We start from the raw sequence: 72,089 nt of genomic DNA, 5'->3' as shown, positions 1-72,089 counted from the left end.
TTAGTGGGTCAGTGGGTATGTGTGTTAACAGTGAGTCGTATTAATAAATAACGGACTGTTATGTTACCTGACTATTTCTGAGGGGTATTAGAACACATATCTTATATGTTCAAAATAATATATGTATATATATATATATATATATTTTTTTTTTTTTTTTTTTTTCTCAAAATCTCAAAGTTCAAAAATAGAACTGAACAGATGTGTCTTCCGGTTGAAACTGCATATTGATCCAGAGCTGGGCTTACAGGAAATCTCATGATTGCATACTGTAAACTGGAGATATGTACTCTGCAAGTCACCACCTCTAAACTGAACCGGCTTTACATGCTTCGACATGTTCATCTTTGTTTGTTTTCTCAGCAAAGCAAAGAGAGAAGCTCCTAACTGAAGCTCAAATGGCCTAAAATAAGACAAAATGTTTAACCAGAAATCAGAGCTTAGTTGCTTCTGTACAGAAATTCATGTTCACCTTAATCACTTTTACCTTGGGTCATAATTTGGGTCATAATTTTCACCAGAGCAATTTAGTAAAATAAATTTTTTTTGCAAATGCAATAAACAAAATTATGTGGTAATTATATGCATTTAAAACCTAAAGCAGGTTGCTGCTGACCCTAATACTAGAGGAAGGATATAAAATGTCAGTTCCCTGTGAGATTATGGGGTTTCACTGAGATTTGATGGAAAGTTCTAATACTGGAAATCAAGATGTGATTATATTTTGAACTGGCTCAGTATTCACATATAAACTAGGAGGGAGAACAAAGGTTGTCCATCAAAAAGATAATATTCATGATACAAAAAATAGAAATGCAAATAAATAACTAACAGAATCAGTCCTCTGTAAAAATGGACAGTGTTGTTCAGCTGAACAGTTCCACACTTTTTTTGAATTTATTCAACTTTTTAACTCGACATTCACAGTGTTAAGTGTTTTATTGACGTCACTTTTTCGAATTGAAACATTTAAATAAGCGCTGAAAACAAGTTGTTCATATCATAATACTACATAATATTTACCCCAACAATTAAATACAGAAGCTTGCTTTTAGATTTTCATTTTCCAAAATGTTCAAATAATTTTTCCCGCTCAGTTCATTAAATCTTTGAAAGGAAAAGGTAAAAATTAATAGTTCAATTCAAAGATATCATAGGCTCCACACAATTGTGTGAGCAATTGGAAAAAAAACAAACCCAGAAACAAACCTCCAGCCCCTCCACTCTGCAGCCACTTGGAACTATACCAGGATAAACAGGAAGAAAAGTAGGGGAGGGGCTTTTGTATGTTTTCAGTCCAGACAATACTCCATAATAGGCTCTCTGTTTACAAAGATGCTTTTCTGCCATCGTTAATGTTATAAAGCAGTTGTCTTCAGACTCAAACATTAAGTTAGATGAGCCTAAATCAAACCCTTTCTTGTTTTTGTTCCATATATGTTTCTGGTAATACTTCTGGTTGTGGCCTGTGTGCCACATGCCTCCTCCTCCCCTGATGTTTCTGAGTGGCTTCCACACAAACGTATGTTTGGCATCTGTGTGATGTCATCATGCTGTAGGGGTGAGTCAAATCACTTCCCTCTGGCATCAAATATACATACTGAAGATGGGAGGTATCCACTGGCTGACTGAAAGGCAGGATTTGGGGGGACAGTGTGGGAGTTTGGTTGGAGTCAAACCAGGGACGGGAGAATCTGGGATTAAGATTAATCAGATTAAATCCTCTATTTTAGTACGAATTACTCTAGGACCATCAGATTAGCAGAGGCCTATTCACGGAGGAGATTTCCTTCTGTTTGTGATAAAACGGCCACAGTGATGAGAAAAAGATGAGGGAGCAGGATGTCATGAGAGCCTGAGCGAAAGGTTTACCATGAGTTATGAACCAGCTGAGGACTTTACAGGCTTTCTCAGGTTAAAGCTACACGTGTCAATAAATCATTACTTCAGTCAGTCATAGTATGATTCCTGGATATAAGAGTGAGCCCAAATAGCATTTTGGAGAGAAATGTCACAGGACAAGGCAGTAAAAAAAGAATGGTGAAGAACACAGTATCAGAGAGCTCATGTTGCACTTTGATCTTCTAGACCTTGTAAATTCTTATGTTTTATTTTACATTCACTGACAGTTTGGCTTCTCCTTCTTCAAACATGAAAAACTATCAATCAATCAAAGAGCAGTCAGCGGTGTGTATTCATTCAGCATTCAGTCCCAGGTCACAGGTATTTGTTGGCTTCAGCTCCGATTGGTTGTGATGTGAACGCAAAAAATTGGGTGGAAGTGTTAACATTCCCTTCTGCTGTTACGTCTCTTACATTCACTGTACCAGATAGATAGATACTTTATTAATTCCGAAGGAAATTGAAGACATTCAGTATCTTACACAGAAACAAACATAGCAGCCACATATCAAACAGAGACAGAAGTCTGCCAATGACCAGGCTCCTTTTTTTTTTTTTTAAATGTTTGTGTAATGGATGCTGGTCAGTCCTATTCTCTGCAGCCATTGTCAAGGTGTCCAATTCAACACGACCACAGAGCCAGCTTTCCTAACCAGCCTGTCTACACACCCAGCATCCCCCTTTTTAACACCCAAACACACAACAGCATATAAGAGGACACTGGCCACGAGGGGCTGGTAGAATATTGCGAAGAGCTTGCTGCAAGCACAGAAGGACCTCAGTCTTCTCAGGAAGTGGAGCCAGCTCTGCCCTTTCCTGTGTTTGCTGACCAGTCCAGTTTTTTGTTCAGGTGTAACCCCAGGTATTTGAATGTGTGTAGAAAAACCTGTCACCTGTACAGCTTAAACCTTAAACAGCACAGCTCTACCCTCTGGCCCTCTAGGCCTCAATGAGTTTTAATAACCATCAGAGGCTCAGACTCACAGAGCAACAACAACAGATGTATGTGAGAGGCATTGAGTCTGTGGCCTTGAACTCATCTGGCAGTATAACAGTCATTCCCCTTTTTTGGCAGCTTTACTCATGAAAAAAAAAAAAAATCATTATCCTGATAATCCTCTTTGTTTTGATGTAAGAGGAAAAACCCACAGACACACACTTCCTGTCTGGTAAAATAAAAATTGCCCTGTAAAGCTCTGAAGTGGATTCAATTTAGAAAAAGTAAAAATCAAGTTGGATTACATATACAACATGGGCTATAAATGTTGCAGCACAAAATATTGTTTCACAGTGTCAAAGATGGAAACACATTAAAACACCTGATTCACTGATGTGTGGTGATGATGATGATGACTGATGTGATGGATGAGGAGATGGGAAAGTGGAGGAATGGCGTCAGTGGGTATGTGTGGTATGTATCTCTCCTTCTTTCAGTGTGAGGAGGCGATAATGACAAAGCTAAAAAAAAAAAGCTTCTTGTGTAACACTTCTCACTTTCTGCCAAAGCTCTTTTTCTTCTCCTCCACCAAACCAGGTTGTCAGGCCTGTAAATCTATTGTGTCAAACTCTGACACTTGTCCAAACTGCTGCTGTGCTGAGACTGTGCTGCACACTAACGCCTGCTTCTTCACATCAGACACTCAGATGAAAAAGCCAGGTAACGCTGTGTCATCAGGAAGAGAAGAGATGTGAGAACAAATACAATACACATTCAGATTTTTGTTCCAAGTAGGGCTGCAACAATTCCTCTAATAATTCGAGGACCTCGATTACAAAAAATGATCAAGAATTTTTACATAGCACGTTAATTTGCCCAGACTACAGGTGTCTCTGTCACTCCCTGAGTGCCAGCAAACACAAAGAAATGCCCCAAAGCTGCTGTGTGGTAGGGTGATCTGCTAACATGGTGAAGAACCCTGAGCTACGATTTTAGAAGTTGCCCACAGAAAAAAGTTAGGCTACATCCGCACTACAACATCATCGTTTTAAAATAGTTTTATAACCCTAACGTTTCCAATCTGCCCCACTTTATGGGGTTGGTACACCTCGGTTAGCTTCAGCTCCTACAGTTAGCTTTGGTAAACTTCTGCTGCTGCAGTTAGCTTTGGTTAGCTTCTGCTCCTGCAGTTAGCTTTGGTAAACTTCTGCTCCTGCAGTTAGCTTTGGTTAGCTTATGCTCCTACAGTTAGCTTTGGTAAACTTCTGCTGCTGCAGTTAGCTTTGGTTAGCTTCTGCTCCTGCAGTTAGCTTTGGTAAACATCTGCTGCTGCAGTTAGCTTTGGTTAGCTTCTGCTCCTGCAGTTAGCTTTGGTAAACTTCTGCTGCTGCAGTTAGCTTTGGTTAGCTTCTGCTCCTGCAGTTAGCTTTGGTAAACTTCTGCTGCTGCAGTTAGCTTTGGTTAGCTTCTGCTCCTGCAGTTAGCTTTGGTAAACTTCTGCTCCTGCAGTTAGCTTTGGTTAGCTTATGCTCCTACAGTTAGCTTTGGTAAACTTCTGCTGCTGCAGTTTGCTTTAGTTAGCTTCTGCTGCTGCAGTTAACCTCGTTAGCTTCAGCTCCTACAATTTGCCTCGGTTAGCTTCAGCTCCTACAGTTAGCCTCGTTAGTGTCAGCTCCTACAGCTAGCCTCGGTTAGCTTCAGCTTCTACAGTTAGCCTCGTTAGCTTCAGTTCCTATGGTTAGCCTCGGTTAGCTTTAGCTCCTACAGTTAGCCTCGTTAGCTTCAGTTCCTACAGTTAGCCTCGGTTAGCTTCAGCTCCTACAGGTAGCTTTGGTTGGCTTTACCTCCTACAGTTAGCTTCAGCTCCTACAGGTAGCTTTGGTTGGCTTTACCTCCTACAGTTAGCTTCAGCTGATACAGTTAGCCTTGCCAATTCAGTAAGTTTAACTTAAGAGTTAAAAAGAATGAATGCACATAGCTTTACGACCTTTATTAGCTTTATAACATTTAACATTTCATCCCCTATGTAACACAATATTCTAATAAAAGGGCTAATTGCTTGTTACTTATCTTCCTTTTCGTTAGGAATATCCACACACAACAATGAGATTTTACAGATCTCTGCCGGTAACTCTTTTTGTAAATGAATGGATCCAAGTTGTGTTCCATCATAAAGCAGCTGACTCTGACTGCCCGGCTGATGTGATGCCTACGGCGCCTCTCATCTTAAAGGCTCATTTTTTCTATTCAGCAGCTTCTATTACTAAAATATTCAATAGCAACAGTCCTAGTTCCTGGAAAAATATCTTAAAGCTGGGTTTAGAGTTGTTCACAACTGAGCCAGTGTTTCTTATGATTAGTAAATAGAGACTCACTGGCTGCTTTACATCCTCAGCACTGAAAGTCAGTCCACAAAGAGATAGCATCAAATCATCACACCAAAGACAAGGTCAAAAACAACAGGACAATAAGTGAATGGACTGATGTGAAAACTACACCCAGAGGAAAAGGCTGTCACCAGCCTGAGCTTTTTTTCCAGGGGGGGAGAAAAATGTATTTAGAAATTAAAGATGATCATGTTAACTGTGAAACTCAGTCAAGCTGATTAATTTAAGGAATTATTCTAGCAACTATTTAATTTAGTAAAGAACAAATTATACAAAACCAATTTGTAAAAAGTTATAGTGCAACAGTGAACAATTTTATTCTGATTCTAAATACAAAATAGGAAATAAATACATTAAGTTTCCAGTAAACTACAGATAACTGAGCTTAAAATGTAATCATCTCATCATTGGCGTTTTTTTCTGATCCATTTCCTCTTTCTTTTTTGATTGGGTTTTTAACAATGCAAAGCAGAAGCATTGCTAGAAACACGTACACACACACAGAGGGACGGTATAGTTAATAGTTATGTTGTCCTAAAGCCATGTAGTCTACCACACAACAGCCAAGAGTCAAAACACATACAAGCTATCACTCCATATTACCATTACACTGATGGTCCAGTAAGATCAGACAATGTCAGAAATGCTGCTATGGCCACTATCGCTGACGACATGACCAGGTGGTGAAGGCTTATTGTAAGCCATTAACACCTGCAAACACCACCACACACCAAAGAAAAAAGTCACCTTCATCGAAGCTGGAGAAAAACCCCAGACTCAGCTGAAACCACAGCCTCTGATTGGCAGCTGCAGGCTGCCTGGGAAAACGGCTGACATTCCCACAGCACTCAGGCCCAGAAAGTCCTGATCATGCTGGAAATGACAGCTGTGGAAGAAGCCCTAAATGACTCTGAACCGCATTGTAACACCTGAACCAGTGGGAACCAAAACTGACTGGCTCATTATGTTTTATAAGCCATTATATCAATTGTGGCCAAGATTTAAGCACCATAAAATTTTATTCCAGTGTTTTTTGTTAAGATCTTCATTTATTTACTATATTATGACATCTATTTCAGAAACGCTGCTTCACTCAGGACAACTAATGAACCATGATGTAATAAGTCAAGTTTGGTTATATGGAGCGCTATGAATTGGGTGGAACAGACTGTTACAGCTCCGCTGGGGTCAGATAGGGCCACATGCCATCACACTATACCAGAACGCTCATCTGTCTGACAGAGAAAAATCACATCTCTCTGATATTTGAAGACAAAACTATTGCACCTTATGTGCCGTTATATTTTATAGTTTGTATAGTTATTGTCTGTAGTTTTTATTGTATTGTTTATATTTTTTATTATTACTATTATCCTGATGTACAGTGCGTCTTGCTGCTGTGACGTGGGATCTATAAAGTACATCTATCTATCTATCTATCTATGTAACTCATGCACCAACCACCTGAAGCAATTCTGCTGAACTACAAGCACAATTCCTGCTTTACACTCCAATTGCAGTTCTAAAACACAACACCACACACAATTCTCTGCATTTGGATTTCAATATTGGAAACAGAGCCAGAAGAGTGAGAGTAAGAGGAGGAGGATGTGGAGGATGAGGAAGGCCAAGGACCGTAATCTCTGATGAGAGCCAAGCCACTTTGGTTGACGATGTGGGCAGAGTAAACTGAACTTTCCAAAATGAGAATAGGTAAGAAACCTTCTCTCAGTAGAAAATTGCAGTACTGCATATCAATGCAGTACTCAACGAGTACAGTAGTACAGTACTGCCTGTGGACTGTCCTGTAGGACTGCAAAAATAAAGTATGTTTCAGGTATTTGGGAAATGTATTCCTACTTTGTATTCCTTTGTATTGCAGAACTGAAAGATTACCAACAAAAGGTGGTCGGGAATGTCTTCTGTGTCCTGAACAGGAAACTCAAATAATGAACATAATCAGAAAATAATGCCATAACATTCTGGCAAATACAAGGAAAAGTAATAAAAATCAATGAGATATTTCAAAATATTGATAAGGTAAGCCTATCAACACTGGACTGTCATATGTTTCCACCGCGCTGCTCTGGTTCGTAGCTGGTTCACTGCCCACCCACACTTTGTAATCGTTTATCTCCCTCCATGTTGTCCGTTCCTCAATCCTATCGTGGAATTTCTTTCCGTCTGGAGATGGAAAGTATGTAACTGTCTCCTTCTCCAGGCTATGGAAGTCACATGTGGAGATATAGCAGTTGATGCTTTCCATGGCTAAAACACATTTACAGTAAAGCTGTTATACTGTGAAACATATCTACAGTAAATTGGTTATGCCGTGAAACATTGTTACCGTAAAGGTACTGCAGACCTCTAATTACAGTAAAATGTCTATCAGTGTAGAGCTCTGAGAGCATGAAGCATGCGTTCAGAAAATGTGTCGAAATGTTCGAGAAAAACTGTAAAGACTAGAGGATGTCGATGACAGTCTAATACTCAATCCGGGCCTTTTCAGTACATAACCAGCTGTTTCAGCCACAAATAGCTGTCCAAAGCTTTCAAATTTGTAATAATTTGAATTTGAACATGACTAATGCAGAACAAGCTGAGATGTCAGACAAACAACAGAAGAATGTGAGAAAGGAGGTTAGAGGCTGTTTACTCCCTGGGTGTGGTCACTGTGGACATGATCAACTAGAAAAGAACAATTAGAAGGCATGTGCATCTAGACACATGATAAACCGGAAAGCAGTATTTAGCAATAGTTCTCACCAGGTGGATGATGAGAACTGATGAATGGAAAACACTTCTTCTCCATTCATCATGATGACTTCGGCCATCTTTTTTGTTCAGTGTTACTACAGACAGTACATACACAAGTGTGTTGCAAATTGTTTTATACTCAGAACACACAAATGCATGAAAACAAATATGTTTAATTTTCCCCACAAAAGCAATGTTCACAGTTTACCTCCCAACCAACACAAAGTTGCACATGCAGTGGTCTACATACAAAACAGCAGAAGAACTTATTGTGTACAGTTGCTGTATCCTCTCTTCTGTTTCAGTCTGGCCACAGTACCTCATCCACATCATAAGCTCTGTTTTCCCTGGCCAAACGACGGGGGAAATATCACCTAGCATGGCGAATCCAGCCATGGAAAGCATCAACTGCTATATCTCCACATGTGACTTCCATAGCTTGGAGAAGGGGACAGTTACATACTTCCTCGATAGGATACAGAACAGTCCACAGGCAGTACTGTACTTCGGTATGCAGTACTGCAATTTCCTACTGAGAGAATATTTATTTCCTGTTCTCTGTTCGTAAAGTTCAGAAAGTTGCTCCAAAACAGAAGTGCTCACCTGCTGCCCTGTGCATAATCGGGCAGTAACTTTGAATGACAGTGTGTTCCTTGTGAAGACAAAAGGTTCATGAAGATTGTGCCAAATGCAGAGAATTGTGTGCTATGGTTTGAAAAAATTTTGTTTTAGAACTGCAATTGCAGTATAAAACAGGAATTGTGCTTGTAGTTTTGGTTTGAGTTAGGGTTAACCCTAACCTTAACCCGTTGGTTCAGGTCGTTGGTGCATGAAACCTCTGGGTGAATTCAGTTCATCTTTACTTAGGCTACCATAACATCATACAATATAATGAGCAAGGCTGAAACAGTTCATGAGTTTTTCAGTTCACTCTTGAAAAACCAGAAACCACATTGTGTCAGTTGTGTTCATCATTTTCATCCATTCATGGATGGTGACTGTTCAAGCAGATTTAGAATTTTAAAATTCAATAAGCTGTAAATATGATCAGGAATGTATTAAGTATTAAGGCTTTTCCAATGGAACCATGGTGAAAGAAGAGCAAAAAACAAAACTTCAACTTCAACTTCAGGTCATTGTCCTGGCACTTGGCACTTGTGGGCGTAATTATTTATGAAATTAAAGGAGTGAAAGTTCTGAGTTGGCCAGTCTCCTCTCCTCTTAAAAACGATAATGGCAGACTGTTGGCAGGTCACTGGGAGACAAAGCTGAGCTGGCCATGGCCTACATACTTCTGTTTGTTTAGTAAATGATAAGATTTCTCTTTCCCGGTATTGAAATAGGACACCTCCTCACAGCAGCCCACAGAGTGACAGAAAACTGAAAGTAAACATGAGAAAAGACATTGGTGGCCATTATTTGGTGTCTGCAGTCAATGAGAAAGGGAATGTGTGTGTGCAGTGAAGGTGTCTATTTATCATGAGTTCAACCATTACAGTTTTTTCTTTTTTAACATTTGTTTACACACTAAAATGAAAATTTTCGCACAATTAACAAATCCTTACATGCAAGAGGAAAAACAGAGACTGGGCTTCACACTTTTTATCAAAACATTACACACAGTGATCTGCAAAACTCTTCACACATTTTCACACCTCAGACACAGATAAGGCTATTTCCTTCTGATTACAAAGCCCTTTCTTGCCAATGACCACGCTAATGAATAAATTGGATAATCACATCCACCACTTGTGGAAATGCATGTGCTTAATTGAAAACAAAGAACTCATGTAGGCACGTGCTAGAAAAGCCAACAGGTGAGTTCACCTGTCTTCAATAAAAATGGAAGGAGCTAGCGGAAGAAGTATAATAATGAGAGGAGGAGCTAAAAGGCTATGGTGTGGCATTGTGCACTGCACACAACCTTTTACATGTAAAATTACTGCTATATCGTACAGCATCCTATTGTAGCTTGCTGTTTTGGGAGAGTCTTACAAATGGATGCTGAAGAAATCCAACATGAATTTATATATGCTGATGAGGCTGGATTTAGCTTCACAAAAACTAGAAGAAGAGGGAGAAATATAATTGTCCAATGTGACAGGGCAGTGAGGCGGTAACATCACCCTTTAAGCTGCCATTACCCAAAATGGGGCATAACACCGATCTAATACTTGCATTTGTTGACAGATTATACAACATCATCACAGTATTAAACCAAGTGGACCAGATGCAGTACATCATTGTTTGGGACAATGTATCTTTCCACTGATCTGCTCTGGTCTAAAATTGGTTCCATGAGGACCCTGAATTTGCAGTCCTATACCTTCCACCATACTCCCCCTTCCTTAAGCCGACAGATGAGTTATTTTTTCTGCATGGTGGTGGGAGGTATGTGACCTTCAGCCCCTCATTCAGGCCATGGAGCAGGCCTGCGATATAATCAAAGCAGCTTCTGTGCAGGGGTCACACAAATCGATTCTTCCACCGGTGCCTTGCCAATGAAGACCGCCTGTGATGTGAACAAAATCCTATGGCCTGATTCAGCCAGATGGAGAGATAATGATTACTGTTAGTGTTGTTGTTTTCTTCAGAACTGTACTTCATATAGTAATTTTTATTTGTCTACAGATAAGAAAACTACTATTTTGTTCTGATTTTCCATGTTGATTGACATGTTACTATAACTGAAAATATGGTAAGAAATAAGTATTTTCAGTCTGTGTTGTGCAGTGCTCAGTACGTTTATAGTATTTGTGTAATGCTTTGGGTTTGTGAAATATTTTTGTCATCTAAATGATCCGATAACCATGCTCTCAAACAATATTTCTGAATGAAATCCTTCACTCTGTTTCTTAAAAAAGGGTTTTACAAATGCATTTTGAATTCATTTTGGTCACATGTAATAGATTGAAACAGTGTACGATCATTGAAAGACTGTGTTAGTGACATGAGAACAAAAGATTTTTATCGATTTGCTTATAGTTTTGGCTGATAACTTTTGTGTCGATATGAATTGTGTCAGATGTTTAGGGTTAGGGTTGCCCTGTTTACAAAATTGTGCGTTGAAAAAACCTGTAACAGCTCCACCTTGTACAGTCATTGACCTGAGCCTTAATGGCAGTTTAAATCATAAAATAAAAATATGCTGTAGAACATGACACTCAACAGTTGTCTCACCTTGCACAAGTCCGTCATTATTCCATCTGTGCTTCCTGTAAAGCAGCATATCACTGTCACGCTGCATTTTCTAGGCTTGCGTAAGTAGCTTTTACAGGCAGTTTTCTGTCCCATCCATTATCATTTGTCTTACAAACAGGTCAAGATGTGGCCCTTACATCGGGACATCTTTGGGATAAATTCAAACTTGTCAAGAGAGTGTCAGACAGTTCGTACCGCTCAACCTGACAAGCTCATAAACATTTGCACACACTGCACTATTGCAGTATATCTCACTTCAAATATTTTAATTCCAATGTATATATTTCTGTTTTTATTGAAAAAAAAAAAATCTCTTTCCATTGTCCAAGATTGAAACACCGGAGTCAAATTCCTAGTATGTTTACACATAACTGGCATAAAAACTGTTTGTGATTCTGAAAATAAAATTTAAACCCCATGGAAATAATTTATGTCAATGCAATATAATTTTTTAATACTTCAAGCAAAAATCAATCCTTTTAATGTTTCTCTAGCACAAATTCTTTAGAAATGATTCTTGCTGCACAGGATTTTAATTTTTCACTTGTGTAATAATATGACAAAAATGCCATTGACTAAAATCCAAAAATCACCATTTTAATCACAATGATATTAATCATTTATCATTAGCACAACATGTAATGAGAGTACTTCAGTGACCCAGAAACAGATTTCAGTGAAACGCTCAGAAAAAATAAACATTACAATATAGGATGGTGGGTCAAGGTGGGTGGCGCTTGCGAGCACAGCTGTGGACTGAGACCTTTGACACACTCACTGTTATAATGCAGAACCTGGACCTGAATTGTAATCAAAAACCACGTGAAGGTCTGCTTTTAGAATGTATGGACCTTCGTAAATTCACATTTTTATGTCAACACGTCAGAGGTTGTGATGGAGAAACTTCTGATACAAAAAACAGTGAGCAAACTCAAGCCTTTATGATAACAGTGGACTGACGAGTTATCGTCATCAGTATTGCTGACTGCTGAAGTAGCATCTACCAATGCTAGTTGAATGATCTAAACCTACAGTATTCGGTTCTTCTCTGTAAAAGCTGTCATTATGGTCTTCTTAGCCATAGACCATTACGATTCAGCTTCCCAGTGATAAACAGTTGTGTGCAGCTTTGAGTATGGATTTGTTAAGAACAAGAAAGAAGCAGAGTCTGCAAATCTTTTTTCTGGGGCAGTAGGGCCCCTGTCAACCTTTACTATAAATACCTGTGGAAACACGGCAGTACATACAGTATTCCATAAAACAGAAGCACGATAGGTTTCAGAGAAAAGGGGTGAAGGATGGTCAACTCATATTTAATCCCACCAGGCCAAAGACAAAGAACTGATTGCTTACAGCTGAACAACAATGGAAACATGGGAAACACATTTTTTTCATTCAAATAATTATATCATCAAATACTCTGAATCCATCTGAAATATTTTCAAACAGACTTTTGAAAAGGTCTTTACACTACCATCCCACTGTATAACCTGACACAGTTTGGTCCCATTAACAATACACAGACCTGAGTCAGATTAACAATTCCCCAAAAGGAAAAAAACAAAAACAAAAACCCTAAACAAACAAAAAACCTTTCTGACCTTTACATTATCCCATTTCCAAACTATGAAACTATGAAACCAAGTGGCGGATGCGAAGGGAATTTGTATGTTCTATAGTGTGTCTGACGTGCTGTGCATGTCAGGCAGGTCTCAGGCAGCTGCTTGGATTGTTACTGCTACTGGCTCCTGCTTCTGCTGACATGTTTCTAAATTACAGAAACAAAAGACTAACTTTTGTATAAGTAGCCTGTTCAGACCTTATAGATGCTTGGTGGTGAATGGATGACCCAGATCTGGCTGATCCAAGTTTAGGCAGGCAGCTATACAAGCTGCTTGACTGTTGCTTGGTTACTTCTGGGTTTTATGCCCATTGGTTGCTTGGACATCAGATGTGTTGCTGTTGCAACCATACACAAAAGAGTGCTGAGTCTTTTAAAACCAACATGGTCTCAGCTTTGGAAAAGAGAGATGCCGGAGTGACATAAAAACCAGAAAAAATAACAAAAAGCATTTTGTGGCACTTAAGTCTGTGTCTGTTTGTTTGAATAAAGTTCTGCCTTGGCCCGTGTTTGCAAGTGACACAAGATATGTCCCTAATCAAGGGCCACAGCCCTTCATCCAAAGACTGTATTGGTGTGCAGCAAATCTTGGGATAGGTTGGTTGCACTGCAGGAATAACTTATTTTTGGAAGCCATATCTGAAGTTAGCATCTTGATGGTTCGTGATCTTTTGGATTGTTAGAGTCAAAGAAAACTCTAAAAGCCTTAAGGATGTGTTTTTTGTTTTTCCGTACTGATTATCTTGGAAAGGCAGAAGATTTAATTTCATAAGGATTTACCAGTTATCGGCACCAATATTCAGTATTTTGACGGATATGGGCATCTGCCTTTGTTTTTTTATCTGAAAGCCAATAAGAGATCAATTTAAAACTGAGCAGCCACGCCTCTCTGCCTCAGCATTGTCCCACCAACAGCATCATCTGATTGGTTACACGAAGAGCCATGGCATGGGTAAGCCAATCAGCAGTGAAAGCTGTGCATACACAGCGCTCACACAAACGGCGGGGAGGAGAAAATGTTTAGCTGAATGGAGAAGGTCCGGAGAGGAGATATATGTTTCGAACATGGTTGTATAAAGAGAACTGGATACAGTGTTGGAGGCGGGGCCACGAAAAGCATAACTTGAAATGAGGTAGACATCATGAACTATTAAGGAATTTTAGGCATGTTATGGATGTATATTTCTGCTTGGTCCAGATGAGGAAATATTTTAAACTCTGCATGTCATCTCAACTTGAGCTGTGTGCAGAATTTTTCCATAAAATATTAATTATTTTGCCACAATGAACCATCTCAATAGTCAATTACCCCAAATGACAATCAACACTCAACAATAACAAAGCAGGACATTTCTTCTCCCATCTGTTCAATAATCAACCAACAGCACCTGTCTGTGGGCTGCTGCTCACTTCTCAATCTGTCAATGATAGACCATAAAATTAACAAAACAAACATTGAACTGTAAACCAACAGCTCTGATTCAGCTGTGTTGTAACATCATAACATTCAAAACATATTTCAAACATTTGTGCTGCGGCCTTTTACTCAGTGAAACAGGCGGCAATGTCATAAAAAATTAAACAAGTACAAACCCTTTCACAAGACAATCTACATCTCATGATACACAATGATATTCTTCTCCCAGCAAAGCTTTATATCCTGACAGTGTGCTGCAAACAAAGCAAAACGATATAAAACACATTTACTACGTCTTCATACAGATACATTTAAAAAGCCACCAAAGCGGTGACATCCCAAATATCGAACTCAAACCTCCATCCTCAAGTGTCTTTCATTCCAAATCATGTATCTTTTCTACATCATCGATTCTGTTCACACTTTAATTTAATTCACCATGAAAATTTTGAGATGAAATGCTGGTTAAAAAACTGTAGTTTGGGCATTTCTAACTTGAACTCAAAGTTCATTAAATACAGTCAGAAAAGTAAATGTAAGTGGTGATAATACCTGGAAATCCGTCTCAAAAACAGGCATTTTGATCATAATTACCTGAGCAAATTAGCTACAGATTATAATTTGAGAGGAATGAAAGAGGAAGGGGAAAACACCTGATCCCGTATGACTCACATGTTTCCACTGGATAGAGACTGGAAATAATTGAAATTGAATTTATGAAACCATAACAGGACTTTGACCCGTAAAGTGTTTGGAGGGCTGACACAGAGTCTGGGACAGTTGCTGTATATAAAAAAGAGAACTTCTTCATATCATTTCAGCCCTCTTTTATAATTGTACAAACAGTGTGTGCAAATCAAAGAGTCTCTTTTGTCTCTTGCACTCAAGTCCAACCTCCAATGTAAGGATACAAACTGCAGCAGATGCTGCTACAGACTGCTACAGTCTGCTTTGTGATTACACAGATACATAAGGCGCGTTGTGTTAGCTGTGGCGGACAGATAGCTAGCATTGCTAATAGTGTCTAATAGTGTCTTTGTTTTTTCTGTATGTGTGTGTGTGTGTCTGTGAGTGTTTGTGTGTGCAGGATGGTCACTCCAGGCCGAAACCCTCAGCGTTGGAAATGGCGATGGTGAGTTTTTGTTTGAGCTCCTTCCTGGTCCTGTACGGAGGCAGACAGATCTGATTGAAGCAGGTATGAGAGATCGGCAACCTGACAAGAGAAAAATTAGACACCAAGGTTAGAACAAGTAAATGATTAAAATCCATATTTCCAAAACATATTTTTAAGGACATTTTTTAAGACTGCACATCTATCTGTGACAATCTGTGAAAAAGCTGAAGTTGTTGTACTCGGTCCTAAGAACCTCAGAAAAATACTATCTAATCATCTCATCAGTCTGGACGGCATCACTTTGGCTTCCAGCTCCACTGTAAGAAACCTTGGAATAACCTTTGACCAGGACATGTCCTTTGTCCCTCACATAAAACAAGTTAGTAGGGCAGCTTTCTTCCACCTGAGAAACATTAGAAAAATCAGAAACATCCTTCCTCAGGATGATGCAGAAAAACTAGTCCATGCATTTGTAACTTCTAGGCTGGACTACTGTAACTCATTACTATCTGGATGTCCAAACAAATCTCTAAAAGGCCTTCAGTTAATTCAGAACGCTGCTGCACGAATATTAACAGGAACTAGGAAAAGAGATCACATCTCTCCTGTGTTAGCTGCTCTTTATTGGCTGCTGGTAAAATATAGAGTAGAATTTAAAATCCTTCTTTTAACATATAAAGCTCTTAATGGCCAAGCTCCATCATATCTCAGAGAGCTCATAGTTCCTTACTGTCCTAGCAGGCCACTCCGCTCTCTAGATGGAGGCTTACTTGTGGTTCCTAGAGTCTCCAAGAGTAAATCTGGAGGCAGATCTTTCAGTTATCAGGCTCCTCTTCTATGGAATCAACTTCCAGTATCGGTCTGGGGGGCGGACTCTTTAGTAATTTTCAAGGCCAGGCTTAATACTTTCCTGTATGACAGAGCTTATAGTTAAAAAGTTAAAGTCCTCTACTCTTTAGGTATGCTGCTTTAGGCCGAGGCTGCTGGGGGAAGGACTGAGCTTCTCTCTCTCTCCCCCTCTCCCTCTTTCTCTCTCCCTCCCTCTCGCTCGTTCTCCTTTCCTCCCCCCTTGCATGCGCTGATAAGAACCATCCTTCTTAAAAAACACAGTTTCACCCAGTTCTAAGCATTTATACTGCATTTACTAACCATGTTCTGCCAAAGTCTCTGTCTCTCCCAGTTCCTCTCCTCTCTCTCTCTGTCCTCATCCTGCAGGTGGTGACTCATCTCCATCCCATGTTCCTGCAACACCTGCTGGTCCCATATTTCATGAATTCTGCACTCTCTCTCTCTCTCTCTCTCTCTCAACCCAACCGGTCGAGGCAGATGCCCCCCCCCCGAGCCTGGTTCTGCTCAAAGTTTCTGCCTCTTAAAGGAAGTTTTTTTCTTGCCACTGTCACCAAGTTCTTGCTCATTGGGGGATCTGTTGGGTCTCTTTAAATAAATTTATAAAGAGTTTGGTCTAGACCTGCTCTACATGTAAAGTGCCTTGATGTAACTCTGTTATGATTTGGAGCTATACAAATAAATCTGACTTGATTTGATTTGACATGTATTCATTTGCAATGTTTTGGTGAGGAGACCTCTCAAAGATAAGGGAGGTAGGCCGTACATCCATAACCCACACTGGCTCCCTGTCCTTTATCACATTCAAATCCAAATCCTCCTACTTACCCATAAAGCACTTCACAACCAGGCCCACTCCTACCTTAAAGACCTGTTCCACCCCTTACCCCTTCTACCACCCTCCATCCCTCTAATGCCAATCTCCTTCTCTACTCTCACTGCTATTCTAAATATTATATTATTCTTGCACTTTTGTATTTGATCACTTTTCATCAGTACCTTTTCTGTGTTTGTAATTTTGCACTGTTATCTGTTTGTAAAGTGCCTTTGAGTGCTATTGAATAGCGCTCTACAAATAAAATGTATAATTATTGCTATTATTATACAGCTTTACAAGAGGGAACTGTCACCTCATTGCAAAAAGGTTCTGGGTTTGATCCCCATTCATATCTGTGCAGGGTGTGCATGTCCTTCTATTGTCCAAAGACAGAAACTCACCTGTCTATTGGGCAATTTAGACACAGGAGGTAATCGGGCTGTAAAGTGACGATGGATGATCCTTCTCTCTGTACCGGAGAGAAGGAGGTGGCTCAAAAGTTGACAAGAATTAACTCTGGCCATCTTGAGTTACAGATTATTTGATATGAGATTTCAGATGGATCGAAGATTGTGAGCGAATATCATTTCGATCTTGATGCCTGTACCTGTTCCTCCTACATTTAATTTCTCACCAGTCAATTGGGACGTCGATCTTTGAGATCTTGAAGTTGAGGTCGGCCATTCCTCCAACAGGAACGCGGTCACTTCCTGTGGCGAAGTGAAGGAGCTTCTTCTGCAGCTCCAAGGGAAAGGCCAGCACCACATCCCAGAAACACCTGGTGCAACACACAGATACCACCATCACACAACGTGCAACAAAAGTGTTCTACAGTTGGGTGTTTGAGAGTGTCACTTCATTTTGATGGAGGAGATGATGCTGTCTTAACAGATCTTAGAGGGAACAAATTTTATTAACACTGACAGAAATTACAGGCAAAATAAAATGATCCTTAAAGACTAAATTTTTTTAGAATTTCATTGCCTGAGTAAAAAAAAAGAAGAATTAGAAAACTGCTTGTCTATACACAAGCTCCACCACAGACATACGCATCTGATTGTGACACAATTGGACAGACAATCGTGTGGTTGTGTGACAGGCTTGCAGCTACTTGTTGTCAGGGAGGAACAATATCTGTGGTCGACATCTGTTGGCTTGTTTTTGTCCTCTACTGCATGAAACATTGTGCGTGTGTGTGCAACAGAGAGACAGATACTCACACAAGTCATGCTTTTTGTGTTTTTGGTGAATTATGTGAATGAATCAAGCCAATCCAATATCACACATTAGTCTCACTAGCACACAGTGGGCTCAGTCTATTAAACAGAATGGGAGCTTCCCAAGTAGTTAGTGTGTGAACAGGAAATGGGAGGTGGTTCAACTCATTGTACAAGCCATGGGTGTTCAGAGTGTGAGGACTTTCAGTCTCAGTATGGGGGGGGCTTCTCACCGGACAGTAGAGTCGGTCTTGCCGTATCCTTCATACTGGGCAGCTTTCTGCAGGGCACTCATGTCGAGCTCCGGGCTGCCGCACACCAACATCTCCACTTCTTCTGGCCGCAGCAACTGCATTGAGACAAGAGAAACACTCAGTGAGTGATGATGGATAGATGCGTGTAGCTTTACATTTGGTTTGGAATTGAAGTCATGTTTTATTTCCTTGAAGTCTCTTGCACATAGATTGGCAGTATGAGTCAGCTGGTGATAAACTGCAGATTGCGCAATTTCTGTTGAATGCAACACTCTGTATACGCTGATGTAGGAATGCTGAGTAAATAGCAAAGCAACCAGTAAAGTGGGGCAGAAACAAGACACTTTGCCTTGTCAGAGAAAGTGATACCAGAAAATAAGTCAAACTGTCAAAAGGTCAAGGTGAGTGTACAGGAGAGACTTATGAACAACAGCACACTGTTAATCGACTTTATGAACACAGCAATCAGACAGTTTAGTACCTGACCTGTTGGATAAAATGCTTATGTAGGTTACAGTAAAGTATGCCAGTATGCCAGTAAAGTAAGCCCAGATAGGAGTTTTCAAAAATACCTGATATCATGAATCTGACAAAGTATGACACACCAATCCAGACACACACACAAACACATGCAATGTCTTTAAAGTCTGTCAGTTTCATGCAGTGGAGGAGTAAAACCAGACACACCCACTGTAACCACAGGCTTGCATCATCACATTCAAAGGACATCAGGTAGTACGTGACAAAAGGAGCAAATACAGTTACACAGTAACATTGTCAATGAACTTTTATAAAGTCACAGCAGAGTATGAGAAACATGCATCTTTCCCTGCCAGCTCATTCTTCCCCAGTCTCACTTGTATTCACCTTGTCATCTCTTCTCAGTTAGACATAAGGTGATGTCCATTATCTAAAGCAGTATGCTACATGTTGGGTATGAGGCTACACCAGAGATTTGACATGTAAGATCTGGATACCATGAGCATCCTGCTGCCCCCACACCTACCCCAGAGCACTGATGACTAGTAAAAGGCTGGACATAGTCTCTGTGACGTCAACCCCAGGTTTTTGAAGAGCACTTTTTCAGGTCAGAGTGAGCTGCTCCATTGTCTTGTCTTGTCTTGTCTTGGCAATGTCTTTCTCCACCAATTGTCCTTAATAAAATGTGACCAGGTCAGTTATATAAATATTCACCAGCTTGTTAATTGTTTGAGAGACCAAAACAGTTTCTGCACCCGACCACAGGGACTGACTCACTGTTGTAACCAGACTCTAGAGGTAGGGTGCCACTTTTCAGGTTCTTGGTCCCACTAACTGAAGACCTCCTATTTAGTGTGTGCACATCACACTAGAGCTCCCTGGCCCAGATAAGAACTATGTCGCAAGAAACAACAGATATCACACATACCCCAGGTACATTCATATTAAAAGAAACAGGAAGACACAAAGGAAGAAAAAAGAGAAAAGCCCAGGAACAAGCCAACCTAGAAAAAAAAAGAAAGAAAAAAAAAAAGGCAACTGGTGCACTCTGCTACACCGGTTTAGATGGTTATCCACTTATACAGGTATACTGCAAACATTTAATCGAGAATAGGACTTTCAGGTGTCAAGTGGCCTCCCTCTGGTCTGTGATCAAGGAAAGGTTGCCATATAAGGTCAAACTTTTTTGCTTTCCCAGAAATCTCATATTGAATTTTTTCCATGTATAAAGTACTCGAAACCTCTGAGCCAAGTATCAAAACAGGAGGATAGCTCTTTGTTCCAGACCTTAAGAATGGCTTTCTTTGCAATTACCATCCCATATTGGATCGATTAAGTTTTCCAACGACTTAAAGCTATTGGCTGCTGTGACATGCCTATAACAGCTAACCCTAACCCCTGGACCAGGGTGGGTCGTGTCTATACACATCAGAGTAGAAACGGAAAATACCTGACCAGAAATTGCTTAGTCTGGGGCAGAACCATAACATGTTCATAAGGTTCCATCAGAGGGTTTGCATTTAATACAAAGTGGAGATAAGGATGGATGGAATGAGTGTAACCTAATATGTGAGTAATGAAGCCTGTGTATGACTTTATACTGAATTAACTGATGCCTTGAATTGAGGAAGAGTTTCAGCATCTTCTGATATCTCTACTCCAAAATGACTCTCCCAAGTCTCCCTCAGATGCTGTGTAGATGGAGCAGTCTGACCCAAGAATTCATCTAAAAACTGTTTTGGTGTCCAGTTCAACTGCTAACAGGGACAGGGTTGATTGGGGGCATTATAGCTTTCAAAATTTGAAATGTTTCCTCTGACATAGTTCCTTATCTGCAGATACCTGAAAAAATTAGATGGCTGCAAAGTAAATTTGTGTTGGAGTTGGACAAATGAAGAAAATACCTGCTCAATGTACAAGTCATGAATGGTAATGAGTCCTCTCCTCTTCCACGTGAAAAAACAGCATGTAACTGTGAAGGGGGGAATGCATGGTTGTGACAATAGGGGTTAAAACAGAGGTAATTTAAACATTTTCTTATTTTGATGCCATATCTTATATAAGGCCAATCCCTATGAATGATCCCAGAGGTTTACTTTCCACATGGAAAGTAAGGCGCTGGGAGAGAAGTGGCACTGATGTTTCGCTCTATGGCCACCCACAGTGGGGCTGTAGGGGGCTTTGAGTTCATGAGGGTAAGCATCCTGCCAATGCTCATGCTAAATAAAGGCACGAGCATTGGCTGCCCAGTAACAATGCTGAAAGACAGGCAGAGACAGTCCTCCTAGATCTTTAGGTTTGCAGAGGTGTTTTTTGGCTATACGATGTGCTCTGTACCCCAAAATAAAAGGCATGGTAACTGAGTTCAATGTCCTTTCAGGATGATTCTAACCTCTTTATTTTTTTAACTAAGGATTCATCAATAGCCAAAATTTTAGTATACTGTGGAGCTATACAAGGAGTACTTGTACGAGGACAATCGGTTGTAGAGAATAAAGCGATCAATAAAGCTGTGGGAAACAGGCCGGGGAAGAGTTTAACCTTGCCCAAAGTGTTCAGTATGTTCTGTTTGGAACTGCCCTGTCCCTTCACAGACCTAAATGTAGGCTCACAGCTGACAAACATGCCCATTTGTATTTCAGACAGCTCTTCAGTTCAAACTCATGCACATACACACATTCTAACAGTTTTAGTTTTTTTTTTTTTTACATTTTCATTTTAAATATATTATAGAAACACTTACTACTTTTTTACTTACTATATTTGAGACACCTAACTTGGAGTGTTTACTGTCCGTTTAACTTTCTTTTCATCACTGTTGCACCGAAACACAAAAACCTAAGCCATGAAAACCTGCACGTCAGTAAACCTTTGTCTGATTCTTTTCTTTAAAAAAAATTTTTACTTTTGTGTGTTTTTACTGCATGTGCATACATATATTTCATATACAGAAATTAAAATTTGTGTCTACATGTGTTTATTTTGACAATATTTCATTGCTCCTGTTAGGTAAATAGTTTATGATAAGTTTTAAATTTCAAAGGAAAATTGTGTCTCTTAGTATGCAACATTAACATTAAGGTGGACATTAAGGTTTAATGAAATCAGGACAAAGGTGTTTGCTGGTTAAATGTTGTGGAGTCCATCAGAAGCCATCAGCCCCATGTTCAGGGGTCCTTGGGTTCAATAAACAACAACATCAGCGGTTCTTTATCAGGGTGCTCAAACATTTGACTAAGAAGAAAGGCAAACAGAATTTACAGCCTTGGCTCCATATTACGGCCACATTTGCCTTTCCATGATGGAGAAGATTCACAAGCTAACCAGTGTGTTTTGTTTTCATCTCTACGAGCTGTTTTAACAAGTTTTTTCACCATTGCGACACAGGAAGAGATACATTTTTCTTGGCTGGTTTAAAATGCTGCTCCAGTACATTTAAATCATTTAATGTAAAGTCAGGTCACTGCAGTTAGAGAAAGGATCTAACACCTCACTCATCATCATCAGACCAAGCAGCGGGTGTTTAATTTAGCAACAGAGAAAGTTAACAGACTGCCTGTCATGCAAATATGTCCGAAGCTACCAGAGTCTCATTGACAGTCTACACCAGTGCTGTAGAAATAAAAGTAAAAGATGTTCCTGATTCAGTCAGGGCTTTTCTGTATGGAGGGCAAGTCATAAAACATGCAGGTTAGGTTAACAGGCAGCTTTACACTTTGGCTAGGACTGAATATTGGAGTGAATGGTTGTTAGGCTATTGTGTGTCAGTGTCACTAGTGATGCTCCAATTCAGGATGGACATCCTTGAAGGACTCAAAGTGGCAAATCAAAGGCCTCTTAAAAATGTTACCTCTTTTCCTTGAACAAGGGGTTGAATACTTTGTAACCAATCTAGCCCAAGAGTCACTGCATGCAGGTCAAAAGCAAGCATTTACCATACATTAAGTCATTTGGATGAACTTTTGTCCAGAGAGAATTTTAATGAGCGATGTCAGAAAAGCTTCAGTGCAGTAGAGAACTTTGTATAAATGATAAGAGAAGCATCTGTTAAGTAAGCGTTAAGTAAGATGATATGGGAAGTACAACAAAAATAGAGGTTAGATAGATTCCTGTTGTGGTTTTAGGAGAAACTCTTTGAGCTGTTGAGAGTTTCTTTAAGACAGGGAGGGAGTTACGGTTAGGGTTAGGATCAGGAAACGACAGAGCAGATCAGTCTGGACTGATATGAAGGTGAAGAGACATAGCAGTTGTGAAGGAAGCTAAGGACTCAATGATTGGGTTGATGTAGTAGGTACAGACCCTGATGTCTCTCAAGTAAAAGAAAAATATTGATAAGAAATCACATTAATTGAATGTTTAATTGTAGGGATTATGCTCTTTTCAGCCAAGGAGCAAAAGATACAAAAGTTAAAAACAAGAGCCTTAAAACCACTTTAAAAAAAAGTTATATGTTGTCATGGTTGCCAAGTGACTCAAGCTGCCCTTTTCCCTCCATGATCGGATCGAATCAAATCGAATTTTATCTACATCTGCACCAATTAATTTTACTGAACTTTACAATCAATGAAGGCATTGAGCAAACTCTTAGAAGAACTCGAATTATTTAAAGAGGCCAAACTAATGCCTCCATTTGCAAGCACTTGTGCCACAGTGGCAGGAAAAACTTCCTTAAAGAGGCAGAACCTGGATCAGACTGGGTGGCCATCTGCCACGAGCCATGACTACAGCGATGAATAGCTGTAGAGCAGACTGTACAATGAACACATTCTCCAAAGAGTGCAACCTTGAATTAGGACACAGTGAAAGACTGACAACCAGTGGCGGTGTACTCTGCCTCTTGCACAATGTCAGCTGGGATCAGGTCCTGTTTCGACAAAACAATAAAGCTACTGTATATGTGGTGTGTTCGAATGTGTGGAGACTGTCCTGGGCTTTATCATCCCAGCCCTGATTAAAATGTGCTGAATCGAGTGCTTTTTACGTTTCCCTGATTGGAGCTGCCTAATAAATGGGTTATGGAACACCCAGCATAGCAGGAAAGAGAATGTCAGCAGTCAGCATTACTGACGGTCAATGAATTCACCTTCCTGGTTTGGTGGTCAGTCTAACCCTACGTTACACACAAACATGTACGCAGTATAGACTCACCATGAGTGCATCAGAGGCGCACACGCTGTGAAAGCCATGGTAGAAGGCAGCAAACTGCTTATAAATGGATTTATTCAGCAGGAAGTCGATATACAGCTGGACATACTCTGTGGAGAGAGAAGTCACATCGGAAAGATTTTTAATTTTCCATTACAGGCTTTAACAGGTTCACCCTCCAGTCCTGGCCCCTCTGTTTAACACACACACAGGGACGCTGACACAGAGCCAGGCCTCAGCTACTGCTGCTGGATGGAAAATATGGTTGAGTTGGAGAAATTAAAAGTTGACTTTCAGTTCCACCTCATCCTCATCAAAGGAACAAAGGCGTGGCAGCCCAAATTATACTCCGTAGTTCACCGTCTTTTTCTGTCTCTATTTGTTGGCCCTGTGATAGACTGGTGACCTGTCCAGGGTGTATCCTGCCCTCACTCAATATGAGCTGGGATTGGCTCCAGCGCCCCCCCCACAACCCGAAAACGAATAAGTGGTAGAAGAGGAATGCATGGATGTTTTCCTTGTGTTACAGTTACGTCACCTAGCAGGACTCTGGTCCATGCCTTCCAATCTATGGACTGTGTGCCACTGAGCATGTACTCCAATGCCATTTGCTGCTGCCCTGACACTCGTGATGGACTCACCCTTCCTGTTCTGCTTGGTGACGGGAATTTTGTCGCCTCCAGGCTTCAGGTTGTAGGATTTGATTGCACCCATCTCTTCCTGGACCACCTGCAGTGCACAACAACACACACAAATGCCACATGGGTGATGCTGGTGCACCAAGTGAAACAAATAACCCGTAGATGGAGGGCAAAGACTTCAAACACAAAAAAGTGGATTAATTAAAGTGGAACAATTAACAGGTATACAGAATAATCCTTCAAAATAATAAAATATGGTAAACTTTTACCATCTATTATCTATTATCTAAAACCAGCCACACAGTCTGCCTCAGTTCATAACTACAACTGTTTATAAAAACAACTTCAAACTCTCAAACAGGCGAATTGGTTCATTTATTTCGATTCATACAGTCTACCACAAATTTGTAAATAAAGAAAGAAATGTTAATGGTGTTCACATGAACAAGTTAAGGCCACTTGTGAAATCTAACTCGAGTTTTCTAATGGCTCAGCTGATAAATTTATCATAATGTTTTACCTTAATCCATCATCATATCACCAAAAACCAAATTCTGTGTCCTAGTGTTGTTAAAGCAAATTTTTTCGTTTGCTGTTGAAGGTTTTTGAAACATGTTTTGTTTTGGTGACAGATGTCATTAGAGTGGCCACTAAGAGAAGTTAAATCTCAACATCAGGTCTCAATAAAATACTAAAACCACTTGCTTGCTAATTTTTGACTTCAGTTTTTCTAGGAAAATTTTGGCCTCATTTTGTCCATTGGGAGGATGAAATGTGTCTTCCATCTTTGTGTAAAATCAAATCAGATTTATTTGTATAGCACCAAATCATTACAAAGGCACTTTACATATAGAGCAGGTCTAGACCAAACTCTTTGATCTTTGATCAAATGATCTAAAGAGACCCAACAGATCCCCTGATGAGCAGAAAAAACTTCCTTTAGGAGGCAGAAACCTTGAACAGAATCAGGCTCGGGGGGGGGGGGGGCATCAGCCTCGACCAATGTGCAGTCATAGTGTGTGACTCAACACCTTACACGTGATGTTAGGATCGGAAGGTATAGGAAACAGTGTATAGATGATGAGCAAGCTGCACAGAGCAACAGACAACTGTGACAGAGAGAGAGAAGGTGATGTGACAGCACACAGTCAGCTCACTCACTGGGCTAAAATAACACCTCCACTCAGGCCTTCACATGACGCTCCTTCCAACAAATGCTCCTGCTTCATACGTAGCCCCAGTCACACCACAAAGTATTGCATTATATCTGGTTACTAAGCCTGATAGCAGGGAGCAGCCACTCATACAACCTGCTCATGTCACGTAATGTAACTCTGACTCAGACGGGGCGAGACTCAACAGCCACTGCCTTCACACAGAGACTTTTCAGGAGATGCATTTACAACAAAAACAATAATAATAATTTAAAAAAAATATTTTAAAATGTGAAACTTATTTGATGCTGAGTTTTACTCAGGGAGCAGGTGGGGATAACTCCTCAGTGCCTGAGTTGATAATGGGTCATGTTAAAATTACAAAATAGAGCCTGGTTGAAACAGTCAAAATTAAATGATGCTTAATGCTGCTACAGCTGTATCAGATGATGCAACATATGCTAATATCCTGCCCAACATAATATCATTATAGCTGATGAGATATGATGGGAAAAAAGAAAGAGACCATCTGTGACATTGGCATTTGAGCAGTGGAACTAACCCAGATTACCTCCTGGACTGTATTAAAATTGCGCAGCAGTGAGAGCTGTCACAGCTGTCTGTCAGCACATCACACTCAACATGCCCAGACCTGTTCATCTTAACAACTGTCCTCTGTGTGTGTATGTGTCACAGACCCTTTTTGAATACTCCCATACTGTTTTCGCATCTTTAACAACTGTGACCAAGAGAGCCCAGAAAAATTAGTTGTCATTTACTGTTTTTGACAAAAAGAAAATCTGATGTTTTTTTTTTTTCCCTCATCTCACAGTTTTAAAATTTAAAATGTAGTGGGGATGCTATTCAGGTTTGCCAGCAGTGGACATCAAATCGTGGCTGTAGTAGATCAAACTGGATATTTACCTGGAAGGTGAGGTAGAAGTCCTCCTCCACGTTCCCCTCGTAGCTCAGCAGCTCTCCCAAACCGTGAGCCAGCTCCTGCGGAACGACATTAGCCAAAACCTTCAGGGGACAACTGGAACAGGGGTGTTACTGGTTGGTTGCTCCAGCCATTAGTGATAAAATAAAATATTAAATGGTTGTCAGCACGGAGATGTCTATCACTTTGTTACATCAGTAAATGTCTGAGCAACTTCAAACAAAGCAGTAGAGCTTCACTTCAGACTCTTTCACATGAGAATCCCATGAAATCATGAACATGAAGATGCAGATGGACTTCACAAGGGCAGACATAAACTCACTATCTCTGATAATGAATGCGTACAGCTCTAACAAATCACCATCACCTGATTGCTCATCAATTAGCATTTTGCAGTATTATCCAGTGGAACTTGAATTTCAAGCACAGTGCTTTAAAGATTAACACCTTCTGTTGGATTTGCGGTACCATGTGTCTGTGTGTGTTTCTGTGGCAGATTCATATCCTTGTTGAACACACTCTGTGAATGCAGCTTATTATTTTCCTTTTACCAGAGTTCAGGTGCTGCAGCCAACTGCAGGCCTCACATTGGATATCGTGCTATTATGTAACCAGATGGCCTCTAATAGCACCCCTGTGTGTGTGTGCACTCAGAATATTTCTGCCTTTGTTGTTGCACCATATTCCTGAATTGTTGCAGCTGTCAAACTTTTTGTGTGCCTGTTGCAAAGTGTTGACCAAACCCTGAGGTCAAAATCTGGCTCAAAGGTACATCGGTCTTTAGTAGCATCTACACCCATAACATAGATCTTTCTTATTGAATGAAGACACATAAATCTGTAAATGAAACTGCAGCAAAGTTATACTACATATATTTTTTATTTACTGTGCAGCAGTTGCACAAAAATGCTGGGCTCCAGGAACTGGATGCATAAAAATAACAGCACTCCAAGGATGTTATAATGCTCATATAAATTGCACACATGAGTCTGGAGGAGAATATATATTTGTGTATGTGTGAGTGTGAAGGGATAAATATACATAGAGAGTCAAAAGTCAGCTGAAGCAGTTGAATAAGCTTGAAATCTGGGAACACTCAACAACAAAAACTAAACTTTCTGTCCATTTGTCCAACATTGACAATGTGTTTTCCTAAAACATATAAAGAAGATAAAACTCATGCTCCGCTTCACTAGTACTTCACAACAGATTTTAAAGCTCATGGCTTCGTGGTTTACAATGTAGATATTCCTATAATCCTTCATGATTCAGCGAATCATTTATGAACGACACATCACTATTTCAACTCCATTAAGCACCCTGTAACTACAAGAGATGCCCTCTGAACATTTCTTAACTACAGCTTAACACCTCTGTACATAGTTAGGCTTTAAATTAAACGTCCTTTATTGGACTACTCTTACTTCTTTTTGCCTTGTTTTTAATTTTTATATGTTATCATCTACTGTCTTCCAAAAGTATAGTGTTCACCCATAATTTATTTTTCTAGTAACACCACTTTTCGACTACAGCTTTTCTATGAAAAGTGCTTTGTTCACAAAGCACATTATTACAATTATAAAATCTTTGAAGAAATTATACAGAGGACATTTTTGTTTAAATGTTTAACTCATGATCTGGAGCTCATTTGTAAAATATAAATGTATATGAGCACAATGACCTGAGTGAAAACGCACAGTGCACTTTAAACAAACAAATCACAACAAAATCTTTACAAAATACAAATATGCAAAAAATGAATCTCAATCTGTCCCCCCTCCCCGCCAAAAAAGGGGTTGAAGATGAGAATAGTAACTGGTGGAATTCAACTCAATCTGATACCTACAGATGAATGTAAATGGAAACTGTGCAGAGATGAAGATGAAGGTGATAATAGTAATGCCAACGATGAGGGAGATTAGTCAGGTTGAGGTGGTCAAATGTGTGACTGGCGCCCTCTAGTGACAGACCATATAAATACAAGTGCTTTTTTTTTCCTTTTTTTTTTTCTTTTTTATACAGAACAGAACTATAAATTCAGCGCTTAATTTTTTTTACAGATTTTTCAGATGTTGATATTAAAGTGCTAAAACTTTTTGGACAGGTTTACCAAACTAATATGCTGATCACAGCAGAAGTGGGACCTGCACTGGTCACAATAAAAGGCTGCTTTTTGAAAAAAGCGGAATTTGGGCAAAGGATGCGGGGAAGACCCCATTGGTTGTAGGAAGAAGTCAGATTGTATTAAAGTATATAGGAAAAAGTCTCCACTGATTGGACATGCACCAAAGAGGATTAACTAAGAGAAACTTAAATCACTTGACAGTAAAAAGTGACAGAATATTTACAATATAATTAAATATTGTTCAGTTTCACAGAGAAACCCACTTCTGTCTTTTAAGCTAATATTCTATCAAACCGGCGATGGATTACACTGAGACACCTACTGGCATTATCTGCTGCAGGTCGTCCAGGGTGGCAGCAGCCATACCAACCAGAGCATTTTGGTCACATGGAACAGTGGGTGGAGTCAGGAGTTTCCTGCAAGGGAGGACAAACATCAACTTCCAAGAGTCATTGAACTGATCCAGAACATTTTAGTTGAGGATGGAGCTGCTGACAGAGCAGAGGTTTATTTAGAAACTGTCTTTGTCAGATCTTTTCAGACCAAGGACCATGTACACACTAAAACAAAACTGTGAGACCACCTACTAGGCTAAACATCCTCAAGACCTTGACTGCTGTCTATGTCACTTTTGTTGTGGTCACCTTGCACAAGTGTCACAATATGTGATGTCACCTGGAAAAGAGCCTCTCCTTTCATTTAGTGGGCATTATGATGTCTATACAGGGGGAAACAATACAGAGAGAGCAGCTGGGAGTTGAACCTGATGGCACACACACTACCCACTTACCCAAACCGCACAGCAACATATGATGCTAACAGAAGGTAATGTAGCAGAAAAATGAGAAACAGTGAGGAGTGGCCACTAAGGGACATGAGTCACAGCCAGTAGACAGGCAGACACACACACACACACCTACCTGTAACAGTAGAGTGGAAAGTGGATGTCCAGAGCAATACTGTTGTAAACTGCTAAGCCCATCAGCTATTAAGAGAGCAAGTTAAGGGCAAACAACAGCAGCTTTCTTCATCCATCACAGAAGTTAAACTCACAAAATCTTTACCACATTCAGCTTGACATATGAGTGAAATCATTGTAAACCAATATCATCACCAATTATCATCAGTATTTTCTTATGACCTGCAGCCGCACCATAAGTACGGAAAACAATCAGGTGCAAAGGGTAAGACAGGCAGCAGCAAGACAGCCATAATGTAAAATGGGGACATATAACTAATTAATCATTTTACCAGAGATTTAAAATGTTTAAATAGCTGGCGGACAGAAAAAAAAACAACCAAATTGATCCCACTGCCGTGATATGGTTAGTTTAAGCAAAGAGCCCACAACCTGACAGGTTGGAAGACGTTTCATGAGCACACCTCTGCAGTAAGACTCAAGGGAAACATGGAGTATTTACTCAATCAGAATTTAACACAGAGCCTATGCCCACAAACTACGCAAAGACCCAACACATCTCTGCTAACATCGGACAGCGGAATGGCTGCAGTGAAGACACGTCTCATTTCATAGCCTTCTTACCTCGTGTTTTATTTGAGTGCTGAGCCACTGTGAGAGTGTGTGGGTGTGTGTGTGCTTGTGCGTGTTTATGTATGAACTCAAAAAGACCAGCCAGTCTTTTTTGGCAATGGGTGTAATGTACTGTAGATGAATGACTTCATTGTCTAATTCCAGTATGTGTGTGTGTGGTCGAGCAATGGTCATGTACTGAATGTCCCATCCACCTGCAATTTTTTTTTCCATTCATGTCCAAGGGGCGTTGGCCAAAAACACAAAGATACAAACACTCACACAACACACACAGTCAAGTGTTTTCAGCTGCTACATGTGGTGACCATATGTGGTGTAATTGTATGTGTAGTTTCAGTGTAGGTTTCTGCGTAGGTGACACACACACAATTAAGTAAATCCCCTACTACACACGCACACACACACACACCAACAGAAAAAAAGAAGACAAAAAACACACACATAGACTGACTCACAAGCGCTGACATAAAAATAAACATTAACTGTACACTGGTTGTTACCACAACTATTATGGTCATTAGGGAGTCTCTCTCTCACACACACACACACACACACACACACAAATCAAAGAGAGTACAACAGAAAACATTTGAAGGCTCCTCATTTATACATCTTCATTTCATGTGACGGGCCTGAATAAAGCTCTCGCCCTCTTTTTCTCCGTGTTTATCTCCACATCTCTATTCATACTCATTCTACTTTTGCCTCTCTCACTCTCACTCTTAGTTACTGTTGCTTCATTTTAGGTTCTTGAAACCACAAACATATCTTATAAATATGAACAGTTCAAACAAACAGTTTTTGAAAAAATGAACAAAAAATACGAGTGGCCTCAGGTAAAACTGCTCTATTGGCCTGTTAAACTCTGATGTGTGTGCATGTTTCATTTTGTTCCGATTCCTCAGTCCAGATTTCTGACCTCTAATTATCCTGCTTTCTGTTGAGTAGTCCATCCTCATCTAGGTTTTTTGAATCAAACAAGTTGTTTACAGCACAAACCCAAGTGCTCCAGAAGCCTTATGATAACCACTCATATATGTCACTCACATGTAATTATACTTGTTGTACAGCATTCACAAAGGTTGAGCCATTATGACATCTGAGAACTTTTAGCACATGTGGAGATTTGTACAAGCTTAAATGTTTGTATATTTCTGGTTTCAGGTGGTTACTTTGCAATCATCTATTTTTTATTTATTTATTTTTTTTAAATTTAAGCTCTGATGGAAAAGATCTCTCTACCACACTTTGGATCATTTGCTCCTCCTACGTCTGTAGTCTAAAGCTGTGTTACCAAACTGGCAAAGCAGGCAGATGAACTGGACCATAAACCCCCCAGGGTGCTGTGTGGCAGTTGATTTGTATGAATTACATTACATTAGTTTGGAATTGTGTGCACAATATGAAGCATCCAGACCACTCAGCTAATTTAAATCAGCATTGTTAAATAGCCATATCTACTCACATTTCACACACATTTCTCAAAGCCACAGGGGGCAACAGGTTGCCAATCCCTGGTCTATACTGTGCTCAGACTACGTGTTGCCACTTTGGCTTGTGTTTAATCGCCAATCTTGGAAGGGAGTAGGTCATTTTTGCCCCTGGTGCTTCCAGCAGGTAAACATGGCCATGCCTCCGTCTCCTCTCTCTTCAGTTTGTTCCTTTGTACTTATATCTATTTATTCGTCTTTCTGTTTTACATCTCAATGCTCAACCTTCTCTCTTCTTTCCGTTTATACGTCTCACTCTGCTGCTATCAGTCTTCTTACACATCCTCTCTCCAGCTTCCTCCACCTCACCACCACTCCATCTCTATAGTGACAGGACGCTGCCATGACAACCAAACAGAAACAAGGGCGATTGATAAATGATCTCTTAGTCCAAGCACACATGTGGAACATGCATGAAACACCCAGGAGTGCACATACGTTTCCTACTTATCCCTTCTGTCCTTTCCTACATCGCTCTCTACATTGTACCTTTTTTCCTGCGTATTTGCTCTTTATACCCTAAATCAAACACACACACACACACACACACATAAAATAAATAAAAAACAGACAGCTATTAGGTTATATAACCTTTTGACAGTTCCCAGCTGGCTAATAACTAAGGCTAAATTAATAGATTGTTCTGTAGTCACACACTCAGCGCATACACACACACACACACACACACACACACAGGAAAACACACAAGTGCATGCTTTTGGAAGCACACTTTACAAACAGAGACTGAAAATGTGAAAGCCATATCCACAAATTTCACAGTAACATTATCATTGTGCGCTACATTAGAGTAACAATAAATCAATAACACCCCTTAGAGCTGTGATTCCCAGCTGTGCTGTGCAAGATTATCCAATCTCACTTGATTGGACTTTGAGTACAACAGTTGGGAATCACTGCCCATCACTGAGGCACTCAGAGGGTGGGTGCAGGACATGCACCAGACTTCAAAATCATTATTGATCCACATTTGCCCCTGCCCCTCCCGCCTTCAAGTTCAGTGCAATTTGGTCCAGCATTTGTTGGTTAAACCTGCTGACAAGTAAGCACACAACCCAACAAACAAACAGACACGGGTGGAAACTGGGAGCAGTGACAGCTAGACAACAGCTCACGGCCACTTGACAGTTTAATCTTTCCTTACCGAAATGAGAGGCTTTCAGTATGTTTTTAAAGACGAGTAAACCTGCTAACAGAGTGACTGACTCTTGACTGCAAGTGTGGTGCTGCTGCTGTAATGTCACAGCTTAGGAAAGGTGTACGAATTCTTTGTGTGGATAACTAGTCATGAGGGTCACAAAAATGAACTTCAGCACTAACCAAAGGCCTCTGTGTGAATATCAGTACGTTGAGTTTCCCTCCATCTGACCACTCCTCATTACCTAATACAGCAACTTCCAAATGAACATAGGTACGGATTATGTAGATATTGTAAATAGTGGACTCACTTCCTGTTCAAACAAGCTGCAAGAGGACAAAATCTGCAGCAGCTGTTTGAGGTATGATGTGGTCTCTGGTTTTAGGGCTGCTGGAAACAACAATGCTCCTGAGAAATGACACATGAATGCATCTAGTCTGAGAGGCCAATCATGCTGTGGGAAAAAAATGCTACCCACTCATTATGTTTTTCAACATTTAGTAGAAACTTACATTAATTAACTTTCTTCTGCACTCCTAAGGTACTCATAGCTCTGAGTTAAGGTAAGAGGTAGACCATAGTCTGGGTTTAATTCTTGTAAAAATCCAAAGTGCTTCTGTGCCTAAAGCAAGCCAGCTGTAGGACTCAGGACATGATCTGAGTCCCTGCAGTCTCGCTGCTGCACCCTGCGAGCCCACTGTGCAGAATTAAAACACTTAAACAGTGTAACTGGAAACTCAGAAGTTCAGCTATTAACCTGAGAAACCAGAGAAGCACATAGCACTTCACTCCAGTTTAGACTTCCTGTTACATTGACAATAGAGTTTAAGCTTCATATTTCCTAGGTCTTTATTTACAAACACCTCAGTGGGTGAGGACCAAGCTCAAACTAACTCCCTTGTTGACTACAGTGCTCCAAAACACTGAGATCATTTACTGCTGGTTCACTGAAGCTTCCCAGAAGCAGGGAAACTGTGGCAGCAGCCCGTGTCATTTATGGCCCAAAACTATGGAACATACCAGACAAGCAGCTCACTGAGTATTTTATTCATTTATCTTTACTTTTTTTAGCACTGCTATTATATGCTGCTCTAAGAAATGGTGTCCTCCCAATTTGATTGCTTCGATGTAATAATATTTTAATTAATTTTACCTATTTATTTCAGTTATTTTTGAAGCTATATTATTATCATTCATTCAATTTAATTCAAATTCTTTACGTATTGTGATATAATTAATGGATGTGAAGTCCTTGTCTAGAATTTTATGCTGCATTTCTTGTATGATAGGTTTAACACAGATAGTTCATTGTAATTATTGTGTGTTACTAATGATAATACTATCACTAATATCACTACTACTACTACTACTACTACTACTACTACTACTAATAATAATAATAATAATAATAATAATAATAATAATAACTGTATAATTTAAGATGGATTTATATTTACTGTCATCATTGGCAAAGTAAATTAGCATGGTAAATTTGTAGCATTGTATTAGTAATATACTGTGCCGCAACAAATGATTGTACCTTTACATGAGTGACCACCTGAGATGCTAAATGGTTTAATCCACACTTCGTATCCTATTACAGGGTCTGCCAAAAATGGAGGAGTCATGAGTTGGAGGAAGAAATTGCATTAAAACTCTAACAGCTGAAGCTGATTTGAGATCAGCCTGACTCCAATCTGACGAACATGAACACAGAGTCGGTGATCAATGTTCACTAGTTCAACCAAACATCTGTATTCTGTCACAGCATTGGCCGTTAACAGTCCTGACTGTAAAAATCCACATTCAAGCAGAGCAGCAGCTGCAGCTGCTGGCATTCACTATATCTAAGAAGAATTCAGCCTATGAATGAGGGACATGACTAAAGCTTCAGTGCAGTAGGAAATATTAGTAGAAGTGCCAAGTGCAAGCAGATCAGATTAAGAACAGCACAGAAAGTGTTAGCTAGGAATGTTGGGCTGTTAAAGGTTGTAGTTGCCCTCAGAATAGACAGGACCAGAAGGAAAAGTCTGAGATAGCTCTGATAGCATTTAGCAGCTTGTTCCACCATCAGAGAACAACAGACCAGAACGGTCTGGACCCTGGTTGCCTTGTCTGCCGGGAAAGAGACTGTGTGAGGTCAAGTAGCTGGTGCAGACTCAGAGGTTAGTCTGTAGGCAGCATTACTGACTTGAATGAGCTTCAGCAGCCATAAGCAGAGAGTGTGGGCTTAAAGCCTTAAAACCCACATTACAGTGTCTCTTTCTCTTCAGTCCTAGTATGTGAGAGGGAGGAGGAATAAAAGAGAAAAGTGCATGTGTGTCTGTCTGCACATTAACCACACACTACAGTGTGACCCACAAAACACTGCAGGAAGCCACTGAAGAACTATGAATATAATGACTTTAATGAAAGAGCATTAAAATTCTAATTTGCTGTTTGTGCTGAACGAGGTATGGAAAAAACTTCAATGAAAAATAAACTAAATGTAAAACCTTGGTCAAAAGCTCTCATCCTATTTAAGACAGAATCCAACTCCACCACACTGAGCAGAGTAGTTCAAATGATCTGTAATGTCGTCTGTAGAACTACAGTCTATAAGCAGCTAAATCTCCACAGAGCTGCCAATTAAAGTCTTTAAAGGATACATAATTGTTTTCCCCATGAATCCAGCAACAGCCAACTCTGATTGAAATTAGAGCCACAAACTGAAGAACTAACAACAAACAAAAAAAATTACATTCGGCCCAATAAACACACAGCGACATGAAATGGTTTAAAATTGGCACGAGATAAGTTTGAGCTTTTTTTCTTACTGCTCTTGGTTTTAATGAAGGATACAGTCCCAACCAACTGGAATTCAGAATAGTTGTCACACTTCCAACTGCTGAACCAATGGCAGCGCGAGTCCTTCATGTAGGTGAACATTCCTGAAACATGAACAGAAATATTAGTCAGTGTTGGGTGCTGTTACTAATGGATGAATGAATGACAGAGACAAGGAGTGGGAGGAAAGGAAGAAAGTGGGAAAATGGGGTGAAAAGAGGAAAGTCAGAAAATACAGAAAGAAGGCTGGAAATAGGGATAAATGGACAACACTGAGGAATAAAAAAAATGCAAACACAACTATGGGTGAAAATAAAACACAAACAGAGAGAAGAGGGAGGGAGGAAAAAAAGACAGAAGGAAAGCAACAACGAGAAGACGAATAGCTGAATAAATAAATGGAGGACACGTTACATCATATTGCATCATAATGGAAAAAAGAGAAAAATGACATAATTTAAAAATCATTATTTAGGCTTGAATGAAAAAAAGTTCCCTGATTTCAATCCATTTTTATTTAAATAATCAGATATTCATTCATTCATTCCTGAGATCACTCTGTTTTAACATGGAGTCTCCTTTTGATGTGTGAAAGCTCAACCCCATTAGTCACACATGAGCACCTGAGTTCTGGCCAAAAACGTGTAGCTCCACTGCAGGAACAGGTGTGACAGCAGATGTGAAGCATAATTTTGAATTTAGATGTCCCACATAAAATAGGGCCAGATGTCCATGTCTGCTCTGATGATAATTCAGGTCTATGTTATATATTGAGGTTCTATATTTATACTGTCAAAAAGTTCAGCCCATTGATGTTCACATCAATGTTCACAGCCTGTATTTAGAAATTCTCCCATCTGGGACCAACACTCAACTTTGCAGGATTTGGTTTCTCTGAGTGTTACCTGAAATCTGCAATATTTTTATTGGATCACAAGTTTAAAAACAATTCCAACCATAAAAATATCTTTTTATGGATATCAACACAGAAGAGTCAAATATAAACTTATCTCATTCATAGCGGATCAACATTGTTACTGTGACAGAAAAAGCTCAATCTCAACCAGTCTTGAATCAAACTGAATTTGTGTGAGTTGAGAAATAGGTTTCAGTGCATATCATTGTCAAAGTATGATCAGCCACGGCGTCTCTGCCGGAGGCTGATGCTTCATGACACCACCTGCCCAGAGGCGACGTAGTTGAGTGTCAGCCATTCAAAAACAAACTGGATAATGAGCAGGTTGTTAAGTAGAATAAACTGAACAGAACAGAGGAGCACTGAAGTGTTCTCAGCTCCAGCAGACTGAGAGAAACAGCAGTGGTCTGTTCTGAGCGCAGACACACATCTGGATCGCTCACATCTCCCAACACCAGAAACTGACACCACTTCATGCATAAAAGAGCCTGTGTGTGTGTGTGTACGTACACCTGCCTGTGTGTTGTCTATGTGTGTGTTTCCATCTGTGCATGTGTGTGCATTTGAAACAGAGCCGGGGCTTTCCCTGTGTTAATGAGGGGAACACAGCTTTCGTTGAGTATGTTGCTCTGGGCCGATGTCCGCTGGCACTGAAAACACAGACAACCGCGGAAAGATGATGGAAAGAACAACCCAACCAGAGAACAGTGGGACAGAGAGAGAGAGTGAGAGAGTGAGAGTGAGAGTGAGAGTGAGAGAGTGAGAGAGTGAGAGAGAGAGAGTGAGAGAGAGAGAGTGAGAGTGAGAGTGAGAGAATGAGAGAGTGACAGAGTGAGAGAGAGAGTGAGAGAGAGAGAATGAGAGAGTGACAGAGTGAGAGAGAGAATGAGAGCGGGAGAGAGCGAACTGAGCTGAATTGAAACAACAGCAGCAAAATCTTGGAGGGATTTCTATATCAGTATTTTGATCCTCACATGAATGATCCTTGTGGTTTTAAGAAGCATTTGTGCAACAGTAATACAAGCACAAAAAAATGGAAAAAAGAAAAAAATCATCAAGACGTGCTTTACTCGCATTCACATGAATTTAATTTGGATTTGGAACAAAAATTATTTTGGTTGTGAACTAATTTCTTTGGTTTGGTCAGCCAAATATGAAAAACACTAGCTAAGAAGAAAACACCTAATGTCTACAAAGACCAAGAATATATATATTTTTTTCTTATTGTCAAAAAAACTATAAAAAACTCCAAGCCAACAATGAAATGGCTGTAGCAAGCAGCATTGTGTGTACTGAGAGCCATAGAACTCCACTATTGCCGAAGTGACTACAAACACTTTAGCGTTACACTGTTGCACTGGACGACATGTTCCTTCATCATCACAAAAAACATTCACTTTCGTTTATCTTGACCACAGCACCAAATGTGGATTAATCCACTGCTGAAAAAAGTTCCCAGCTGTTTGATTAGCACATTATGCTAATACATTAGCATTAGATCAGCTGAGGTTGTGCCTTTATCCATGGCAACATCCACGCTAATACCTTATCATTTGATGCATTTTAAAATGATCCATCCAAATCAGTGTTTCTTTAAACTTCAATTAATTGGTCACATGAGCAGTAAAGATGGTTGTAGCATCCAAATACAGAAGTGAACTGAACAGCTGCTACAGAGACAACAAGGTCAATAATACTGCAATTCATCCGCCATGCTGTTGGTGGTACTCTGCTGGAAGTCCAGGCGGATCACAGCTAATCAGGAAGAGCCCATGTGCGTTTAGGTCAAAACGGGTTTGTGAGTCTCTTGTTTTAGTGGCTAGATACCCTTGGAGTAGCGTGGACAACAGGCCACACCAACATCACACCAACATATCAGAAGTCAGCGACTTCAAAGCACTGATCAGCAGTGCAAAAATGAAACCAGCAGAGGTGCCAAGAGCTGCAGTTCCTCTCCAGACCACAAGAGTTTTACGATATTTCTGCATCGTCCACTAAAGCTCTCAGTGATCCAGGTCAGGCCTTTTGAACAGGGAGGAAGGGCAGTTCACAGAGGAACGTATGAATATAAATGTCAAAATAGAGAAACCTTCCCTCAAACCTACCCTTATGCCTCAGGCACAAAACAGCACACACCAAATTTGTGTCTCCTACCAATTTTTGGATTAGCTGGGAGTTTGCTGGAGTCAGATACTGCTAAGATGGCAATGGCAGAGCAGCTCATTCTGAGCTTCAAACCACTCTTGCGAAACCTGAGGGTGAGATGAGCATCTGTATTTATAGGCTATGGCTACTCCAATGCTTGATACAAACATTTTCAGAGCCACTGCAGGAGGAGCATCATTCCAATCAACTTTTTGAAAGAGAGAAAAAAGAAAGAGAAGTGAGTGAAAGGAGGCCAGGGGAGAAATGCTCTTGTATGAAGCGAGTTTAAAAAACTAACAGTGACCACTTTTCTCAGACATCTGATAATCATCCCCGCTGCACTTTCACTGACATGTAATAATTTTTTTAATGCAACAGATTTTCCTTCTACTTGTTTTCAACAAAACATGGCCTCATTTTCCCAAAGTTGACAGTTGACAGTTGTTTCATGGATATACCACTCCCAGTCTCACCGTAGTCTGTGTGGAAGATCTGTCGGACCAGCAGCAAGAACCACTCCTTTGTCAGGCCGCCCATGTCAAGCCCCGCCTCCCCGACAAACGTCACCCGCAGCTTCTTTTTCAAGTCACACCGCTTCCTCGTCAGCTGCAGAGGAGTAGGAGAAGATTAAAAAATATTTATAACCGCTTTAACTGTTATATTGCTATTTGCTATGCTGCTATGTTCTTGTTTGCAACACATTCAAAGGGAAACGGGTGGAATCTTTGCTCCAAAGTGAAACATGACGTGGATGCCTGAGACATTGGACGGCATTAGTGCCCAGCGTCACTGGACACACTACTGGAGAGACTAACATTTACCAAAGCTCAATTTCCGTGTTGAAATCTGATTCACGGTTAGATTGCGGGACAGAAGATGAGCTTGAGCAGGAAATAATAAAAAAAAAAAAAAAAAAAAAAGAACAACATCTGTCTGTATCTTTGAGATGGCATTTTCATTCTCTTTACTCAGACAGACAGAATTACGTTCCTGGTCTATTGAAATATTTCTCAGTACAGGAAAAATTACTTCCTCTCTGTTTCTTTAAGGTATGTATCAGTAGACGCAAACCATGCAAGTGTTTTGGCTTCTACAAGGGGAAAAGGGGCCACCTGTGGCCTCTCATATCAACAACTATAAAACTCCTTCAACCTCTAGTAAAAGCTCTATACAGTGAGCTGGCTGCTCCAGAAAAGTGGCTCCCCTGATAATGTGTGCTCAACTTAGTATTTTCGGATGTTCTGCAGATGAGGCATTTAGAGAACACAAGCACGTTGTAGTGTTAACATCTTGTATCTCAGAGGTTTAGGGAACATCTACCGATATACTTCAGTTGACGCATTCATGGAACATTAGTGAATTGTAGCATCTACTAACAGCGCGCCATGTATTGCATTCTTTCTGTGAGCTGCCAAGGCGACATTCAGGGGTCTCTGATGGATTTCTTTGGCTGGACCCCAGATGCAGTGAGTAGGGGGTCATGTTTGTGCACTGACCTCATCCAGTGAGTCGCTGAGGAGCTGTGCTCGTCGTACTTTAATATTGAGGAACAGAAGGTTCATGTCCACTCTCTGCCTGCGAGAAACCTTACTGACCAAGCTTTGCTGGAAAACACAAACATGCACTCATTTCAACATGAGTCAAGTCAAAAGAAAAACATTTAATTATTTTTTTATTTAAATCAAACAATGCACAGGGTGAGGTAGGGTGAGGTTATGCTAGGGGTACAGTTTTCAAGGCAGTTTGAATGCTCACCCTGGCCTGGCTGATCATTTGCTGCTCAGAGTCTTTCTGGATGATGGCTTTCTTCACCACCGTCGAAAGGATGAAGGGAAACTGACAGAAGGAAAATCTTGAGATGAAAGAGAAGAAATTTGACAAAAGTTATTTTCATTTTTTGGGGTTTTGCAGCCATCAGTTGGAAAAAGATAGAAGTCAGCAGAACAAAAAAAGACTTCAGTCCTGACCAACTCGCAAGTGTTTTTCAAAATTATATGCTTTACAAAAATGAGCAGGTTCTGAAATCAACACCTTCCAAACTCAGAGTGAGCAGAACCCCAGACCACAGTGACCAAGAACTTTTTAGGCCGGTTCTTTGAACTTTAAACTCTGGGTCCATTTCTTTTATCAGACAATAACGAGTTGTGACGTGGCGTGAAACAGACTTCACAGCTTTTGAGAGCGTTTCCACGGTTCTGGATGAGCTGCAGCTGCAGGAACGTCAACTTGTCCCAACTCAGGAGGAAAAACTCAGCTCAGCTTTAGACAGCATCAGCCTTGCTCCCAGTCAAGGGTGTAGCTTAGTCAGGCTAATATGTTGTAACATCTGTTTACATCTGCATTTCTGCTCCTTATTAGAAGGCAAGAGCAAAGCTACTCTCTCTGAATAAGGTACAGACATCAGGATCATGATGGCTCTAATGAATACAAACTAACTTCTTGTGCTCATTAATTAGCACAAAATGGTTATTCGATTCATCTTAGTCGACATAACCAGATATAAATATGAAATGACTCTTTTCCCTGTTATTGGTTGACTAGAATAAGACACCTGGACCAAATTATAAAAAGATATTTTGGTGTGTTATGGGTTATATTGCATCAATCACAATTTCTGGGATTTCTCTTTACTTTGGCAAACTCTGAACTTTGTACTACACGACTCATGAGCCCCTGTGGCTGGAGGAGAATATTCAGAGCACATTAATGCTTCAAGGTGCTGAAGAGATCCACAAATTTCATGTTCAAATAACTTCTACAAAAATTTGATTGTTTATTCATATAGCAATGATTTAATATATGCACAATGACTTTTGACAGTCATGCAACATTTGATGTGATGTGTACAGAGCCGAAAAAAGAAAAAAAAGGAGATTGTGAGGTTTGACAGTAAGGAATTTTGTTGTTTTTTTTGTGGTTGTGTGTGTGTGTATTTTAAAAATGGCTGTTAGGAACATTAACAGCTGTCTTCCAATTTAGAGGCCATATCCTTCATGGGATGAAGTCTCACCATTGTGTTGCAAAGCGCTGGCGTCTGTCCCCTAGCAACCTTGACAGCACTTTATTTTTTTCCACAAAAGCTTGAGGTTTTACAGCCCTTAGTTTTAACATCGTACCATCAGCTGTTGAACTAGGCTGAAACACATTCATTACATTTGAAAAGTGTAAACCTCAGGCTCTCTTGGTGTTGTTTGCTGCCCTGTTATTTTCATTACCGGTATGCAATGCAGAGCCCCCAACATGAGATGGCCCAGTTACATTGTGTGATGCAAGTGGTCTACACACGTAGCCTCTGAAACATGTGGCCCCTGACTTGAGGCACAGCTAACGCCTTCTTTTCTAAAAGGACAGTTACTGGCAGCTACTTCTGATGCTCTTTGAATGGACATTCCAGACAGCAAGACTCTCTGGGACTTCTAGATGTCTCTCCTGAAGTATGCAGCCTGGTTTTATGAAGCTGAATTGTTACATCTTAGTGGTTTGTGTTTGTAGTGATGAATTAACAAAGAGAAATTCATGTAACTAAAAGCTGAAGCTTTAAATCATCCAGCTGTCACCTCAGCCAGTCCTCAGGTTAATTGATATCAACCTGCCAACCTCCTGCTAAACAGCATGATCATAAAAAAATACAGGAAAAACCTTCTTGTCATTTCAATGTCAACCAGTCGAGGCAGATGCCCCCCCCCGAGCCTGGTTCTGCTCGAGGTTTCTGCCTCTTAAAGGAAGTTTTGCTTGCTCATCGGGGGATCTGCTCTATACGTGAAGTGCCTTGATGTAACTTTGTTATGATTTGGCGCTATACAAATAAATCTGATTTGATTCGATTTTTGATTTGATAGTTCTGAAGTTAGTTGAAAACAAATATTCTTAACCAGCAAAACAAAAAAATTTTTCTCATCAAATTCAGCCATTATAGGAAAAGGTATCTGACCTATTTGAGTTGCCGTAGTTCTGCCAGGTCCTGTACTCCTCCATGAAGTCTATGTGCTCAAGTGTGATGTTGTAGAAGTCGGTGAAAGGCATGATGGGAGGTGAGGAGACACTGTTGGCTGCATCTGAGGGGACCAAAGAAAGAAAATTTGTCTATTCTGTGATATATGTGCTGCTGTGCTCAGTGCTATTAGTGAGTGAGTGTGTGTGTCGCTCACTGAACAGGCTGAGCACTTTGGTGGCTGAGGGAATCCACCAGGAGCACTTGGTCAGAGGAGGAAGTTCATCTGGCTCAGCAGGAAACAGACGAGTGGAGATAAACTGCAGGAGGCGCTCTACCAGCTGCCTGAAACGCCTTGCTGACAGCCTGACAGCGCGCACACACACAGAAATGCAAACTTAATATTGGTTCACATCAGAAGCTTGGCAGTGGAAACTGAACATACACTGAAATATACACATACACAAAAATAGACTCTCACACTTGGAGGGCAGAGAAAATAGCAGCTGGATGAAGAAACGGTTTGAGCAGAACTAAACACAACTTGTAATTTGAAGCAGCTCACTTGTAAATCATCACCACAAACAGCATGAATTCCTCTGCTTTTCTAATTCGGGCTGAGGGAGACGCTCAGAAGGCGGTTTACATCTGTACTCCTTTTAAAGCTACAGGTTTTGCTGAAACCATCCTGAAGTGGATACTGTTTGATATTGGAACAACATTATAAATTTATATGGAGACAGAGTTGCAGAGTTAAAATACAGACTTAGTGCATCACCCTGGAAAAATGCTGGACACCATCTTCCAAATGAACCTATTGGGTTCTCTCTCTGTTACAGAGTCTCTGTTGTGAGCATTTGCTGTTACTTAAAACACACAAAAGAGCCATTCTTTCTTTTCACCCTCTGACTGACAGACCAGAAATGAAAAGCAGCAATCAAGCAGAACAGCAGCATCAGTATTTATCATCCTCTTTACTGTGAGACTGTGTATTGATTGAATTCCAATTTCATTTTAGTAAAGACACTACTTCTGTTTAAATATTTCTCAACTCCAATGGTTTCATATGATATGAAAAACAATAAAGATCCCATATATTACACTTCTAGATTTACTTTAAGTGCTGATATAAAAAAAATGATATATTTGTGGTTTTGAGAAGCAGAAAAAAATGGTAGTTAGTCTGGAGCTCAGTGGGAAGAAAGGATGCAAGTCTTTCTTCTGATTTCTGAGCAATCCAATAAAAATATACTTGATTCCTGATTCAGAGTAGGCAAATCTTCCAAGGTTAGGTGGGGGTGCAGCTGGGCGTAGCTGAGGGCAGTGACAGCTTTGTCCTGACAGCTGGTTTTATGACTCATTTTTTGAATACACATTGTGCACATTGAGACATTGAGACTTTTGATACTTTCAGTATATTAATATAGAATATTAGAATAGAATAGAATATGTACTACATGTATATAGAATATACATGTAGTTTATGGGACCTTAAAGATTATCAAAACAATATTTCATGAAAAAAGAACCTATAATCACAGATGGAATAAGCAATCAATCATGATCAGTTTGAGACAGATTTCAGAGCTCGATGTTGATCACATTTAAATCAGCACTTAAAACATATTGAGATCTGACAATATGGAAAATTATGACACACTTATTCTCATTAGCTTCTATTGGTACAGCATCTGAATTCAGAACAGAGCCAAAACATTCAAAGTTTATAGAATTTTGTTTCCTGACTGGGAAGAACTGAAGGATATTTATGAAAATGCCCACTTATAATGCTGCCACATAACTGTTCTTCAGTTTAGAGGTGCATAACAATGAAGATGAATGATAAGTTGAACACACGCAAACAATGTACAAAGAAACATCAGAGAGCAACATCAAATCGCCAAGCTGTGTGCGATATTTACGCAGAGAAAGTGAGTCAGGGCAAACCGTTTCCAGCCAGAGGTGGAACTTTTTCAGATTTACGTTCCTGTCTCACAATCAATCACTTGCTGTGAGGGTATGACCAACAGGATCCACCTACATAACCACAGCTCATTTCAACTTTGAATCACAACTGTCTGTTCTGACAGTTTTACAATCTGTTCAGCCGACAAGGAGAGAGGGAAAACAGTGAACACCAAGACAAATACTAAGATAATATGGTTTTGTGTTCACACCGATGTGCAAGGGCCTTATCGACTAACTGAGTTCTGTGCCAATTTGAAGGACAACTTGTAGGTGCGCACACATAAAAAAAAACATACACTTACTTTTTGAGCCAGTGAACCAGGAAGTGGTGATCGGCCTCAGACAAAACTGCAATCTGCCTCAGCAGGTGAGCATAGATCACATAAGTGCTCGTGCTTGAATACTGAGGGTTCTACACACACACACACACACACACACACACACACACACACACACACACAAACTGTGAGACATTACTCCATAACTGGCAACAACATAACTGACAGAAGTCCAAGAATGCAGGATAATGGCAAGACAAAAAGAACAAAGTTCATATGAAGGATAAATTATGTAAATATGTAAAGTTTTGGGGAGGCTCAACACGTGGTTGGAGTCTATATGCGGACTTCTCAAATGAATGACATCATCCTGGTTAACAACAGTTAAAGTGAAAGAGAGGGATGTGTCTCTTTCCCACTCTTGTCCCCTCAGATCGGTTGTGGAATCTGTCTGATAGCCTACTAACTGGAGCTGGATTTACTTTTTCATGACTTAGAGCGACTTTGGGAACACCAGGTTCTGTCCATTAGGCCAATGTTTGGATACAGTAAAACACTAACAAATTACATAATAAGTGAGCTAATCCCAAAGAGCCACATTCGGTTTCTACAGGGTCTTGGAGGTGAAGAGAGAGAGAAAGAAGGTAATGTTAAATGTGCTGCTGGTAAAGCCTATAAAGGAGGGAAAGTCGTCATCAGACAGGAAACCAACAGTCCTCAACTCCAACATGACCTCACCCAGTCCAGCCTATGTGTGTGTGTGTGTGTCAGTGTGTGTTGATGGAGCATGGAACCACATTGGAACTACTGTAGATTCCTGCCTTTATTTGATTCTAATTCTCAAAACCATATATGGGAATCAGACAGGGAGAAACAGGGAAGACAGAGAGAGACAGAGAGAGACGGAGGGAGAGAGCGATCAAAATTAGGATCAAACGGGATCAAAGAGAGATAAAGGATAAAACCCTCAAACCGAACCAGAAAGAAAATGAGAAAAAGACAGAGAGGGAGAAATGAGGGATGATATAAGAGAGAAGAAAAAACAAAGGAACCAGAATAAAAGGGGCTGATGCACAATTTCTTGAGGGGGGGGGCAGCAAATGGCGCTGCCCCAAACACTATAGCACACAGGAAATGTCAAAAGAAAACATACAATCACTAAAGGAGAGAGTATGACACAGAATGCATACTAAATAAAAAAACCCTAACCTTAAAATCATAAAAAAAGACAATCCCTCCAACATTTTTACATAATCTCAATATTATGATCAAAGTTTTCATAAACTCAAATATCTGCACTGCACTACTGCAGCCAGTGTCACAGCAGCGTGTCCACGACCCATTTTCCAGTCTCACCTGGACCAAAATGAAATAAGCCCGCAGGTCATCCTTTGTCCGAGGCCTGACAACAAGATAAAAAAAAAAAAAGACAAACCCAGTCAGGCAAATCAGATAATTATTGCAGCAAAGCAGACAGCAGAGCTAGTTAGACTAGCTCTGTTTCCACGAAAAAGCTTTAAAGGTTGTGGAGAAACAAACAGAGATGATACTTCCTGGAATCTTTTCATTGATTTATTCCTGAAGACATTGGTGTATCGCTTCAGAGGGTTGCATCTGTAGAATCAACCTGCCTCTTAGCAACCCTATCCGTGTTGCTAATGACTCTCTCTGGATCAGCAGATTATTTTCATTGGGAATTACACTGATGCCAATATGGAGTAATTCAGGGGATAATACAGAAAAAAAAAGTTGATGTGTAACACAGGTCTTCTCACCCTTTCCACTCCCTCAGGAGGCTGTTGATGATCCCTTTCAACACTGACTTCTGGATGTCCTGAGGCTAAAGACACACAGTTACAGGTCAAACTAGAATGAATTAGAAGATGTCAGAGACACACAAGGAGTAAAAAAAAATTACTGGCCACCAAGTTCATCTGATCCATACTTAACCACAAAGGTCACTAAAAAAGTTTGGAAAGCTCCAAGGGAAAGTGATTTTTGTTTTCAATATTAATGCAATGGCTTAAGTTTAAGAGGATGAATCTAAACTAATGGATGTATCACAGACGTGATGTCATTGTGAAATACACTGCCTGTCCAAAATAAATAAATAAATAAATAAAAAATTCACACAAATATTTTGTTGGACTGATTTTAGCTTTGATTACAGCATGTGTTTGCTGTGGCATCATGTCTCATGCTCCCTGAACCAGTCTTTCACAATTTGAGCCCAATGAATCCTGGTACTGTCATCTTGGAATATGCCCATGCCATCAGGGAAGAAAAAAATCCATTGATGGAATAACCTGGTCATTCAGTATATTCAGGTAGTCAGCTGACCTCATTCTTTGAGCACATACTGTTGCTGAACCAAGACCTGACCAACTGCAGCATCCCCAGATCATAGCACTGCCCCCCACAGGCTTGTACGGTAGGCACTAGGCATGATGGGTGCATCACTTCATCCGCCTCTCTTCTTACCCTGATGCGCCCATCACTCTGGAACAGGGTAAATCTGGACTCATCAGTCCACATGACCTTCTTCCATTTCTCAAGTGTCCAATCTCGATAAGTGGTTTTCTTAAGGCTACAAACCTGTTTAGTCCCCTTTGCTTTGTGTGTGTGGAAATGCTCCCACTTCGACTATTAAACATAGCCGTGAGTTCTGTTTTTTTCCAATTTGCTTTCACAAAACATTTAAGTGATCACGATCATTCAAGATTTTTTCCAACCACATTTCTTCCCCAAAGATGATGGTTCCCCACTATCCTTCCAGTTTTTAATAATGCATGGGACAGTTCTTAAGCCAATTGTAGTAGTTTCAGTAATCTCCTTACATGTTTTCTGTGGTTGATACATGACAGTAATTTGACCCTTCTGAAACAGATTAACATCTTTTCCACGACTACAGGATGTGTCTTCCAACATGGTTGTTTAAGAAGTGAGACACTACTCACTGCATCAGTTAGGGTTAACTAACATAATCATCCATGCAGTAATTATCCAATGGGAGGCTCTTGCCTATTTGTTTAGTTAAGTCCAGGTGTTTTTTTTGGATGGCCAGTGTATATTAACCTTCTGTGCTTGGTGCAGCTGGTTCTAAACTCCAACCAAAAATGTGCGTTAAGGCATCAAACCTGGCGAGATATCAAGGAGGTCAACAGAGCTCGAAGCAATTAAATCTTGAGATTTGTCAGACTGTGTGGTGCGAAGGTGTTTTGAGATGGGCTATTTTTGTTGTGCGCTTACTGTGCTTAGCAGCGCGTCGTAAACAGCGTTGACAAATTTGGCGTTGACTCCTGAGTCGTCTGTGGTGTTGAACGACCCGTTTGGCTCCCGCTGGGAAAGGAGGGAGTAAATGAGGATAGAAAGGGAAGGAGAGTGAGAGAGAGGGAGCATAAAAATGCTTTCCCATCGTAAAACAGTTATGGCATCTGGTGAAATTTTAACGGCACCTTAAATGGTCTTTTCACAACAGGGATTCTGCTGAGAAACAGACTGCCGATTGTGTTTGTTTACGTGTCCTACCTTGAAGGCAGCATTGATTTCTATGAAGGAATCAAAGGTGGTCAAGTAAAACTCTCGGACCTCCCTCCAGTCACCTGATTGGACGGCACGCTCCGTGTCTTCCCTGGCAAAGCAAGCACAACACCTAAGATGCAAACCACGCTTGGTTCACAGTATAGTTAGTTGCTTTTAATTTCTAGCAGCAGAAGTAAACTGGATTTAGTTGTCAGTGGACACTGATCAGGTCTACTATTGCATCCCAGTTTAAGGACCAGAGACTCACTGAAACTCCTTGGTGGTCTTTGTACGCAGTGGGATTATGGGGTCAGAGGGGAACGGAGCTTTGACCTCTGGTGGCAGAGTGTCGATGGAGAGGCGCTGCTTCTGACGAACATCGCTGCAGATTGGAGGCAGTTCCCTCCCTGCAAGAGAAAGACAATGACACACTTATCAGCTGTATCCTATGGGTAAAGGGAGGTGATTTCCATTTAAGCTCTGGCCATGCAAGTGAGAACTGTTAAAACAGCACTAATCCTAAATAGTTTACACACCAACTGCAATCATCTCAATGGACAAAAATTATTGAAAAGAGTTCTTGTCCAAAATACATGTTAAAGTCTCCTTAAACATCTGAGCTGCAGCAGCTCCCACAAAGATTATAATAAATATGGATTTCAAATGAAAACATCCACAGCATTCAGGTGTTGTTCAAAATATTAGTAACAAATGAGAAAACATTGATATGCTATCTGGTCATTATCCAGGTTTAATACAGTCCAGAAGTTAAAATGCAGATGCTAAGAGCTCCCATTGTTTACAACTGAAAATGTGTATATCGAAAGATTCAGAATTTCCATGTTACCAAATCTCATTCCAAAGCAACATACAGTAGCTACTGTAACTTTCTTTACACATTTAGACAGATATTTAGACACAATCATAGATCAGAAAGCTGCACAATGAATTGAAATATAATCAAAATTACATCATGGACAAATGCAATATCAAAATTAAGATATGTGTGTGTATGTGCTCTGTCTGTGTCTGTGTCTGAGCAGAGCCCAAGTCACTAATTAATTAATTGGTACTTCGTGACTTGTTCAATAGTTTTTTTTAATCTATTGATTCGGTTGGAGTGTTTTGATAAGATCTGAAAAAGAAGACTGGTAATGGCGGCTTGCTGAGAAGGCATGCTTTCTTTCTGTAAATCTCTGGAGACTCTGAACGACGTCTCAGGACAGCTGAGGATTGCAGGGGATTTTAACTGCACATTAGAATCCAGAATTGGATAGAAGCTCAGGTATTGATAACTCTCATACTGAAAGTAACTACTAACACTTTATGGAGGAACTTAATCTGACAGACATTTGGAGGGACATGAATCCTAAGGGTTTAAAACGCTCCTGTTACTCAAATACACATAAGTCATTCTCGCGTATTCATTTTTAGTTTCTGCTAACTTGAGACATAAAATAAAGAACTGTCACTATGATAGCATCTTCATATCTGTCCCTGCACCAAATTCATTAATATATAAAGATTTAAAACTAAGAAGAGACCCCCCCATGGCTTCTCGTCTCAGAATTTATATCTTTCAATGATAACCAAATTAATATCTTTTTCGAAACCAATAAAGGACTTTACGGCTTACATAAGAGATCAGATAATTAGCTTTACGAGTTATAAGGCAAAACAAACTTATGAGAAAACAAAGGTTGGTAACAGAGATTGAATTGCTTGAGGGGGAATACTATCAAATGTTATGTCCAAACATTCACTGAAAACTCCTGCTACTAAGAACCCAGTGTAACAAATTTTCTGCCTCTAAAGCAGCCTCACATCGTTTGCGTCTTAAACAGGCATTTTTCGACCAGGGGGAAGATCCCCGGGAAACTATTGGCCTGGTGCGGTAAACAATTACAAAATGAGAAAAACATTACTTCAGTTGAAAATAGTGATGGACAGATTATTGTTGACCCACTAGAAATAAGTGAAACTTTTAAGGTCTTTTTTGAGATATCCTTAGATATCCTCCAAATACCTAACATTTCAGGATTAATAAGTGCAGGTCTTGGGGCAGATATAACTAAGGAGGAAAATATCTATAGCGATAGATCATTTGAAAACAGGCACAACCCCAGGCCCAGATTCGCTGCCGACAGAAATGTATAAAAAAAATTAAAGATAAATTGCTGTCCAATCTTTTTGACATGTTCTGAGATTCATTTGAAAAAGGAATCCTCCCTGTTTCACTAAGAGGAGCTCTGTTAACTCTACTACTCTACTCTCCGAATCTGGTAAATGTAAATGTGAAAATCTAACACCAGTAAGTCTTCTTAATGTGGATTTAAAAATACTTTGCAAAACTGTGGCTAGAAGGCTGGAGCAAATTTTACGAAACATAATTGCTTGTGACCAGAATGGGTTTATTGTAGGTAGGCAGTGATTTCATAATGTGAGACGAGTGTTGGATATTCTTCATAATTGGGAAGAAAAACCACATAGTGCTTTGCTATCATTGGATGCCAAAAAGGCCTTTGATAGAGTTTAATAAGAAAATAAATACATTAAAAGTACATATAAAGATTGATGGAAAATGTAAAAGCAGGCCAACTGGGTGTGTGTGGTGGAAGGGTGAACGATGACTATACTAAGACAGACAACGCAGAGGGGTGAAGTGCTGTAACGGAGAATTTTGTTGCCTAAATGCATTGAGTGTTTTTATTCTTTACTATGATCAACACGCTGTGCAGAATATTGTGTTTGTATTTTCCTTGCAGTATTTTCTACATAAAAAAGTCTTGTTTGAATTTTATGCATCAGCAATAAATCACAGCAACAAATGAAAAACAAACTGTGTCGACCTCTGACTACTACTTGTGATTTGATTTACTTTGGATCCACTATTAGTTACAACAAGATATGCAGTAACTATTCTTCTATTATTTCAAAATTTCAACTTAGACATATACTTACAGACATTACACTCATACTACACTTCATTCATACAGTAGCTCTAGTAGCTTATTCTCTATTGATTGTTGAAAAATAAACTAATACATAAAGACGAAGAAAGAGAAGAGACAAAAAGAGAGAATTTATCTATGGGATCACTAGAAAACATAATCCATCAGAGAGAAGAAATTAAGTTAATTTCAGTAAGAAGGGAGGGGAAAATAATTTTCCATTGTGATCACAAAAGTGGAAATATCATCACTAATTGTAGCCTGTTGAACACATCATGAAGTGAATATTTTACTCTGGTTCTAAACCTCAGCCTCTCTCTCGCTACATAACCCTAACCCTAACCCAACACACTGATTTATTCAGGTAAAGGCAAAGTAAGATCAGTTCCCTTTCAGCTGTTGAGTAGAGTAGTTGCCTCATTTACAGAACAATGGTGACAGGCTGGGCTGTTCACACTTCAGTTCGGATATTAGTTCCAGACTAATCCAGCCATTTGGCTGCCCTTTGGGCTTTGGAGGTAGAAAAGCCAAATGGCTGGGCTGTGGTAGTTCTAGTGTTAGGGAAACTTGAGGCCTGGAGGGAGGATTTACAGAAGGACTTGCCCTCCGAGGACTGGGAAAAGGTGCGTGCTGATGCACAAACACAAACTACCAATACTCGTCTCAAAGTACTCCAATATAATTGGCTAATGAGGACATATGTGACACCAGAAAAGCTTAGTAAGTATAATTACACTATCCCAGACCTATGCATCAGGTGTGGAGAGGAGAAGGGGACATTCTTCCACTGTGTCTGGGAATACAGTAAAGTCCAACACTTTTGGCGGGAGATTAAACAAAACTTAGAAACTATACTAGGTATAAAATTAGTTCTTGACACTAAACTATTTATTCTAGGTTTACATCCTGATAGACATCACATGTCTAGAAAAATAATCACTGCCCATGTTTTTTGTTTACCGCTTGCAAAAAGAGTCATAACACTGTCATGGAGAAGTACCAGTAAACCAAAACTCATCAACTGGGTTAAAGAAATAGCCACGACTTTACCTATGGAGAAGATAACTTACATTATAAAAAGAAAACTACCAATCTTTCAAAACATTTGGGGTCCTTTTATGGAATATATGGAGAGTGTGGATTTAAGTAATGTGGGGAATGAGGCTGACGAACCCTGCAGGGTTCGGTACTTGGACCAATCCTCTTTACGCTTTATCTGCTTCCTCTAGGCAACATTATCAGGAAACACGGCATCAACTTTCATTGTTACGCAGACGACACTCAGCTGTACCTATCAATGAAGCCAAATGAAGTCAGTCAGATAGTCAGACTGCAGACATTTCTTGAATACATAGAAGTCTGGATGACCCTAATTTTTTACTTCTTAACTCTGACAAAACTTAACTTATTGTACTCAGCCCTGAGCACCTCAGAAAAATACTATCTAATCATCTCATCAGTCTGGACGGCATCACTTTGGCTTCCAGCTCCACTGTAAGAAACCTTGGAGTAATTTTTGACCAGGACATGTCCTTTGTCCCTCACATAAAACAAGTTAGTCAGGCAGCTTTCTTCCACCTGAGAAACATTAGAAAAATCAGAAACATCCTTCCTCAGGATGATGCAGAAAAACTAGTCCATGCATTTGTAACTTCTAGGCTGGACTACTGTAACTCATTACTATCTGGATGTCCAAACAAATCTCTGAAAGGCCTTCAGTTAATTCGGAACGCTGCTGCACGAATATTAACAGGAACTAGGAAAAGAGATCATATCTCTCCTGTTAGCTTCTTTTCTATGGAACCAACTTCCAGTATCGGTCTGGGGGGCGGACTCTTTAGTAATTTTCAAGACCAGGCTTAAAACTTTCCTGTATGACAGAGCTTATAGTTAAAAAGTTAAAGTCCTCTACTCTTTAGCTATGCTGCTGTAGGCCGAGGCTGCTGGGGGAAGGACTGAGCATCTCTCTCTCTCTATCTCTATCTCTTTTTCTCTCTCTCTCTCTCCCTGTTACCCTCTCTCCCCCTCTCCCTCTTTCTCTCTCCCTCCGTCTTGCTCGCTTTCCTTTCCTCCCCCCTTGCATGTGCTGATAAGAACCATCCTTCTTAAAAAACACAGTTTCACCCAGTTCTAAGCATTTATACTGAATTTACTAACCATGTTCTGCCAAAGTCTCTGTCTCTCCCAGTTCCTCTCCTCTCTCTCCCTGTCCTCATCCTGCAGGTGTTGACTCATCTCCATCCCATGTTCCTGCAACACCTGCTGGTGCCATATTTCATGAATTCTGTACTACAGCTCAACTCCATGAACTTCATGCAGCAACATGTTCCTGCCTACACCGCCCCATGCCTATCTCACTCTCACTCTCTCTCTCTCTCTCTCTCTCTCTCTCTCTCTCCCACTCTCAACCCAACCGGTCGAGGCAGATGCCCCCCCCCCCCCCCTCAGCCTGGTTCTGCCTGAGGTTTCTGCCTCTTAAAGGAAGTTTTGCTTGCTCATCGGGGGATCTGTTGGGTTTGGTCTAGACCTGCTCTATATGTAAAGTGCCTTGATGCAACTTTGTTATGATTTGGCGCTATACAAATAAATCTGATTTGATATAATGAGGCGTAGCTGTCGGTAGTCCTTTGCAGTGATCTATATTTTCTTTAGATATTTGATTTCCTTCTTCTGTCTGAATTGTAAATTTAAATTTGTATTTTTTATCCAAGTATAATAGTGAAATAACCTGGGCTAGCTCTTGATAAGACAGAGAAACCTTTATTGTTCTGGCTATTTTTTTTTTTTTATATATACTTATAGTAACACCTAAGTGTTGCTCTATGTTATCTCATAAATACCTGACTTGCAAAGAAGGACAATTTGAATGCTGGACAATAATTTAGTTACCCTTGACGTCTTCTTTGGTGTAAGAGCACTCTTATTTCTGTATATTTATGTATCTTGGAAACACTTAAAAAACTCAATGAAGTTATGATGAAGATATGATGAAAAAAAAAAGTAGTAACCAGAAGTAACAGAACACTTGAGTAATTCTCAACACATTTTTGTTCTCCAAAGCAACTCTGAGGAAAGAGGTTTGAAGACCTCTGACATACAGTGAGACTTCTCTTTCACTGAAACGTTTCAATGCTCAAGTCTCTTTACAAAGGAAAAATGTAAACAGCATGTAGACATGTTGGTCTTCAACTACTTAAAAGTCTTATTCTAATAGAACAAGATCACCGCGTGGCCTATTAAAACACAAAGTAGGCAGTGATTCAGACATGTCCTAGAATGTAAACTTAGAGCTAAACAGATTAAATCATCATTCTAGCCATTTTTTTTCAATTTCATTTACTGTGTGCTTTGACATCACCTTGGTTAATACACACTGTCCCTGAGCCACCCAACTGCAAAAAAAGAAAGTGCATTATTTAAACATTGGTGGTCAGACGACTTCTCTGTATTTGTGCTTATTTATTTAGTTTGTTTCATTATCCATTATCTGGAGGGGCTGCAGCCGATGCGAATTACAGGATCAACATGCAGAGACGTACAGAGACACAGGGAGGACATGCAACCTCCACATTCTCTTTTTACTGCATGTATCGTGTCTTTTGTATTATATGGTAATTTTATCTAATACTAAGGACATCCCGACTGACCTGTAGGATCAGGATCCCTGGAAACACTGAACAACAATACATGAAACACTACAGAACACAGAAAGACAATGTATGCACAGAACATAAGCAGACATCTTGTGACAGAGTAAAAAGAAAAGTGTGAAAATAAGAAATAATCTGGGTTCAACAGACGAACCACTTTTCTGACACCACTGTATAAACTGACTGCAAACTGCTCACAGAGAGGTCCCAGGCTGGGGAATCAAACCCTAAAATGTGTTGCTATGAGGCATCAGGGCAATTAACTTATACACTGTGCCATTATATTCACTTATTTAGTCAATTGGATCTCTGTCTGGCTTTGATGCTTTGATGTCTTGAGCTGCTTTGTGACATCATCTATGACATCATCCAAGCCACCTTTTAGAACATATAACCAGAACCTGTGACCTGGTCAGTTTCATTATAATTGTGTTCACTACAAAACAGCAGCAACTCACTCTGATTGAGGAAAAAAACATTTGCAATTATGTCTTCATCAAGACCAACCAAGAAGCAAGATATCATCCAGAGCAACGTCACTTGCTACCAGGTATTGGACTTCAGCGGAGAGGGCTCCTTTGGCAAAGTTGCCAAGTGTTTAGACTTGAACACTCTGAAAACCGTGGCAGTAAAAATCCACAAAGACAGTGAAGACCAATTCATCCAAAATGAAGTGGAGATGTTAGAGCTCATCAGGTCTCTTGATCCAGAAAAAAGCAACATCGTCACTTTCATTGACAGTTTCAGGTTCAATGACCTGTCCTGTCTGGCCTTTGAGATGCTGGACATGAGCCTTTGGGACCTTATGAATGAGAGGGATTGGGAGCCGCTCAGTCTCCATGAAATCCGGTCTGTGACTCACCAGCTGCTGGTTGCTTTTCAAGCACTGATGACCATTGGCATCATGCACACCGATTTGAAACCTGACAACGTGATGCTCGTCAATCACAAAGATCAGCCATTTAAAATAAAGCTCATCGACTTCGGTTTGGCCCTTCCGTCAAGCAAAGCAATGGTTGGAATGCAGATGCAGGCCATTTCATACAGGGCTCCTGAGGTAACCCTAGGACTCCCCCTGTCTGAGTCTATTGACATGTGGGGAGTGGGCTGTGTGATGGCATTTCTCTATTTTGCTATGGCCATCTTCCCTGACGACTGTTCGTACCACTGGATGAAGACGATGATCCATCTGCTGGGTGGACCAGACTACCATCTCACTGCTGGGAAATTCAGCTGGCTTTACTTCATCTATGATCCATACATGGGCTGGAGACTAAGAACACCAGAGGAATACAAAGAGGTAGCTGGTACTGAGCCAAAGGTTTATGCAACGTTCTTCGACTCAGCCTGGGATTTGAAGGATGCGATACAGAGCTATCCAAAAGTCCATTTTGATCTCGAGTATAAAGACAGGATGCAATTTACAGATCTCCTGATGCGTTGCCTAGCTACAGATCACAAACAGAGAATTACTCCCAGGGAAGCCCTTCAGCACAAGTTTATAACAAAGGTTAACCTTGAGGGTGAAATGGAAGCAGACTACTACACAGATGCTGTCCTTCAGCTCACAACTGCTCCCTCGCTTGAAGACTCAAAACAAGAATTCATGGATTATGAATACAGTGACTATTTCAACACTCTACCTTCAACTGACTTCCACAGTCAACCATCTTGGGACCACGGAAGAGACTCTGAGCTTTCCAAGTATGAAAATGAAGACATTTGGAGTTACAATGACTGGAACACTAACAGTTGCAGTCGCCCCTGGAAAGATGATACTGCATTTGAGTGTTCTGGTGAGGAGCAACTCAGCAGAGACCCAAGTTTTCAAGAGCTAGTCAATCTATGTTATCTTAAACGAAACCAACCTGGTGAATCTAATTGGGATGATTCAACCAATAGCTTGGTTGCTGACACAAAGACCTTCTCGGAGCCAGCCGCTAGTCTTACCCATGTTGAAGCCCCAGCTCTCCAATGCCCCACAGGCGAAGATCACATGGAGCCAAACAAGCCACCAGGACCATCCATAGCACCCACACACAACAGGTTCATAGAAAGGGCCAGAAAATTCTTCACCCGCATGAAGAAACGAGTGCTGTCAATCTTTAACTTTAAACAGACATAATAAAACATCCCTCCCACACCAACCATCCTCCAAAGAGCACCACCGTCATATTCAGAACTACTGCAGGACCCAGTGCCTCTCTTTTATCAACTTCAAAGACCGGTGCTAAATCTCAGACCAGTAATTTGTGCTTGCTCTTGGTAGGTACTGTTGGGTTTCTCAATCCTGGGAACAAGAGGGTTAACTGATCTGTGCTTGACGAGATCTAAAAATAAAAATGAACATTACTTATTGTTTGTGTGACTTTATTTTATTGGTTTTGTTTAAATCTTGCAATAGCGTTGTGCAAGAGCAAACTCTGAAAGCAGCAGAGGTTAGTCTCACTTGTTGGTGAAGGATAAATGATGGGAATAGAAATTCCTGGCAGGGTGTGTTTGTTTGCAGTATATCATATAGACAACCAGTTCTTTGTTATAGGTTATAATTACACAAATCCAATTACTCCACTGGACCTATATTTAGTATTTGATATTTAGTATAGCCAATTATAAAAAAAGTGCAGGCTGCAGTTCCAAAAATAAAGCTGAAGTTAAAATGAACCACAGTTTTCTTCTATTTTCATACTGTACACAAAAATCTAGCAACAACTAAAAGACATTCTTTTTATTTTTTCTACAAAGATATAAATGCAAATGATTCTGTCATTTACACACACACACACACAACTGAAAGAGCTGTGTGTCTCCAGGGGCTGAGCTGAGTCTCCCACGCAGCCCTATATCTCCACATAGGAAATCAAAAGCACAGGTAACATCCAATAACACGCTGACGTCCTTCAGATTATTTGAATGCAACAAATTTTCTCAGAGCACACAGAGCTCATCTGTCTGTTGCTCATTGACAAACTCCACTTGTAGACTACAACTGGTTGGTTTCAGTTGGTATTAGAGTCATCACAGCAGAGAAAATGAGCAGACAATCCTCTCCCATATGGGACCTAATTTGCACTAGAATTGGACCCAGCTGGCCTGGAAAGATTTTTTCCAACTCATTCATAGAATAATAGATTTAAAACTATATTTAAGTTGTAAATCTTTAGCAAAACAGCCTAGTTGCATTTGGTTTATTAAATGCAGCTATGGGAGGACACAACTGCTGAATTTGAAGTTGTTGTGTCTAAAAGATCATACAGCAACAGGCTTGGTAATATCAACAACACACTGTTTTAGTTTAGCTCTCTAAAAGATATGGAGCATATCTGCATATTTGCAGCTTACAGCCTTGATGTGGTCGCCATTGGTTGTTCATGAGAAATGTGTCAGTCAGGCTTGTTCTCAAACATGCACCACACCTTGGGGGACAGGCCAGGGCGGGTGCAGGGTCTGGGTCTGGGGCAGTTCATTGGTGGCCCCTATCAGTCTGCCGCTGGCCGGTCGGTGGTGGCTTGCCACTTCCTCTCCCTTGTTGGGGGTGGTCGAGGGCTCCTCCCATGAATTGCGGGGTTTCCTCCTCCCGTGGTCTCCTTAGCCCGTGTGCATCGGGGGCTCGCCATCACCCACCTTGAACACAGGTGACTGCAGCGCACCATGTGGCTGCGGTGGCGCACTGGGACCTGGTGACAGTCTCACTCATATTTAGGGAATGACCACTCCAGTGTGTGGTGTCACTTGCCAGCTCGGGTTGGGTCACATCATGAAGAATTGATGAATGCTGCCTAGAATGGGCTGAGCTGTTCTTTCACTTTGTCACTATGTATCCCACCTTTGACTCGGCTCCTCTGCTGGGACACCTTCCATCTCCCCACAGTTCTCCACATAAACCCTCTGGACTCTCTTAATGCCGTGTGAGATAAGAGGAAAAGCACAGCATCCTTCACCCCACTAGATCCTACCAGCACCACCTGCTTCCCTTCCCCTGTCCATCTTTATTCCCCGTATTCGCTGAGGTGTAGCACTGCCCTCACTGCCACACAAAAAAGATCAATGAACTAGCTTCCAGGGAGGGCTGGTGATGGTCACAGACGTGCACTGAAATAATAAAATATTTAGCTATAAGACTATAACTCCATCAATCTCATACAATGTTGACACCCCGTGATGAGGACAAATACAGGCAAAAAAAAGGAAAAAAGAAAAAAATTTAATTTGATCGTATTCTTCAGGTCTGAAGGACTTGAGATTACCTTCTCATATTTAAACCTCTATGGAGTAAAAAGACAAAACGATGCACAAAATTGTCCTTGCACAGCCAGAGAATGTTCTTCTATTTACGCATTGAACAACACATCTGCTCCCAGTACCTGACACTTTTAAAGCGTCTCTGTCTCCCTGCATTTCACTGCTCCCTTAGTGATCAGAGGAGTATAAGAGCACAAATCTAATATATGGCGACTATAATATTATATGATATACACATAGCACAAATTCAAGCAAGACAAATTCATTCAGTAATTCTACCCTAAACACAAATAAGCCAAATACATGGTTGGCATATGCCCACTAGAGCTGAAATCACAGCCCAAGTCCAATATCCAAATCAGGAACAGCAAGTGTTTTGATAAAGGTATATAGTGTCCCGTGGTGGTATATTCTTACTCCCATAGGTCTTGTAGTGCCGGAGATGCCCTGGCCTGTAAGTCATATTATCGTTATATGCTCCTGTTTTTTCAGGACAAACCAGTTCAGTACAAACAGTTAGTGCAGCCCCAATGAAAACTTGAGCAGGATTAAAAAGGTAATCAGAGCCTGACAATAATCATTCATCATGGCCACTCTTAAAATATCTGAATGTTACTTCAGTCTTTGGCAGTGAAACTGATGAAAAACAAATATATAAATTTATCCAGAACTGGAGTTCAAAACAAAGATGGCAGATGTTTTTCACTGATCCAGTCTGCGAACATGTGATGGTGTAGAGAATGAAGCAGCACAACAAAGAGAGAAAGGGGGGCAGCAGGACAAATGGACTGAGGAAGAGACAGGTGCGTGCACACACACACACCAACACTCGTTATTAACCCCAATCAGAGTGTAATCACATTGGCCAGGCACCACAGAAACATACATTTGCATGCTCATCCATCCATTCCTTCTGTTTCTAATTAGCCTCATATTGTTCCCCATCTCCACAGTAACAACAGGCACCAGCGGGCCTGTCCAGGTGCATTATGGGTGCTCATTCTGCAGGCATGGACAGATTGTTCGAGCAGAAGCGAGACAGATGGAGAAATCACACTGCAATGTTGTTTTATATGACAGGAATCCAAATGTAAGTCTCAGTAATGTTCAACCTGAGGCCGGTGGTGGTTGTTTACTGATTTGAGTTCTGTGTTAAACTGAACATGGACATTTCCATAGTGATCAAGAGGAGAAAAGAACTGATCAAAGCAGTAAGTAGGAAATGAGGAGAAGACACTTGAAACCCTCATCCTTGTCGTCACTGCTCTCTAATTAGCCCTGCTTCATCAGCTTGCATGTCACCCAATTTCACCCTGACAGCAGCAAGCCTTGGTCGTCATGACACCCTTTAATCAGTCATCCTCAAGACCTCCCCTTTCTTCTCTTCTGCCTTTCATCAAACTTTATTTCAACACAGCCTTTGAAGTCTTTTAAAGAGGTTGAAGAGGACAACCTTGTTGTCCTTGTCATAAAGTGCTGTCCATTAATTCACAAAGCTGTTCTTCATAACAGCTGATGAACGGGAAAGACCAGAAACATTGGAGTGAAAATGGCCTGCTGGGTAGTGAACCACGTATGGTCTCCAGGGGGGGGGTTTCTAAATTCATCAACCTCATTATAACAAATCTGTTTCATGAAAGAGCAGATGACAATTGTTGAATGTGACCCATAAGCCAGAGGTTGATTTGGTTTCTCTGAAACCTTCTATATTTTTAATGGATCCTTCTGAAAACAATCAGTTAATGGGAATAGAGGATCAGATACTCTATTCTAATGGGCTGACTGACCTGTTTTTTCTAAGGCTCCAGAGAAATGCCCGACAGAGGAGACACTTCACTGGGATGATTTTTTGGCTTCTTATGGATATCAATATTCACCCTAACCTGGGACCTTAAGTGATTTTCTTTTAGCAGGAGGAAAGCTAAAACTATTTTAAGGAGAACCAAATATTTTTGAGAAAAAAAAAGTGTCAACTTTTTCTGATGCTGAAATAACATTGAGATTCTCTGTTTAAATCAAACTCATCCACCCTTAAATCCACATTTGACAATGTTGCATTTTAAGAAGGAAATACAAACTTCCTTTAATGTTTCAGAGGTGAAATACCAATTTGGTTATTGTTCAGTAGACTGGACAACCAACTGCTCAGAGGAATGCTCCACTATCTTTTGTGCGTTTGAGTATTTTTTCTTTCATATGGTTTTCATTTGGGCCGGAGGTTTGCATAATTATTCTGGCATCAGTGGCCGTGGTGACAAAGCAGGCTGGTGAGCACTCTGCTGGGTCTCTGTTCTCACGGCAGGCAGGAATAACCTCGCCTTTAACAGGAAGCAACACTCACTTTAATGTCTCACAAAACAAACAAACAATATCGCCAGCCAAATGAGATAGTTGTCTCTTTTTTGTTCCTATAATCTTGGTTTCACTCATTTTTCTTTTGCTTTAATGTGTCATTTCTGAGTGAGACTCTTGAAGTGAATTTCTCCATAAGGAACATAGAGCATTGAAACGTCCTTCAACCTAGTATCAGAAATTATTGATCACCAGCTGATTTCACAATTGAAATCCACTTGAACCATAAAGGCTGAAGTGAAGCTGACTCACCCCTGCAAACCCTCCGATGAGAAGTGTGTTCCTAAGAGTTTCTGCACACGGTGAGAAATTATTTAAAATGCAGAATCATCGGCTGGAAAACATCAACACCTTTTCCTTTTTTCTCCTGACACACTTCCATATTTGAAGCACAAGTTTACTGCTTCGACCTCATTGCTAGCTGCTCAACATAAACAAAGTCTGAACACATACATCTAGTGTTGTGTAAACAGAGGAAGTAACACATCATTACATCCCAGACAAGATGGAGACCAGGGTTTCAGTTCCAGAACAAAAGCAATCAGACAGTGAACACACAACACAGACATTAAAATTGCAAAAAGTTTTCTTTGAAGTTGGCTCATAGAAAAAAACATGGTGAGCTGAAGGGTTTGTAGTTAACTTAACGGTCCCGGATATTATCAGTGGCGACGTCATCTCGTCTTTGAATATAAATTAGGTCTAGGTTCCACATTAAGTGAAACCATCAAAAGTCTCATTCAAGAAGGACATATGATCTCAATCACGGCTCAAATTCCCAACCACCAAACCTTGTAAGATTTGGTTTCTCCAAGTGTTTACCTGAAATCTGCTGTATAGTTTAATTCGCTCACTCCATAAAAAAACAATCAGAATAGAAGACCAGATCCTCTTTCTGAATGGCTGACTCACCTGTTGGCACTAAAGCTCCAGATAGGCTGAGAGAGGAGATGTAAAACCACACTAAGATGATTTATGGGTTCTAAACCACAAATACATCTTTATATCAACATTTATGTCCCACGTCCTGAAGTGCCTAGCAGCTACTCTGGGGACCAAATGGAAGAAGATCAATGATTTGCCCCCTCCATCATTCCATCCTGTACCAACATGGGGGTTCATCCGGGAAGATGCAAAACCAACCAAAAGCCAAGCAACCTCAGACATTGGCCAACTCAAAGGAGCATGTGACTGAAGGTTGGCTCTGCTTCCCATCTGAGATCGCCACTACAAATCTCAGACCAGACCTTGTGCTCTGGTCCTCCTCACTCCACACTGCTTTGATCATAAAGCTTACTGTTCCCTGGGAGGATGCAGTGAGCAGGAGGCCTGTGAACGCAAGAGGATTAAGAATGCTGAGTTGGCAGTGAATGTGGAGCAATGTGGGTGGAAAGCCATGGTTTGCCCCGTTGAAGTCAGCGGCAGAGGCCTTGTGGGCAAGTCAACCATCAGGCTGCTTAAGGACTTGGGAATTCGAGGCCAAACCCAACGGCAAACTATCAAAGCCCTCTCAGGTGCAGCAGAAGAGGCAAGTCGATGGCTCTGGGTGAATAGGCGAGACACTTCCAGCTGCACATGAGGGTTGAAAGCAGAGGAGGGTCGATGAGGTTGCTGATGAGCTCTCTGGAGATGTCGTGGGCCTTTAATCGAAACACCAGTGAAGGAGGGTGCTAACCTGAAGACCCCAATGAAGCTTCCAACCCCGACCCCCCTGCCCCCTTTACCCCCATTCTCACCCCTACTTGACTAACCATCATCACATCTACCTAAAGCCAAGGTGGGCGTCCCATCAGCACTCTGACCTTGGGTAGCTGAGATTATTCAGGGGATCGTTACATGTAGTCCTAACACAGAACTGTCATTAAAGGATGCATGTATTACATCAAATACAATGTTTCTGTGATTCTTCCTCGAACACAGTTTGTATGAAAGCAGCGACTTCTCAGTCACCAGTCAGAAGATTTGCATCTGAACACCTGAACACAGAAATCAAAAGCTAAAGGAAATAAAAGAAATAAAAGAACAAAAGAATTTGCCTCTACAAATAAGTTTAAAACCTGATTCACTGTTTTTCTACAATTTCATGCCACATTTTTCCTGAATCTGGCTTTAGAAAAAGAAAACATTGGTCTTCATTTTGGAGGAAAAACACCCAACAAAAATTCTACTTGTATCTCTTTCATTGAATGCCACGATATTCTGTGTGCACATTGTCTAATCGAGCCACCAAAATCCAGAAAGAAATCTGCAAAAAATAATAATATAATATTACAATATCCTGGAATTAAATTTTCTTTGAAATAAAGTAACATTCCAGCAACATTTGGCCTCTGCATTAGTTTTCCACAAGTTAGTTTCTTCCAGGAATTCTATCGACTGCTGTCATTTTGGCGGAGGATTTATGGAGCAGAACTATCTCAAATCATCAACAGGGATTTTTTACAATCTGTCTAAATTTAAAATTACGTTTTCCCAACATAAAGAAGACAAATAGAAAAGGTTAGGGTTAGAAAATACTGCGCACAAACTCACCGTGTCTGAGCCCGAAGGTGCTGGTCATGCTACCAGCCAAGCCCCGCCCACCAGCATCCCTCCTCTGGCTCAGGGTGGAGATGAAGGTGCCCAGAGATGGAAATGGTTGCTTGGCTCCTCGCCCAAAACCCTGGCACAAAAAGATGACATTATCACCAAGAGGAAGCAGGGAGGAATAATTTCTGCTCATCCGTTATGTTGGAGACATGAATAAAAAGTTGAAAAAGTATGAACAGGTGAACGCTGAATTCCCTCCAATGTTGTTTTTCTCCTTTTGCTTAATCTAAATTCAACTTCATCTTTATAGGCACCATTTTATACAGATGTTGATTTTTGGAGGAGAATATTATTTTTTTATGTGGTAAAATTAAGAAAAAAAAATTACGTGACTAGTAAACCTAATATCTACAAACAAAATAAAGGACAAATAGATCAAATTTTAATAAAGAAAAGATTCATATGAAGCATTTATAAAAACTACTTGTCATAAAAATGTCATATTATTTAAACTAATCTCATTTCTGCCAACATATTCTTCAGTAACCAAATAACACATTAAGATAAGGAAATTATATCTGTAATGTGGATGAATCAAATATATGATTCCAGAAAGTGATTTTGCCAGGAATCAAACCTGTGACAACCAACGTTCATGTCATCAAATGTGATGTTACTCTTTTAGCAAATTAAGCTGTACAGGGCCTTTTAGTAGAAATACATCATATATATATCCTTGCAATTTAGTTATTTGGATTATTCTTCAATTAGACAGAGAAAATGTGTCAAATGTAAATGACTGAATATACATTTTGAAGTTTCTTACTGACAAAAAAGAGGCAAGAATGGAGAAAATTTTTATTTTAATTATTTGATTTTATTTCAATTTTTTCTTTATTTATGAAAAACATCTTGAACTGAATACACAGCGGCTACTGTTTCCCCGTGAAAGACAAAGCCGGTCAAGTAGGTAACTACTCTGACTTAAGTGACTGTTCATATTGTCAGTAGCTGAGACATCACTTTGTTGCACTTATATAACATTTGTGAAATGTTCTGTGCATTTCATCACACTATAGAGCGGCATGAGAAGAGGTTGCAGGAGGAAAGTAGAAATTACTGGACTAAAAAAAGAGCGAGAGAGGCAAGTAGGATGAGGCAAGAAAAAGAGAATATGAGGATGACAAAAAGGCCTGGAATTTGGAGGGAACATGAAGGAAAAGAGGAATGAAAACAGGAAAGGATAGATAAGAGGTGAAAGGAAATGTATGCAAAGAAGGGGTTGAAAAAAATAAAAATGAATAAAAATGTGAAATTGATTAAATGAAAATATGAAGGAAGGAAGGGGGGAGGATATGAGAAAGAAGACAGGAAATGGGGGAAGTAAAGAAGAAAAGATGGTGAGAAGAGAGTACAGGAGAAGGGGAAGAGGAGAGAGCAGATCAACAGATGCACAGCAGCCGCTTCTGACAGCAGCAAGATAACTCACACACAGTGTGTTCAGAGCAAGCAGGATGATGGTTAATCTGTTAAAAAAGAATCAGTTTCCAAAGAAATAAGACGCAGAGGAAAATTTTTAGTCTTGGCATCAACTTTCCTCCACACACACACACACACACTCAACACACATACACATTATTGTACTGTTTCCATGCCATTATATCACTTTGGGAAAAAAGCAGCAGAGAGAAAAACAAAGGACAGTTTGTCTTAGAGGAAATCTCCTCAGTTAGTAACAAGTCACATTTTCAGATGTGCTATGACACAACATGCACACAAACAGACACACGGACACCATATCTTTGAACTGAAGCTCCTCCTCCCTGAGTACCAGTGAGGTTCAGTAGGTACCCTGTTCAGATCAGAGGGAATAAATAAATACAAACACAGGCTTCAGAAATCAACTTAGCTGTAAAACACAGGAATTCAACTAAAAACAAAATCAAAATTATTTTAAGTTCACCTGGATGCCCTGTATTAGAGTTATTATATTGTTAAATGCCCTTTTTCTAGTGAGTGTGATGTCTCCAGTGAATCCTGTTGAACCTTGGTCAGGGACCTGACCTCCAGAGACAAAACCATCACATTTCTGACATTTGTGCAGATAAGTGAACAGTATACAAAGAGTTTTGCTCATCAAGCAGTCCCATCAACGAAACAGTTCAATTTGTCAGCTGGACAATGAGTCCAAACACAGCCGTAGAAGTACGATTCTATAGAGTCGGCATTGTAGAGAAATATCGTCAGAGACGAAAACAACAACTGGCCCTACAGAGTCCTGGCTACAGAGAAAAAACCAGCTTCACAGGAACACTGTGGCACCTTCCTTGAGATGTAGGAACGACCTGCCAATGCAGAGCTTTAGATCTGTAGCAATCAGGATTCCCGTACATTTCTGCGCAACTTCTAACTTTTTCTGTTTAAACTAAGCTTTCACAGTAGTAGTGTTGGGAAAATATACATTTTCTATTGGACTTCACATTTGTATCCCTTTATAAGAATTACTCTGAATTCCCAGTATATATATATATGAATTTTTTCTAATGTTAATATATATATATATATATTAACATTAGAAAAAATATTTATTCATCACTTCATCACTTTGAGAAAAAGTGTTACCAGGTGATGAAAGTATGGAGCCCCTTAAGTCCCAAAAGGTGGTATTTTTTTAATCTTGTGGGAACAGGTTAGCAGTAGGCTAAAAGTGTGACTGGCCTATGCTTTGAAGGCCACGGGGGTAAGCTGCATTTATAGCTTTTAATAGTTTGTTGATTTCTCGGGTACGTTTGAGACATGGCGGTATTCATTGCTTTATTTGAATAGTCAGTTTTTTTGGTGGGTGAGATGGTTGAAGATTACGGAGCCCCTAAAGTCCCAAAAGTGGTTTTGTTTTGTTTTGTTTTTTTTTATCTTGTGCGTACAACACAATTATCTTGTGTGTACAAGATAATTATCTTGAGGGAATAAAATATTAACTTGTGCGCACAAGATAAAACAATACCACCTTTTGGGACTTCAGGGCCTCTGTATTGAAGTAATGTTAAGTAAAATCAACTGAATTCATTTCAGTTTAGAGTTAGAAAAGTTAGAAATCTAAAGTGTACTTTGACTGGATAGTATAAAAGTGTATATATATGCGTTAAAATGAACTAATTTATCCAAATGCTGTTTGGTTGTGTTAAACGTGTCTTTTTGTTGCACTGTCCATGGGAATAACTTTTCAGACTATGTCGCAGGGTTAATGACAACAATTTGCTTTTCTGTCGTTTTTTGTGACGTGTTCGCTGTTCTGCTAGTAGATTAATTAACATGGCTGCTCTGGCTCCAATCTCGCTGCTCCCGCATCAGTCAAGAGCATTGCACTGCTTTCTGAATAAGACACAAGACTCTCTTCTCCCACTCCTCTCTCCTCAACAGCACAGACCCGCACACCCACTGACCAACAGGTGATCTCTGGGGAAGCAACAATCACAAAGATTAAAATCAGTCTTAACCCAGCTGTAAGAACAGTTATCAACCAATATTTCATTGTATTTCATCTTGGAGAACAGGGCAGTTCACATCTGACAACAATTTTAGCAACAGCTTTTATCTCTGGGTGTTGTGTGATTTCAGTTATGTCCAACTCTGCTCAGTCATTAAGTCTGAGAGGAAATGCTGTCATCCCGAGAGAAACCACACCAAGAGCTCAATGTCTGACTTCTTTCCACATAGAAAGTCAATTTCTATCACCATGCAATTTCCAATCGCATGGTGGAGGTTTTTGTAGACTGTCAGCCATGGTGAGGATAATTTTCCTAAATGATCTTAATTTTTTTAATTTGTGTTCTAAAGAGTCAAAGTTCTTATCGCGAGCTGTCTGTTTATTAAATCATCGGAGAGAAAGCTGAGGAGCAGGCAGCCAGGTCTTTACTAAGACCTTCAAACCCTAGAGAGCAGCTCACATGAATACATGCAAAAATGAAATAACACTGAATTGAAGTATTTGTTTTGAACCAGAGATCTGGCACAGGCAGACCAGATGAGACCTGACCCTTGATCACACAAAGGCTGCCCAACTTCACTTTGGTTTGTGCTGGTAGATTTGTTCTGACAAGGCTAAAAAATCAGCTCTAGCCAGCAATGTCACGCCTGCTCATAATGCCAGACACCTGACACTTGTTGTCTGGCATATGCGTCATGACTGCTGTTCTACAGAGAAAGAAATGTCTGCTGCTGCATTTTTATTTGTTTACATAGAGTTTGGAGCTGGCAAATGAATATATATTGATATTTTTCACATCTGTCACATACTGGGCACAGATCCTGTGGTGGAAAGCGTCCATTTTCTATCACAATACCAGTGTGATGTCAAAATCAAGACACCAAATCAATTGATCATACAATGCATGAACAAACAGGCAGTGTGCCTGATCTGATGCATTAATATGGACACACACACAAGCCATCCAGTGTGTCCAGAGTGCAGAGTCAGTCACTGATTTAGGTGTCTGTGGTTGTCTGGGTGTGACATCAGATGACAAAAAAAACATCATAGTGAAGAAATCGGAGAATCAGGTAGAACAAAAGAACAAGACTGAAGTGAAGGCAAATCAAAAGGTGCTAAATCAAGATTGAAGAATGAAGTTCCAGGTCTTGGTCTGAATGCTTTCTCTGAGCCTATGTGGGTTCTCTCTGGGTTCCTCAGCTTCCCAACATGTGCATTAGGCCGGTGACTTTAAATTGGCGTGCCACAGGCTGACGACCAATTCAATGGCCCTCACCCGATGTCAGCTGGAACGAGCACCAGCCCCGATGTGACCTTTTTCAGCCTGAGCGCTGAGCAACAGGTCCCTCTAGAGAAGCACAATGAAGCAAAGAAACAAGTGACCTTACAGCCACATCCCACAGTCACCTACTGAGCACCTACTGAATGTAATACTGCAATATACAAACACCAAAGCAGGAAAGAAGGTGTCCAGCTCTGGATCACAGGTTCAGATGATCCCAGACGAACGTTTGACATTTGTCACTGAGTTAAGATGCAAAGTGCCAGGGGATGGTGATGAGATGAAGTCAAAGATGCTCTTTTGCCCAAAACAGGAAATTCATCCATGTTCACAACAATATAAAACAGAAATAAGCTGGACAGGTTATTTTTTTACTGTGTGGATTGATTTTGTGTTGAGCCAATAAATCTAATTGGATCACAATCTCAACAGACTCTTGCTTTAAAATTGCTTTAATGAGGCCTCCAGCACCCAAACTCCTGTCCCCTGCTTCTATTTCTCTGCAGTGCTCACCAGCTGCCTTGAAATCATCTACTGCAACACAATGACAGCCTGGGGTCTCTAAAACCTTTCTCATCTGACGGCTGAGCCTGAATTTCCTCAGATCTCCCTGGCCAAGGAGAGTCAGGAGACTTCTGAGGAGGGCTCAGAGCTGCAGCGAGAACGCATGCACCCACTTTATGGCATTTCCAGATGCAAGCCGAGTCGGTCTGAGCAATGACAGACTGTTTATTGGTCAAAACCATCTGATCTGCACATTCCTGCTCCCTGACACAATGGAGATGACATCAACTGAGCAGCCTAAAATCAGAGAACGTCTGCTCTGAAGTGACACCGATAGAAGGCCAAAACCAAAAACAAAACAACAGAAAGAGTGACGGCCAGACCCTCAGCTCCCTGCCTGCTCCACATTTAAAAACACCACAATTACATCATGGGATACTGCAAGAGCTGATATCAGTAATGTGCAATAAAGGAGCATCACATTTTCAGCATTACGAGGAAATAACATTTCTTTTTAACATTTGCTAACTAAACATTGTTTAGTTGTTGGCTCATTTGTTGTTCGGATCTATCTTTGTTCATCTGGCTGCTAGACAGAGAGCAGCAGAATCTGTTTAATATCAGACATCAATGTTGAGTGATGTGGGATCAAACAGCAATATGCTTTGAGCTTTGCATTAAAATGAGATACACATGCAGCCTATCAGGTGGTACTACACTGCGTGTGTGCGTGTGCATGTTGTGCTGTGTTATATAATGCTTTTACAACTGCATGACTGCGAACTTGATAGATTGATCAAAATAAAGATTTGTAGATGCAGAAACGTTTGTCTAAGACTTCTTAGATCAAACAGGGAAAAATAAAAGAGAAGTTAAAACAGAGGTGCAGATGCAGACATTAACTTTATAGTGTCACATTCAGCACATTAACATTCCCTGGTCATACAAATGTTTTCATATTTGCCAGAATAAATATTCTAAAAACACTTGAACTTAAAAAAAAAAAATCACTTACAGTATTTTACATATCTTGTTTTGTTTTTTCGTGTATAAGATTCATGTTGTGTTGCACTGAATAGTGTTATTTCCCAATATCCAGATTAAAAATGTGTATGTGCATTGTGTTGTGTGAGTGAAAATCCAAATTGATTATTAAGTGATACTTCATAATACTTGTGTACTTCTGGATTAAGTGACAGAGCATAGACAGAAAGTGTTGAACTATTGGAAGAGAAAGGGCAGATTCCTTACAGCTGGAGGGGAGCTGTTGTAAATAGGTGGAAGCTTGTCTCTCTCCCTCTCCATTCCTGACAGCGCGAAATGTTCTCCATCCATCCTCTCGGTGTGGAAAAAGTAGCTTTTTTCCTCCTGGAAAAACTCAATCCTCTGCAGCCGCCGTGTTTCTGCTCCTCACAGCGCTGGACATGTTTGTTCACCAGAGCCAGCTCTGACTCCGAGTTGCCCGTCTGTCTGCTCCGTCTTCTCCGCGTTTTTTAGACAGAAATCAGGGAGATTCACATCCTAGAAGAGCCGGAGCGAAGTCTGCCTTCGTCGGACAGGTGGTTTCTCCGTTACGCACACGGTCTGACGCGTAAACGTCTCCAAACGCTGCGCGCAGAGTCTCCGACGGCCACGTCAGAGAGCGTTAGGTTGTATTGGTTTTAAATGAGTTTTTAAAACACGTTCAGGAGAAGTTTCGGCCCGAATCTTCTCCTCCTCTCTGTCTGTCTCTCTCTGCGTCGTCTGTCGGAGAAGCAGCACAGCTGCGGGCCGGCGCCATGTTTGGAGGAGGAGGAGGAGGCGCCGCCTGGAGAAGGGAGGCGGGGGACGGCAGCGTCACACACACACACACACACACACACGCGCGCAGGAAAATGTCAAATGCTTAGAAAGAGAATAAGGGGGGAAACAGGAGCTTCAGATTCATAATAAAAGGCTAAAAGGGGCCCAAAGGAAGAGAGAAGGACTGAAAAAACAATAACATACTTTCAACTAAGATAATTCGAAAAAAGAAAGAAGACCAAGAGTGAATCAGTCAGAGGAATGAATAAAATTTCACTACAAACTAAATTTAAAAAATGAAGTGATTCATTCTGCTGTAAATAACGGGATAACTAACTAAAAAAATCGTCTGCATGCAGCCTGCATGTACGGGCAGGAAGTAAATAACTGCTATACTGCCCCATATTTTGAATGTCAAATTTGTGACTTCTCTTGGCAAAAGTTAAAAAGTGGCAGACTTTTGACCTGCTATCTTATTTCAGAAGTTTAGCAACAACTAAAAACACTCAGTGGACCGGAGATGACAGAGCAGCTGTCTCAAATTGAAACAGTTTGATGACAGGTAGGT

At 40.4% G+C, this 72,089-nt stretch overlaps 1 protein-coding gene across 3 annotated transcripts; it reads right to left on the bottom strand.

Moving 5' to 3' along the window:
- Positions 1 to 11,832: 11,832 nt before the first annotated feature.
- Positions 11,833 to 71,495, bottom strand: hectd2 (HECT domain containing 2). Of its 3 annotated transcripts, XR_003841703.1 has the most exons (24): positions 70,991 to 71,495; positions 64,467 to 64,596; positions 49,008 to 49,146; positions 48,746 to 48,848; positions 48,467 to 48,556; positions 46,993 to 47,057; positions 46,574 to 46,619; positions 45,242 to 45,351; positions 43,189 to 43,337; positions 42,972 to 43,095; positions 40,796 to 40,892; positions 40,537 to 40,644; positions 39,514 to 39,646; positions 35,970 to 36,083; positions 35,802 to 35,869; positions 29,876 to 29,940; positions 29,278 to 29,371; positions 26,815 to 26,889; positions 24,737 to 24,824; positions 24,099 to 24,205; positions 18,450 to 18,565; positions 17,634 to 17,777; positions 17,401 to 17,468; positions 15,323 to 15,435 (listed from the first exon to the last, which is right to left on the bottom strand). XR_003841703.1 is itself a non-coding variant. In XM_029521538.1 (23 exons), exons 1-23 carry the CDS (start codon positions 71,072 to 71,074, stop codon positions 15,315 to 15,317), a joined length of 2,370 nt encoding a protein of 789 aa, XP_029377398.1. In that variant the 5' UTR covers positions 71,075 to 71,495; the 3' UTR covers positions 11,833 to 15,314. The 3 variants fall into 3 exon arrangements, 2 of the variants coding, with proteins under 2 accessions (XP_029377398.1, XP_029377399.1); XM_029521538.1 differs by lacking the exon at positions 17,401 to 17,468 and having other exon boundaries at positions 11,833 to 15,435; XM_029521539.1 differs by lacking the exons at positions 17,401 to 17,468; positions 35,802 to 35,869 and having other exon boundaries at positions 11,833 to 15,435; positions 35,995 to 36,083.
- Between the last annotated feature and the right edge of the window lie 594 nt (positions 71,496 to 72,089).

The sequence above is a fragment of the Echeneis naucrates genome, chromosome 15, assembly GCF_900963305.1.
Source record: "Echeneis naucrates chromosome 15, fEcheNa1.1, whole genome shotgun sequence".
Taxonomy (NCBI): domain Eukaryota; kingdom Metazoa; phylum Chordata; class Actinopteri; order Carangiformes; family Echeneidae; genus Echeneis; species Echeneis naucrates.
The sequence above is the reverse complement of the archived record's forward strand: the minus strand, read 5'-3'. Positions and strand labels throughout refer to the sequence as shown.

Coding starts and splice junctions, on each gene's coding strand:
- hectd2 (XM_029521538.1), bottom strand. CDS start 71,074: ATGGATGGAGAACATTTCGCGCTGTCAGGAATGGAGAGGGAGAGAGAC. Junction 49,147..64,466: donor CACCTTCGGGCTCAGACACG/GTGAGTTTGTGC, acceptor TTTCTCTTGCAG/GGAGGGAACTGCCTCCAATC. Junction 36,084..39,513: donor GATCTTCCACACAGACTACG/GTGAGACTGGGA, acceptor TTCATGTTTCAG/GAATGTTCACCTACATGAAG.